General features: G+C 38.5%; 12 protein-coding genes across 12 annotated transcripts; 11 read left to right on the top strand and 1 right to left on the bottom strand.

The window, feature by feature from the left end:
* The first annotated feature begins 2,559 nt into the window (after nt 1-2,559).
* Nucleotides 2,560-3,498, top strand: LOC113574715 (olfactory receptor 4E1-like). The gene has a single exon (XM_027005822.2). The coding sequence runs from the start codon at nt 2,560-2,562 to the stop codon at nt 3,496-3,498; it is 939 nt and encodes a 312-aa protein (XP_026861623.2).
* A 3,129-nt stretch (nt 3,499-6,627) lies between these two features.
* LOC113574718 (olfactory receptor 142-like) lies at nt 6,628-7,566 on the top strand. The gene has a single exon (XM_027005824.2). It carries the CDS (start codon nt 6,628-6,630, stop codon nt 7,564-7,566), a length of 939 nt encoding a protein of 312 aa, XP_026861625.2.
* Nucleotides 7,567-11,431: 3,865 nt separating this feature from the next.
* Nucleotides 11,432-12,370, top strand: LOC113574692 (olfactory receptor 4E1-like). Its single transcript, XM_035534418.1, has one exon. The coding sequence runs from the start codon at nt 11,432-11,434 to the stop codon at nt 12,368-12,370; it is 939 nt and encodes a 312-aa protein (XP_035390311.1).
* Nucleotides 12,371-17,698: 5,328 nt separating this feature from the next.
* Nucleotides 17,699-18,637, top strand: LOC113574693 (olfactory receptor 4E1-like). The gene has a single exon (XM_027005793.2). The coding sequence runs from the start codon at nt 17,699-17,701 to the stop codon at nt 18,635-18,637; it is 939 nt and encodes a 312-aa protein (XP_026861594.2).
* Nucleotides 18,638-28,789: 10,152 nt separating this feature from the next.
* Nucleotides 28,790-29,728, top strand: LOC113574716 (olfactory receptor 142-like). The gene has a single exon (XM_027005823.2). The coding sequence runs from the start codon at nt 28,790-28,792 to the stop codon at nt 29,726-29,728; it is 939 nt and encodes a 312-aa protein (XP_026861624.2).
* A 6,566-nt stretch (nt 29,729-36,294) lies between these two features.
* LOC113574720 (olfactory receptor 13D1-like) lies at nt 36,295-37,092 on the top strand. The gene has a single exon (XM_027005826.2). It carries the CDS (start codon nt 36,295-36,297, stop codon nt 37,090-37,092), a length of 798 nt encoding a protein of 265 aa, XP_026861627.2.
* A 3,715-nt stretch (nt 37,093-40,807) lies between these two features.
* Nucleotides 40,808-41,749, top strand: LOC113574694 (olfactory receptor 4E1-like). The gene has a single exon (XM_027005794.2). It carries the CDS (start codon nt 40,808-40,810, stop codon nt 41,747-41,749), a length of 942 nt encoding a protein of 313 aa, XP_026861595.2.
* Nucleotides 41,750-46,530: 4,781 nt separating this feature from the next.
* Nucleotides 46,531-47,469, top strand: LOC113574695 (olfactory receptor 142-like). The gene has a single exon (XM_027005795.2). The coding sequence runs from the start codon at nt 46,531-46,533 to the stop codon at nt 47,467-47,469; it is 939 nt and encodes a 312-aa protein (XP_026861596.1).
* A 5,779-nt stretch (nt 47,470-53,248) lies between these two features.
* Nucleotides 53,249-54,187, top strand: LOC113574696 (olfactory receptor 4E1-like). The gene has a single exon (XM_027005796.2). It carries the CDS (start codon nt 53,249-53,251, stop codon nt 54,185-54,187), a length of 939 nt encoding a protein of 312 aa, XP_026861597.2.
* A 7,118-nt stretch (nt 54,188-61,305) lies between these two features.
* LOC113574697 (olfactory receptor 142-like) lies at nt 61,306-62,244 on the top strand. Its single transcript, XM_027005797.2, has one exon. It carries the CDS (start codon nt 61,306-61,308, stop codon nt 62,242-62,244), a length of 939 nt encoding a protein of 312 aa, XP_026861598.2.
* A 4,240-nt stretch (nt 62,245-66,484) lies between these two features.
* Nucleotides 66,485-67,423, bottom strand: LOC113574698 (olfactory receptor 4E1-like). The gene has a single exon (XM_027005798.2). It carries the CDS (start codon nt 67,421-67,423, stop codon nt 66,485-66,487), a length of 939 nt encoding a protein of 312 aa, XP_026861599.2.
* A 3,267-nt stretch (nt 67,424-70,690) lies between these two features.
* LOC113574699 (olfactory receptor 1493-like) lies at nt 70,691-71,641 on the top strand. Its single transcript, XM_027005800.2, has one exon. The coding sequence runs from the start codon at nt 70,691-70,693 to the stop codon at nt 71,639-71,641; it is 951 nt and encodes a 316-aa protein (XP_026861601.2).
* Nucleotides 71,642-72,089: the final 448 nt, after the last annotated feature.

The raw sequence follows: 72,089 nt of genomic DNA, 5'->3' as shown, positions 1-72,089 counted from the left end.
TACAGGGATCACCACTGATGCCTAGTAGTACAAAATACATAAGGTCTATCTTAAACAATGATAAGTGTAATAAGCAATAAGTGCTAGAGTTTGTTAAACAACATCAGTGTAATAAACAATACCCTACAATAAGTACCAATTTAGTCATTTAAACATAAATTTAAATTTGTTATGTAAATATTCCATGAATAGATGGGTCTTCAGTCTGCGTTTGATAACAGCAAGGGACTCTGCTGTCCGGACAGCAAGTGGGAGTTCATTTCACCATCTAAGAGCCAGGACAGAAAATGGTCTCAATGCTTGTCTTCTATGAGACCTGAAGCACGGTATTTCAAGCTGAGCTGTACGTGAGGCTCAAAGTACTCAAGGTACGGATCAGGCTTTGACCATTGACCTCATGTATAAAGCGGCTGGTCCATTTTTGGCTTTGTAGGCAAGCATCAAGGTTTTAAATCTAATGTGTGCAGCTACTGGAAGCCAATGAAGGGAATGCAGCAACGGAGTAACATGTCTGAACTTCGGAAGATTGACGACCAGTCATGCTGCTCCATTCTGCACAAGTTGTAGAGGTTTGATGGCTCTTAGAGGAAGACCAGCAAGTAGCGAGTTGCAGTAGTCTATCTTTGAGATCACAAGCGACTGCAGAAGCACCTGGGTAGCTTCCTGCAAGAGAAAGGGCCAAATCCTTCATATGTTACAAAGTAGAAATCTGCAAGACCAGGTTAGATTTGAAACATGAGTTGAGTAGGACAACTGGTTGTCCAAAGTTATGCCCAGGCTATGGGCAGCTTCGGATGGTGATACCAGGGAGTCCTCAAAGGAAACTATAAGGTCATAGTAAGGATTGGGAGTACCTGGGATATACAGAAGCTTGGTTTTACTGGGATTGAGCTCCAAGTGGTGGGCTGTCATCCATGACACAATGTCAGTCAAGCATGCTGAGATATGGCTGGGTATGGAAAAGACAGAAATAATTGAGTATCATTGGCATAGCAGTGGTAGGAGAAAACATGAAAAGATATTACATCACCAAGAGAACCAGTAAACAAAAAGAAGAGAAGGGGGCCTAATACTGAGCCCTGCAGAACACCAGTAGAGAGTCTACATGGTTTGGAAGTGGATCCTCTCCATGTCACCTGATAGGACTGAAGCCATCTCCATGCAGAGTCACATCAAGCCTGAAGAGAACAGAAAGAAGAATGTTGTGGTTCCCTGTGTCAAACTGCCAAAAGGTCTAGAAGAATCAAAACAGATGACAATTTGGCAGCTTTAGCAGCATGAAATTTCTCCGTCACTGCTATGAGGTCTGTTTCTGTAGAATGTGCCGGTTTGTAGTCAGACTGATTGGTATCATGCAGCTGGTTCTGGGTGAGCAAAATACACAATTGATTGTAAACTGCTCATTCGAGGGCTTTTGACAGGAAAGAGAGAAGTGATACCGGTCTGTAGTTGCTAATGTTGGATCTGTCAAGTGTGGCTTTCTTGAGGATTGGTACCACCCTGGCGGTTTTTATGCAGTTGGTATGTATCCAGAAGATAAGGAGTTGTTGATGATGACAGAGATGAAAGGAAACAGATCTCTTGAGATTGTCTGGAACTGGAATTGGATCCATTGGACGTCTAGTCAGATTGCTGGAAGTCAGGAGTTGAAGAATTTCGTTTGAGGAGAGAGGAGAAAAAGAAATCAGAGAGTTGGATGTTTGGGAATGCACACTTGTTGGAAGAGTGAGAACAGAGGAGAAGGACTGGCGGATTGCTGCAACCCTCTCCTCAAAGAAGGTGATGAAATCCTCAGGAGTAAGAGATGAGGAAGGAGGGGTGGGGGAGGATTAAGGAGAGAAGAAAAAATAGTGAATAGCTTGCGTGGATCAGATGCTGATGATTTGAATTTTCCTCTGTAGTAGTATGACATTGCAGATGTTACTTCCAGTGAAAACTTGGAAAGGAGAGATTGGTATGAGCTGAAGTCTGAATCTAGGTGAGACTTCCTCCACCACCTCACTGCAGTCCTTAGTTCTCTCCTGTGGCAGCGAAGTGTTTCTGTTAGCCAGGGGGCAGGTGGGGAGGACTTTGCAGGTCTAGAGGAGAGAGGGCACAGGAGATTCATTGATGATGAGAGTTTAGAAATGAAAGAATTTGTAACTGTATCCAAAGAGAGAGAAGACAAAATAGAAGTAAGGGAGTTATGGAGTGCAGCTTGCAATGGAAAGAGGAGGAACACACTGGGGAGGACTAGATGGAAAGAGAGAGTGAAGGATAGAAAGTGATGGTCTGAGAGGTGGAGGGGGCTGACTGTGAAATCCTATGTTGTGGTGGTACGGGTGAATATCAGGTCTAGAAATTGAACTCGCCTTGTGCTGGTTTTGGAACAATGAGCATTTTAACATCCACTGATTGAACGTCAGCTAGTTATGGGCATTTTAAATGAAGCAGAGATATATGCAAGCAAAGAAACCATTCAGAGGGTTCTTCTTTTTATGCGTTTTCTAGAAAGTGATGTTTATATGACTTTTTAACAAGCTTAAAGTCTGTGTTTCTGTCCAGATATACTAAGAATAAATGATGGAAAATTCCTCTACAGAGTTCATGTTTCTACTTCATGGAGTGAATGACACAAGAACAAACAAACATGTTTACTTTGCATTTGGTCTTCTTGTGTACATTATGACAGTGTTTGTAAATTTGGCACTAGTTAGCACAGTTATTCTGGACAAGACACTTCATGAACCTATGTATCTGTTCTTATGCAATTTGTTTGTGAATGGAATATGTGGTGCATCTGCTTTCTATCCAAAGATCCTTGTTGATCTTTTTTCAGACTCCCATTTTATCTCATTTTTAGCATGCCTCATACAAATATATTTGATTTTATGTTATAGTTTGTGTGAACTCACATGTCTAAATGTAATGGCATATGATCGATATGTGGCCATTTGCAGGCCTTTGGAATATCTGGACATTATGACACACCAGAAGGTTGCAAAACTGGTGTTTTTTAGTTGGCTCTTCGCCTTGCTGCAAACAGCCTTGGGGGCATGGGTGACAGTCAGAATGCCTTTATGTGGTAATGACATTGACAAGCTGTATTGCTCTAATTGGGAGGTTATTAAGCTATCTTGCACAGATTTGATTATAATTGATGTGTATGGCAATTTTCTTTTACTTTCTCTTGTTTTCCAAGTTACATTTATCATTGTATCATATATTCACATTGTTAGAGCTTCTTTACAGTCCAAGACAGGGAAGGTTAAATTCATGCAGACCTGTCTTCCACATTTAATCACCCTCACAAACTTTGCAGTTTCTCTAGTCTTTGATGCCATGTACTCTCGCTATGGCAAAAGCCAAACGCAGCAATCTCTATGTAATATCTTTGGTATAGAGTTTCTTGTTGTACCTCCTCTCCTAAACCCCATAATATATGGAATGAAACAGACTGAGATGCGGCACCAGTTGGTGAAAATGTACAAGAAAATTAAAGCATTGAGTCAAAGCTAATATTGGTGTGAGGAATGGTTCTTTCTTAATCCAGGCACTCCCTTCTGAATTTCAGTGGAGAGGATAACATAACGACTTTCTTAGGAAGAAAACACTACCAAATGTGTCCAGCTATGAAAGACACATGCATCTGAAATTTTAAACTCAGAAGCTGATCACTGTACTGTTTAAAAGCTGTTTTGCTAGGAGAACTTAGAACTGAATAGTCCTATCCAAATTATCAGGCCTAAAATAGATATGATGATAAGCTTTAATAGGCTGTTTTTTGCTCTGGGAAAACATGTTTTCAGCATTTCTGTATTCAGTGTTAGATACTACATACATCAAATACACTATTTTTAGACTAATTTTACAAAAACCTCACAAAATGTCATATTTGGTGACTGTCCTGTATGCTCTCAATCTGTTAAAATTAAACTACCTGGTTGTCAATGTGGTATGAAAGGAAATTATCAGTGTTACATTAACTATAAAATATGTAAATTATCCATTTTATTTGGTTGCCTAAAAAGTCAATAAAATGTTATAGATTTTAAAGATACAACTAGAATACTAATGTGCATTATGAAATGCTTTTCCTGATTTGTAATGCTTTTCCTGTTTCATGCTCTCATGCATTAATTAGTACCAGATTCTGTCTCACTAAGCATTCAAACAGCATTTTTCCATTTGTTCCTGTAATTTATATCAGAACAGTCAGTCTTCACCTTGTTGCTTTTATTTGTGATTTTGCTGATTTATTTATTTTTTATTGTTTGTAATTTTGAGACTCTACATTTGTAAACAACACAATCCTAACGTTCCAACTTAGGAAGAGTTTATAAATCAATTTATGGTGGAATAACCCCAATCTTCAATCACAGCTTTCATCCATCTTGGCATACTCTCCATCAGTCTTTCACGTTGCTGTTGGATTATTTTATGCCTCTCCTGGTGCAAAGATTTAAGCAGCTCAGCTTTGTTTGATGGTGTGTAACCATCCATCTTCATCTTTATCCAGAGATTTTCAATTGGGCTCAGGTCTGGAGATTTGGCCAGCCATAAAAGGTTCCTAATCTGGTGGTCCTCCATTCACTGCCTTTATGGCACTGTCTATGCAACACTGCCTATGGAGCAATGTCCTCAGAGTTGGGGAATACTGTCAGAGCAGAAAAAACAAGTCTTCTTGAAGTGTAACCTCTTACATGGCTTGATTCATGCAAAATTCAAACAATTCCAGCCTTGCTGAAGCACCCCCAGATCATCACTGATCCTCTAACAAACTTCAAAGTGCGTGAAAATCAGATCCCTCTTATATAAATACTCATCTATGCAGTAATCCTTAAAGTCTTCTTCATAGAAATTGTCGGTTTTTCCGAGGGCACATTTTGAGACCATGTGTTCACTATTTATGCCCTGAGATTGTTGAACACCTTAACATGTGCTAATCGCTATGTCTCGTTTATTTCTGCTTTTAAATCAGGTCTTTGTATTGATAAGAAGAAGACAGTAATATTATATATAGTCTTTGTAACTTGCAATTGAACTTGTCTCCATTATTTTATATTTTAATTCTGATTAATTAATATGTTTAGAGTTCTTTGGTTGATGCAAGTTATTTAAATGTGTTAGATAAATACATTTTACTTACTAATAATACAACATTCATTCTCTGTTAATTTTCTTTATCTACTGATAAAGACTTAATTTAAAGCAAAGTTAAGCTCTGCATTACTCCCGTTCCCCCAATTTTCCTGCCTGTCCAGAAATCAAATGCGTGACAATTCGGTCCAAAGTCTAATTGTATAACTCCCCAACCTGAAAAGGTTATAGAAACAGGCTTAGAACCTAAAGGATGCCAGTTTGATTTCTGGACTGGTAGGAAAATTAGGGGAAGGGGGAGTGATGCAACCGCACTTTCTCCTCCGTCAGAATTGATGGGAGACTCCTAACCTCTAACTGCTCCCTGGGTGCTGTGGGTGAAATGACTACACACTGCTCCAGGAATGTGTGTTTTTCACTGCCATGGATGGGAGACTCCAGAGACTCGATTTTGAGATTAATAAAAGAATCATGAAGAATCTTTAAAAAAAATCACACATAATTATTGAATTTTAATGAATTACTACAATTGCAGTGACCTCAATTACTGCAAGCAAACCTATTTCTATTCTACACAATTTTTTTTAAATTAATACAATTCACATGATTTACTTATATTTATACTGCATCTTCACTGGTCATACATTTATGCTCAAATGGTTTAATAAACTTAAAGGATTGAAGGCAGTCAGTTTTCTCAAACCATGTGAGTTGAGATAACTCAAGTTTCACAGTGCACTTGTGAATTGGTTTGACAATTTCTCTATGAAACCAAGAGAGCAAAATAAACTGAGCTGCACTTTTGGAGTATTAGGAACTCATCAGTGAATCATGCCTAAGGTAAACCTCAAACATGAAGAAGCAGCTTTTAGCTTCTACGCTGCTCTTTGATGAAACTAGCTGTCAAACCAACAGAAATTAGCTGTCAAAACAACAAATAATTAAGTTTAGCTTTTCTTTTTATGTAGTTTTATATTTTTATTTGTAAAGCACTTTGAATTGCCTTGCTTGTGAATAAACTTGCCTTGCCTAATTTGCATGTGCTTTGTGCTTAATATAAATAACATTTGTGTTAAAAGCACTCAGATTTCCACACAAAACTTTCAATAATAATTGAAGCTGTTGCTTGACAATGAATATACATTATCCCATTTTCTGCAAGCTTGCTGATGAGTGTATATAAGATGACACACCTTGTTTATTTACAAAGACTATTGATAGAAGTATCACTTGGAGAGCAATTCAAGTTGCATCTTCTGGGAGTTTTGATCATTTGCATAGCAGACTTTAAAAAAAATATATCTGTACATATATATGGGCACCAGGTATTGAAAGTAGGAAAAGTGATGGTTTTGGAACAATGAGCATTTTAACATCGATTGACTGAACGTCAGCTGGTTATGGGCATTTTAAATGAAGCAGAGATATATGCAAGCAAAGAAACCATTCAGAAGATTCTTCTTTTTATGCGTTTTCTAGAAAGTGATGTTTATATGACTTTTTAACAAGCTTAAAGTCTGTGTTTCTGTCCAGATATACTAAGAATAAATGATGGAAAATTCCTCTACAGAGTTCATGTTTCTACTTCATGGACTGAATGACACAATGACAAACAAACATGTTTACTTTGCATTTGGTCTTCTTGTATATATTATGACAGTGTTTGTAAATTTGGCACTAGTTATCACAGTTATACTGGACAAGACACTTCATGAACCTATGTATCTGTTCTTATGCAATTTGTTTGTGAATGGAATATGTGGTGCATCTGCTTTCTATCCAAAGATCCTTGTTGATCTTTTATCAGACTCCCATGTTATCTCATTTTTAGCATGCCTCATACAAATATATTTGATTTTATGTTATACTTTGTGTGAACTCATATGTCTAACTGTAATGGCATATGATCGATATGTGGCCATTTGCAGGCCTTTGGAATATCTGGACATTATGACACACCAGAAGGCTGCAAAACTGCTGTTTTTTAGTTGGCTCTTCGCCTTGCTGCAAACAGCCTTGGGGGCATGGGTGACAGTCAGAATGCCTTTATGTGGTAATGACATTGACAAGCTGTATTGCTCTAACTGGGAGGTTATTAAGCTATCTTGCACAGATTTGATTATAATTGATGTATATGGCAATTTTCTTTTACTTTCTCTTGTTTTCCAAGTTACATTTATCATTGTATCATATATTCACATTGTTAGAGCTTCTTTACAGTCCAAGACAGGGAAGGTTAAATTCATGCAGACTTGTCTTCCACATTTAATCACCCTTACAAACTTTGCAGTTTCTCTAGTCTTTGATGGCATGTACTCTCGCTATGGCAAAAGCCAAACGCAGCAATCTCTACGTAATATCTTTGGTATAGAGTTTCTTGTTGTACCTCCTCTCCTAAACCCCATAATATATGGAATGAAACAGACTGAGATGCGGCACCAGTTGGTGAAAATGTACAAGAAAATTAAAGCATTGTGTCAAAGCTAATATTGGTGTGAGGAATGGTTCTTTCTTAATCCAGGCACTCCCTTCTGAATTTCAGTGGAGAGAATAACATAATGACTTTCTTAGGAAGAAAACACTACCAAATGTGTCCAGTTATGAAAGACACATGCATCTGAAATTTTAAACTCAGAAGCTGATCACTGTACTGTTTAAAAGCTGTTTTGCTAGGAGAACTTAGAACTGAATAGTCCTATCCAAATTATCAGGCCTAAAATAGATATGATGATAAGCTTTAATAGGCTGTTTTTTGTTCTGGAAAAACATGTTTTCAGCATTTCTGTATTCAGTGTTAGATACTACACACATCAAATACACTATATTTTTAGACACGTTTTACAAAAACCTCACAAAATGTCATATTTGGTGATTGTCCTGTACGCTCTCAGTCTGTTAAAATTAAACTACATGGTTGTCAGTTTGGTATGAAAGGAAATTATCAGTGTTACATTAACTATAAAATATGTAAATTATCCATTTTATTTGGTTGCCTAAAAGGTCAATAAAGTGTTATAGATTTTAAAGATACAACTAGAATACTAATGTGTATTATGAAATGCTTTTCCTTATATGTAATGCTTTTCCTGTTTCATGCATTAATTAGTACCAGATTCTGTCTCACTAAGCATTCAAACAGCATTTTTCCATTTGTTCCTGTAATTTATATCACAACAGGCAGTCTTCACCTTGTTGCTTTTAGTTGTGATTTTGCTGATTTATTTATTTTTTATTGTTTGTAATTTAGAGACTGTCACAGAAGGCCCCCCCCCCCCCGGGGCACGTGGTACAGCCCGCTGTGTGCAGGGGATTCACATTTGTACTGTTTGTAACCACACCCCCTGGGATTGCACACACCTGCACAGGGTTTACCTTCGTTGGTCATTGTCACTACGTATGTGCTAATGTCTATCTCTGTAGTTGTAACATTGGTTTGTGTAGTCACCTGTTAATGTGTATGTGTTCTTCATCTTATGTTAATTGCATAGTCATGCTCATTGTAGATGCTGTTTGTGAGTGCCACAGTTATCATATATGTTTAATGTTAATAAACGTCTTGCACCGCCGAGGAAGTCTGTGCGTCCTGCCCCGCGCCCTGTGGCACTCGGGCCAGCAACGTTACAGAGACATTGTACAATTGCCTACAAGAAATTAAACCTATCTTTTCAAATAGGGCAGGGCAGTGGTTAAGGTACTTGGCTTGTGTTTGGAAGGTTGCTGGTTCAGGACCCACCACTACCAAGTTGTTACTTTTGGGCCCCTGAGCAAGGCTCTTGATGTTCAGATTGTACTCAGTCATAATTGTAAGTTACTTTGGATAAATGTGTCAGGTAAATCAATAAAAATTTCTGTAACAAAAAGAAGTGGCTGAAATAGGAATGATAACTGCTTAACTAGTCAGAAAAGTTAAGGGGCTCAACTAATAATTAGTACTGAAATCTGATACTTGGTCTTGTTATCAGTGAAATGGTGGTAAACAGAAGTCAGCAGTTTTCCATATAATGAATTCAAATTATTTTGTACACATTGAAGCTATACTTTTATATTATATATGTACAGCATATGGTATTTTACTATTTTTATTTGTACTTTGGGTTGAATATTCAAGTCAACTATATTTGGACACTGATTTAGTGTCTATGTTTACATGCAGTCTAATAATCCTTTGAACTAATAGCTCAAATGAAATTTAAAAAAAAAAATGCTTCATACAAACATAAATGGAAAGAGTATAATTTGAAACATTTTTTATCCAAAAAGCAGGAGTGCCCATTAAAATAATCTGTTAAAAGGAATATTAGCCATATAAACTATTGAATTTGTTTACTTTCACAATTATTCAGATGTTTTGAAACATATTGTCATTTAACAGCTACATACCATTGTATACTAATGGTAATATGAAATTGTACACAACTCAGGAGGTTTACTATTAAATGTTATGTATTTTACTACAAATATGTAGCAGTAGAACATTTTAAAGTACAAGGAATGCACTATTATAGACTAACAAACAAAGATTAGTAAGGATTTCCTAAGCGCACACTCCTTGCCTCTGCTATTTTTGCTCCAGCTGTACTTCCTTCGAGCCACTCTGACTTTCTATTACATTCACTTCCTGTCATGTTCAGGGGAAGAAGTAAAACAGCTTTGAGACTGGCATATAGAAGATCTTTGTTGTTCCCTGTTGGGAAACACTTATCTTTGATTTCTTCATTAGCCCATCTTTCCTGGGAAAATCTCACAATGACCAACATAATCCAGATTCTCCATGTTTTATCTTGTCAAATAATTGTCTGTCTACTTCAGGAGATGCTTGTGAAATCCTATTCCTTGCCCTGCAGCACTCAGGCTGTCACATTCAACTGATAAAGACTTAATTTCATTAAAGGGTTGTCTAGCTCTGCATCACTCCCCTTTCCACCAATTTTCATGATTGTCCAGAAATCAAAGTGGTGACATTTCGGTCCAAAGTCTAATTGTATAACCCCTCTACCCTCAAAAGGTTATAGAACCAAGCTTGGGACCAAAACGTCACCAATTTGATTTTTGGACTGGAAGGAAAATTGGGGGAAGAGGGAGTAATGCAACAGCAATTTCTCCTTCCTCAGTATTTATGTGTATAGTGCCCTTGACCAAGGCCCCTAACCTCTAACTGCTCCCTGGGTGCTGTGGGTGAAATGACTACACACTGCTCCAGGAATGTGTGTGTTTTTTCACTGCCATAGATGGATTAAAGCCAGAGTCTCGATTTTGAGATTAATAAAAGAATCTTGAAGAATCATGATTCTTCATGATCAATAAAATCATAAAAATGCATGCATAATTATTGGATTTTAATGATTTACTACAATTACTATTACCTCTATTACTATAAATAGATCTATTACTATTCTACACAATTATTTGAATTTATACAATTCACATGATTTACTTATATTTATACTGCACCTTTGCTGGTCATACTTGGTTTAGGAAATTATTTATGCTCAAAGGGTTTAATAAACTTAAAGCTTTTAAAGCACTCAGTTTTCTCAAACCATTTGAATTGGCTTAACTCAAGTTTTACAGTGCACTTGTGGTTTGGTTTGAGGACAGTCTTTCTATATAAACCAAGAGAGCAATATAAACAGAGCTGCACTTTTGTAGTATTAGGAACTCATCAGTTAATCATGCCTAAGCTTCTACACTGCTTTGATTAAACTAGCTCTCAAAATAACAGAAACTAGCTGTCAAAACAACTAATAATCAAGTTTAGCTTTTCTCTTTATGTAGTTTTTTTTATTTGTAAGCACTTTGAATTGCCTTGTTTGTGAATAAACTTGCCTTGCCTAATTTGCATGCTCTTTGTGCTTAATCTAAATAATATATGTGTTAAAAGCACTCAATTACCACACAATAATTTCAGTAATAAATGAAGTTGTTGCTTGACAACAAATAGACATTATCCTATTTTCTGCAAGCTTGCTGATGAGTGTATATAAGATGACACACCTTGTTTATTTACAAAGATTATTGATAGAAGCATCACTTGGTGAGCAACTCAAGTTGCACCTTCTGGGAGTTTTGATCATTTGCATAGCAGACTCAAAAAAAAAAAATCTGTATATATATATATATAGGCACCAGGTATTGAAAGTAGGAAAATAACTGGTTTGGGGACAATGAGCAGGTTAATGCCCATTGATGTTCATTCAGCTGGTTATGGACATTTTTAATGAAGCAGAGATATATGCACATAAAGAAACCATTCAGAGGAGTCTTCTTTTTATGTATTTTCTAGAAAGTGATGTTTATACAACTTTTTAAAAAGTTTAAAGTCTGTGTTTCTGTTCTGATATACTGAGAATAAATGATGGAAAATTCCTCTACAGAGTTCATGTTTCTACTTCATGGACTGAATGACACAACAACAAACAAACATTTTTACTTTGCATTTGGTCTTCTTGTGTACATTATGACAGTGTTTGTAAATTTGGCACTAGTTATCACAGTTATTCTGGACAAGACACTTCATGAACCTATGTATCTGTTCTTATGCAATTTGTTTGTGAATGGAATATGTGGTGCATCTGCTTTCTATCCAAAGATCCTTGTTGATCTTTTATCAGACTCCCATGTTATCTCATTTGTAGCATGCCTCATACAAATGTATTTGATTTTATGTTATAGTTTGTGTGAACTCACATGTCTAACTGTAATGGCATATGATCGATATGTGGCCATTTGTAGGCCTTTGGAATATCTGGACATTATGACTCACCAGAACATTGCAAAGCTGCTGTTTTTTAGTTGGCTCTTTGCCTTGTTGCAAACAGCCTTGGGGGCATGGGTGACAGTCAGAATGCCTTTATGTGGTAATGACATTGACAAGCTGTATTGCTCTAACTGGGAGGTTATTAAGCTATCTTGCACAGATTTGATTATGATTGATGTGTATGGCTATTTTCTTTTACTTTCTCTTGTTTTCCAAATTACATTTATTATTGTGTCATATATTCACATTGTTAGAGCTTCTTTACAGTCCAAGACAGGGAAGGTTAAATTCATGCAGACCTGTCTTCCACATTTAATCACCCTCACAAACTTTGCAGTTTCTCTAGTCTTTGATGCCATGTACTCTCGCTATGGCAAAAGCCAAACACAGCAATCTCTGCGTAATATCTTTGGTATGGAGTTTCTTGTTGTGCCTCCTCTCCTAAACCCAATAATATATGGAATGAAACAGACTGAGATGCGGCACCAGTTGGTGAAAATGTACATGAAAATTAAAGCATTGAGTCAAAGCTAATATTGGTGTGAGAAATGGTTCTGTCTTAATCCAGGCACACCCTTCTAAATTTCAGAGGAGAGAATACCATAATGGCTTTCTTAGGAAGAAAACATTACCAAATGTATCCTTTCATGAAAGACACATGCATCTGACATTTTAAACTCAGAAGCTGATCACTCCACTGTTAAAAAGCTGTTTTGCTATGAGAACTTGGAACTGAATAGTTCTATCCAAATTATCAGGCCTAAAATAGGCCTGTTTAATAGGCTGTTTTTCCCCCATTTATTTTGGGGAAGCATGTTGACTAATTTTACAAAAACCTCGCAACATAAAACATTTGGTGATTGTCCTGTATGCTCTCAGTCTGTTCAAATTTAACTATCTGGTTGTCAAGGTGGTATGAAAGAGGAAATTCACCAGTGTTACATTAACTACAAAATATGTACACTATCCATTTTATTTGGTTGCCCAAAAAGTCAATAGTGTTACAGTTTTTAAAGATACAACAACTAGAATAATAATGTACAATATGATTCACTTCCTGACTTGAATGCAATTCCTGTTTCATACTCTCATGCATTCACTAGTACCAGATTCTGTCTCACAAAGCATTCAAACAGCACAACACATTCCCCACTTTTTTCTCATCTTGTTGCTTTTGCTGATTTATTTATTTTTTTATTGTTTGTAATTTTGAGACATTGCACAATTGCCTGGATAAGCAATTGCCTAGATATGTTTTTTCTACAAGAAATTAAAAATATATTTTCAAATAAACAATAAGACATGGTTTAAACAGAAATAAGAATGATAATTGCTTAACTAGTCAGAAAAGATAAGGTCAATTAAATTTTTATTTAAATCTTATAGTTGGTCTTGCTATGTGTGAAATGTTGGTAAACAGAAGTAAAGAGTCTTTCAAATAATGACTTCAAATTAATTTTGTACATATTAAAGCTATACTTTTTATACTATATATGTATATGGTAGCTTACTATTTTTTTATGTACTATGGGATGAATATTCAAGTCAAACTAGATTTGGAGCCTAATTCAGTGTCTATGTTCACATGCTGTCTAATAATCATTTATTAGCATCTCTGGCATCTCAGACCTCTGTCCAGATAACCACTGCGTCGTTTGCCACTCAACACCACTCAAATGATCTAGATAGCTATGAATTATCTATCTCAGACAACACTAGGTAGCTAGCTAACCTGTGCAGGAACCTCTAAGAGCATTAATTAGCTCATATGTTAACTCACAGTCTGAGAGACATGTTGAGTCTAGCACTCTGTGCTGGAGTTTTCTTTGGCTCACCAGCGTCCTCTAAAGTTGGTGGATAAGATTCTCTGTCTGATAATCTAACTCCACAATTTAATATACCATACTTCTACAATCTTCATCATGTTATCGCATGCTCGAAACTTCACATATTTTCTCCTCATCACCCTTTCTCCCACTCTTCCTCCCCTCTCACATTGAATGACAAACTAAAAGACCAATCAATAACACTCATAAAACATGTGACGTTCGGAGGCTTAAGCAGGATGCAGGCACGAGGCAGGTTGAAACAGACATTTTTTCATACACTTAACACTTCCATGGCATGGACAACCACTGCACTGTGTCTACTTTTGTTGGGTCTATTTGAACTCTGGCTCCACTCACAATATATTCCAAAAAGCTACATGGCACTAAAGTGTAATGGGTTTACATATGCATTGTTTAGAAACTGTGATATAAACGATCACACCAACACAGCTTCACTTGAGGGGGCATTTAGTTTATCCACCTGCATAAAGAGCACACACGGCAAAAACACAGGCTTTAGTGGGCTTCTCTCTCTCTCTCAGCTGCATCTTCTCCTATAATGGTGCTTTTCAAAGAGGACACATACTGCTTATCAATAAGAAAAACATTTATTTGTTAAACAAAATGACAATTAAAAAAAACAGGTAACAAGAATCACATGCTCCCCATTTACTGAACAATATGACATATATGTCTTTTACAGCATAATTCAACATAACTACATAAAGAACTACATAAAAAATTCTCACACAAGAATTACATTATGATATTAATAAAAATCAAACTAAACTCTAATGACAAAAGTTCCAGACTCATCTACAAAACAATGGAATGCATTAACTTTGAAATGTTCTGGGTACTACTAACATCCATATCTCACCTCATAAATAAAGGCTAAGCACCAGCTAATATGAAAGTTTCAAACACTTAAATACAGTGAAAGCTGAGTTTCTAACTTGTGATTATTGCTAGTTTTTTTTTAAAACAAATTCAAGGAATTTGGCTTAAAAATTTGTTTTCCTTCATCTGCTGTCTTCAGAATCTGCCATAAACGTCATCCGTGTGACCTAGATGGTAGACAACAACTCAAGAGGTTGAATTGTATGTGATGCAAAATGACAAAAAGGTGTGTCTCCTTTGTCTGCAATAATTCAATGTACAGTGGGACACCCATGCACAAATGGCCCAAAGATTCCAAAATATCCAAAAAATGGATAAAGTTTGTCAACTTCAAAAGGGCACATTGGAAAAGACAATGCTAGAGTTGCTGCTAGAGTACTGTACTAAATCAGCACTGTACTCTGAACTGTTCTGGCTGCTACCGGTGACTGCTATGTTCAGTATAGCATGTCACTGACTTCTATGCATAACCCACTTTACATATTCCCAGTACTGTGTACTGGTCAAAATAAATACACTGTCAAATGCATTGTCTGTTCATTGTATCTAAATGAAAATCCAGAGCTCTTAAAACTCCTATGTCCACCTCCAGTTTTAATCTCACTTTTGAATTAATTGTGCTTGTTCAGTTTAACGCTGGTTATCTGAAATTGTACAATTAAGTGAAATTGTCCAATTAAGTGAAAATTTTTGAGCATATACATAAAATTATTTAAATATCTCCAAAGTGCCCCAAAACCTCTCCAAATGCACCTAGTCATTTTTTGCTAAAACATCACAGCAATGTTCAACAACTTACTAAAAGACAATATTAGCTTCATTATAGCTTCATTGTTAAAGGCTAAACAATATCAGCTTCATTGCTATTAGCTTCATTGCTATTCAGATAAAAGATTATACTGTGTAAAATATTCTAAATGCTGTAATACTGTAAAGAAATAGTATGTGTTCTCATTTGTACATACAATTTGTAGCAGGATTACGAATTAGTCCAGCATTGAGTGGAAACATCCAGTGCAACAGAATTTGTAATAGAAACAATTGTCCATGCTAGAAGCCACTGAACCATTTATCAGCTTCCAGTTCATAACTGCACCTAATCAACTCCACATAAACTAAAATATGCTATGATGTTCAAAAGTATTGGCAATCAAATTATTAGCTAAAAACAATATAAATTACTGCATTATTTTCACCAACCATCACACGCATGTGCAACACTTTATCTGTCTTAGAACACAAAGCAATGTGTTGCTGTGCGCATGACTGTAGCTGACTAAATGGAAAACCAGATAAGGCAATTGAGGCATTTACATTTTTATCTTATGATCCTCTATTCATTGAAGCAGCTGCCAATCATGACAGTTGCACATGGAAAATGTTTGTGAAGTAATTTGATAATCAATAGGTGTGCACTGGTGTCACTCAAAGAAAATAGCTCTTTATTGCTCAATAGCAGCAATGGAATCTAAAACAGGAGGGTGTTTGGGGATCTGTGCAGGAACACTTCTACATGAGTAATGTGCATTTTGTGGTAACTAAAGGCTTGTGTATTTTGTGTTAGGGTACAAAGGAAAGGAATGCATGTTTTTGTACAAAGACCTGAGCAAGCAAATAAAGAACTTTATTAACATTGTATATACTTTTTAAACATGTCACGCAGTTGCTTTGATGGTAATTGAATTTCCTATGACTTCTATAAAGTTATCTTATACTGGAAGAATGTTTTAAAAGGCCATTTAAAAGGACATGCATGATTGTTGTGAAAATTCACCAAAAAAACCCCTGGTGTATTCTGCGTGGGATTTCTGGCAAACAGTTGCACGTAGACAGCTGAAAATCAGTAAGCAGGTAGTTATATTAGTTCTAAGAAATTTTATTTTAATAGATGTACTTCAAAGCTATCAAGTGATTTATTGAGTATGCCAGATCGGGCCTACCCCCAGGCCCTCAGAGGGTGCAGGTCCAGTAACCACTAGGGATGACAACTGCTGAAAATCCCTTTTCAAATGCTCCTAAACATAGAGGATTTTTCTCATTGGAGGATGTTGAGTCAAACTCGATTTCAAGCTTCAAAAAGCTCTCCCAAAGATTGGATGTCATATGTTGTAAAAACATGCAGTGCTACCTATCAATAACACCCAATTAAAAAAATGCTCAAGCAGCTATGCTAGTGGCTTAGCTCCTCCAAAGCAAGCTATACATACCTCAACTTGCCAAGGACATCTCCCTGCTAGGGTCAATAAAGCATTTCATTACTTACAGCCAACCACTCCAGCCACTGTTATGGCTAAAGCCAGCATTACTCTTATGCATTCTAGACTTGTATGATGTAGATGCCATTGATGTAGTGACTGCTGTACATTTTCCAGCTTCCTGGTTTCTTTTAGCCTCTAGTCTCTTTTTACTCTCCATAGCAGCCTCACAGCCTCTGATGTAGCCTTTTTTAGATCTTATTTATTTAAGGATATTGTTGTCCTCTGTATTCAAAAGATGCTTTTTATAAGGATAACTCTTGGGTGACTTATTATAGGTTATATAGATATAGTATTTGGGTCGAATCTGTTACCAAAGTATTAATTGCACATTTTTCCATTGAAAAAAATTTTTTTAAATAAAAAATCACTTGAGAAGCATTAAGTATGCATGCAATTTTTTTGATGTGGCAAATAGATTTAACCTATCTCTGGTGAATTTAAATGTAATATATTTACTTTTACTACATTTGCTTTATGAGCTATTACAAAACAAACATAAAAAATCAAAGACCACTAATGGGGAGCATCATTATATAGTCAAGCTCCTGTGGGAAGTTTCTTCAACAAATTGCTTCTTTAGGGAATTCACACATTGGTCATCATCATCTACTACAAAATTCTGTGTATATATATATATATATATATATATATATAAGCATGGCTACCAGGCATGGAAAGTAGTGGGCTATGAGGAAGTCACGACCTAAATATCCAATAAATGAACATCGGCTTCTTATGAACATTTTAAATTTAGTCAAGATATTTATGCAAGAAAAAGCAGTACTCTTCTTCTTTTTTTAATTTGGAATGATGCTTATAACACTTTTTAAAACCTTCCAGTTTCGTTGTCTATTTAAATGTACTGACAAGTAGTGATGGAAAATTCCTCCAGAGAGTTTATGTTTGTACTTCATGGATTGAATGAGACAACAACAAACAGACATATTTACTTTGCATTTGGTCTTCTTGTCTATATTATGACACTGTTTATTAATTTGTCATTAATTTTAATTGTTATTCTGGACAAGACACTTCGTGAACCTATGTATCTGTTTATATGCAATTTGTTCATGAATGGAATATGCGGTGCTTCAGCTTTCTATCCAAAAATCCTTGCTGATCTATTAACAGACTCCCATATTGTATCATATACAGCATGCCTGATACAAATATATTTTATTTTTTGTTATGCTATGAGTGAATTCTCATGTCTAACAGTCATGGCATATGATAGGTATGTAGCTATTTGTAAGCCTTTGGAATATCTGTGTATTATGACACACCAGAAGGTTGTAAAGCTGCTGGCTTTTAGTTGGCTCTTCTCCTTACTCCAAACATCCATTGGGGTTGGGCTGACAGTTAGAATGCCTTTATGTGGTAATGACATTGAGAAGCTGTATTGCTCTAACTGGGAGGTTGTTAAACTATTTTGCAGCGATATGAGTATAATGGATATATACGGGGACTTCCTAATACTTTCTCATGTTTCACAAATAACATTTATCATTGTGTCATATATTCACATCATCAGAGCTTCTTTACAGACCAAGACAGGGAGGACTAAATTCATGCAGACATGCCTTCCCCATTTAATCTCCCTCACATACTTCACCTTTTCTTTACTCTTTGATGTCATGTATGCTCGCCATAGCAAGAGCCAAGGACCACAAGCTCTGCACAATATAATGGGGATGGAGTTTCTTGTTGTGCCTCCCCTCCTAAACCCAGTAATATATGGAATGAAACTAACCCAGATGCGTCACCAGTTTGTGAAAATGTACATCACCAAAATCAAAGCAGTGAGACAGGGCTGATGTCAGAATCAGGAATTCTTCAGCCTTATCAGGTAGCCATATCAGGCACACTTTTCTGCATTTCAGAGGAGGTTACATATATGCAATTGTGAATGATAACATACTCTTAATATTGCTCTATACTGTTAATTAGCTGCTTGGACTTGTGATATTACAATTAAAGATCTACCTGAACTATGTTGCCTAACCTAGATATCATTATTGTCTTTGTATAATTGGCTTTATCACCATTTGCTTTGTGAAAAAAAACCTTCTGTGTTCAATGTTTAAAATTATTGAACTTGTTTAATAATCTTGTTCAAACCAGATATCATAATAGGATTTGTTTGTATGGAATAGTTTTCCATCCTTTGCTTTGTAAAATCTTGTTTTAGGGTTACTTTGTTCAGTGATTAAAAGTGAAGAACAATCTGCCTAAATTCTGCTGGTCCTTTTTGAGGATGGAGTTGATGTTGGTTTCCCACTTCAGGTCTTAGGAAATGGTGGTTCTCAGAAAATGAAAGGACTCCACAGTTGACACAGGACTGTTTCATATTGGGAGGGGAAGCAGTGCCAAGTAGTGTTTCCTAAAGTCCTGTTCAACGTCCTGTTGATATGTAGACTCATCACCATCTTGGATAGTGTCATCTGCAAACTTCAGGAGTTTAATAGCTGGGTCCTTAGAGATGCAATTATTGATGTAGAGAGAGGAGAGTAGTGGGGGGAGGACACATCCTTGGGGAATGCCAATCCTGACTGTCTGTATACCAGCAGTAACATCCCCGAGACTCACTGGATGTTTACTGCCTGTCAGGAACATGATCTACTGACAGAGGGCAGGAGATACAGTGAGCTTAGAGAGTTTGGAAGAAAAGATTTCTGGGATGGTGTTAAACACTGTACTGAAGTCCACAAACATGATACTTTTATATGTACCTTGGGCAGTCAATGTGTTTCAGGATATAGTGCACTCCCATGTTGACTTGTATCAACTACAGACCTGTTTGCCCAGTAGGCAAACTGCAGGGTGTCCAACAGGTGTCATATGAAAGCCTTCATGACCACAGAAGTCAGAGCAACAGGCCTGTACCCATTCAGACTTGTGATGGATGCTTTCTTGAGGACAGGAATGATGGTGGAGTATTTGAAACAGGAGGGGACTTCACACAACTCTGGGGATCTGCTGAATATGTGTGTGAAGTTTAGAGGCAGTTGGTAAGCACAGGTTTTAGGACAGGTGGGGGAAACACCACCTGGACCTGGTGCTTTCCTGGCTTTCTGTCTATGGAAGAGGCAGGACACTTCTCTCACATAGTGAGAGTGCAGTCTTAGTGTTGGAGGAGGGTAGGGGGTACCAGGGGTGTGGTGGGGGCCTTTAATATTGAATTGGAGTGGGTGAGGTGTGTGAATTTATCCCTTTCAAACTAACAGTTGCAAACAGTCAGGTCATCCACCAGGTCTTTGTTTGAACCATGGGACCACAGTTGGGACCATGGTCACTCAGGTATAGGTAGAGTAACCCGTTAACTTGCTGGCAGCGTACGAAGAGTCTTTGACTGAGCACAATCCACAAAATCCACAATTCCACAAAATGGAATCATTAAAGTATAGGGAATAACAGGCCTGTTTATATATATATATATATATATATATATATATATATATATATATATATAAACGCTGAGCAGTTTTGTTTTATTCTATAAACTACTGGCAACATTTCTTTCAAATTCCAGATAAAAATATTGCGTTTTAGAGCATGTTTTTTTTTTAATGAAAATGACTAATGGTCAATATAACAAAACAGTTACAGACATTTCAGACCACAAATAATGCAAAGAAAACAAGCTCATATTCATTTATAAACAATACAGTACTAATATTTCAACTTAGGATGAGTCAGGAAATCAATATTTGGTGGAATTAAAATTTTTCACAACTTTCATATGTCTTGGCATGCTTTCCACCAGTCTTTCACATTGCTGTTGGGTAACTTTACGTCACTCCTGGCACAGAAATTCCAGGAGCTTGGCTTTGTTTGATTCCTTGTGACCATCCATCTTACTCTTGATCACATTCCAGAGGTTTTCAATGGGCTTCAGGTCTGGAGATTGGGCTGGCCATGATAGGGTCTTGATCTGGTGGTCCCTCATCCACACTTTGATTGACCTGGCTGTGTGACATGGAGCATTGTCTTGTTGAAAAAAACAAAACAATCATCAGTGTTGGGGAACATTGTCAGCGCTGAAGGAAGCAAATTTTTTCCAGCAGTTTTGCACATGGCTTGATTCATGTGTCCTTTACAAAAACAAATCTGCCTGATTCCAGACTTGCTGAAACAACCCCAGATCATCACCAATCTGGCACCAAATTACACAGTGGGTGTGAGACACTCTGACTTATAGGCCTCTCCAAGTCTCCATCTAACCATTTCATGACCAGGTGCTGGACAAAGCTGAAAATTACACTCATCAGAGAAGATGACTGTAGAGTCCTCTACATTCCAATCCTTATGGTCTTTCACAAACCTTCCTTTTCAACTCTTTTGGCATGGTCTGTACCTGTATTTTGACTACACTTACTTTTTGGATAGTCCTAGCACTACTTTTCCCATCCAGCTGGTTCTATAACAAGAGAATAGTGTTGACAGTAGCAATGGTTTTTATACTGTTAGAATAGGATTTTGTTAAGGTGATCACCTATTCAGCATCTCATTAAGTAGAATGAGGTGTGTCTGTGAAGGAATTCAACAAACACTTGAATGAAATGGCTGCTGTACATGTGGAGATGCTGATTTAAGAAACAAACAAAAAAAATGACGTACAATCAAAATGACAAGGATTTACAAAGAGCTATATACACAGCTAAAGTACCAAGAAGGGCAATCCAAAGCACATTCAAGTAAAGTCAAAATTTTTTCAACACACATTGTCACAAAGCAGCTTTACAAATGCATGGGTCCAGATCCCAGATCTAAATTATTTGTTTATTTTTGTAATTTGGGTTGTGCTGCAGATCTTTCATTTTACTTTAATTTCATTTTTGAATGGGCTTCCTGGCATACCTTACTTCCAACTCCAATTTCTGCAGCCTGATTTCTTTGTCAGCCTGGACTTCCAGGGCATGAACCTGTGGTTGTTGCAGTGCCAGCTCAAGCTCCTTCAGAGGAAGCATCAAGGCTGGGTTGAAAACAGATGCCAGAGGACTAGTAGGCGTGTCGCTGGTGGCCCCACCATGGCTTCCACCTCCATTCCTCTACAGGTGAAAGCCTTTCATCAGTACCACCCCCACTCCCCAAGACAGCAAAAGCATGCTCAGGCAACACCCCGTTGTCCACCAATTGTCTATACAGGTCAGGCTCGATAGCGAAACAGTTTACTCAAATACTGAAAAAATCAGCAGTCAGCAACAAATCCGCCTTGTGGCACATGTCAAACTGCTTCTATGAAGGCACAATGATAAACAAATCTAAGCTGAACATAGTGAAAACTGAAACCATAAACAGTCTCCACACCAAAATGAAAACTGCAAGCAAAAGGTAACGTTTACCATAGTTCTCACACATGGCTGGCATCTTAGGTCCTCTAATGTGCAGTCTCCTCTCTTAGTTTCTTAGTTTCCAACACTTGGGAAGCCGGTATCCAGTATCACTCCTCTGGTCCATATCCTTCCCAGTCCACGAGGTACTGGACCTGCGAGCCCCTCCATCTGGAATCAAGGAGGGCCCTTACCATGTATGCGGGACCTCCCTCTATCTCCAAGGGCGGAGGCAGAGCACTCAAGGAGCTCTCCTCTTCCATAAGGGGACCTTCCACAACCAGCTTCAGTGCCGACACATGGAAGGCCCTAGATACCCGGCAAGCTGACGCCGTAGGTAACCTCATTAATCTTCTCTGAGATGGTGTAGAGACCCTCATACCTCATGACTAGCTTACCCATGGTGCCAGGGCAGCTGTCCCTCGTGGACACCTACACCAGTTGTCCGGGTTCGTAGTGGGGGCTGTCCCCATGTCTCCTATCCGCCTTCCTTTTATAGTCGGCTATAGCTTTGTGTAGTTTCTGGTGGGCCTTTTCCCACACCTGCTCACTGTGCTGACACAGCAAGCAGGTCCCCGGACGTGGGGGGATTCCATGGATACAGTGGGGGCTGGAAACCTAAAACACATGCAAAGGGGGTTAAGCCTGTTCTTGCATGCCACAGTGAATTCTGGGCATACTCCACCCAGGGGAGGTAGGTGTTCCAAGTCTCAGGGTGCTTCTGGCAGTACAGCCTCTGAAATTTGGCTAGCTCCTGATTTACTCTTTCCACCTGCCCATTGGCCTGAGGATGGTACCCAGATGTCAGGCTGGTGGTGATGTTCACTTTACCCAATATCTCCCGTCACACTCTGGAGGTGAATTGGGGGCTCCAGTCTGAGACGATGTCCTCCAGTAGCCCGAATTGCCGGAAGACATGGCGGAAGAACTGGTCCACCATCTCCCATGCAGTAGGTAGACCCTTGAGGGGGAGGAACCTTAACATTTTGAGAACTGGTCCACTATGACCAGGATCACCATGTTGTCCTCTGATACAGGTAAGTTCATGATAAAGTCTATTGCTAGGTGAGACCACGGTCTCATCGGTGTGGGTAGTGGTAGCAGCTTACTTGCAGGTGGTGTGCGAGGAACCTTGCTGCAGGCACACTTGGCGCAAGACGCCACATAACTTTCAATATCCCTGTGCATGGCCGGCCTCTAATAGCAAGCACTCAGCAGCTGCACTGTGCTCCTGGGTGGCCTGTCCTCACAGAGGTGTGTGCCAACATAAAAAGGGCTTGGCGTTAGCGGAGAAGGACAAAGAGGTGGTTTGGCAGGCAGTGCGGATGTGGATTTGCCACCTCTATCTGAGGGTCCAGGTCCCATCTTAGCATTGCCAGGAAACAGGTGGGTGACAGTATTGGCTCCATGTTGGTAGACTGGGCTTCTGTGAGGTGTTGCCGAGAGTTGAACCCGGTGAAGAACAATGACCACTGGGCTTGCCTGGAATTGAGCGTCTTAACAGTTTGGAGGTATTCCAGGTTTTTGTGGTCCGTGATGACCAAAAAGGGGTGTCATGTTCCCTCTAACCAATGCCTCCATTCTTCGAGTGCTAGTTTCATGGTGAGGAGTTTTTGGTCTCCCATACCATAGTTCCTTTCTGCAGGGCTTAGTTTCTTCAGGAAGTAGGCAAGTGGTTTCAGCTGCCCACCTTTTCCCTGATGCTGCGAGAGTATCACGCCTACCCCTACGTCTGACGTGTCTACCTCTACCATGAAAGGCTTTCCCTGGTCCAGCTGCTGCAGCACTGGAGCAGTAGAGAAGGCTTCCTTCAGCTCAGAGAAGGACCTCTCTGCCTTGCGTCCCCATTTTAGCCTCTTAGCTGCTCCATGGAGTAGGTCTGTGAGAGGTCTAGCTACCATGCTAAAGGATTTTATAAAACAACGGTAAAAGTTAGCAAATACCATAAAACACTGTAGCGCCCTGGGAGTTTGCAGTCTAGGCCAATCCCTTACTGCCTTCACCTTTCATGGCTGCATCCGTATGTTGCAATGGCAAATGATATACTCCAGGAAAATCACCTCTTTGCAATGCAATTCACATTTCTCAAGTTTGCAGTAGAGGTGGTTCTGCAGGAGGGTGCAGCGGACAGCCCGTACATCATGCACATGTTGGTTCCAGGAGGAGGAAAGGTTCAGGATGTCACTGCTGTATGCGACGATGTATGTGATCTACCCAAGTACTCCCTTAGGACCTCATTGATGTAGGCCTGGAAGATAGACGGGGCTGTGGCTAAACCTTAAGGAAGGCCTAAATACTTGTAGTGTCCAGAGGCAGTACTAAAGGCAGTTTTTCATTCATCGCCTTTCTTAATTCAGATGAGGTTGTATGCCCTATGGATATCTAACTTTGTGAATATCCAGGCTCCACTTAATTGCTCAAGTCCTGCAGGGACAAGTGGGAGGGGGTATGGATATTCTACCAACAGGCCATTGAGTCCCCTATAGTCCACGTACGGCCTCAATTCTCCGTCCCTCTTCTTGACGAAGAAGACACTTGCAGACACCAGAGAGGTGGAGGGTGGAATGAAACCTTGCTGAAGGGCCTCTTTAATATATTGTCCCATCGCTCTTTCTTCCTCTTGGGTGAGAGGGTAAACCCTACATCGGGGAGGAACCACACCCTCCTTCAGTGTGATGGCGCAGTCCCAGTCAACTGTGAAGGCAGCTGTGTTGCTCTCGTAGGACTCAATACCTGTGCCAGGTCGTTGCATTCCTGGGGCATGGTGAGGTTGTTATCGGCCTCGGGACTCTTGATGGATGTGGGCTGCAGGGACACCGTCCGGTAAGATAGGCATTTGCCCTCCCAGGTGACCGCCCACTCAAGGACCCGATTCTCCATCCACTGTATGTGGGGATTATGTGCCTTTAACCATGGAAGCCCTAGCATAATTGGATGAGAGATGGAAGGGAAAAGGTAGAAAGCAACACGCTCTCTGCATATTCCCCTTCAGTCTCAAGGAGAACACAAGGAGTAATATGTGTTATGAGCCCCGACCCCAAGGGTCCCCTGTCGAGCAACTGCATGCTTAATGGAGTGGGGAGGGTAATGGCTCCTATTCCCAGCTGTCATGATGCCAAATCCCCTGACAGACTACAATACCCAGCAACCCCTTCGTCACCCATTTAACGATTCAGACGCATCAGATCAGTGTCACCAGAATATTGAAATCACCTGTATGTCCTGATTATTGGATTATATAAGACTTTTTCTAACTTTAAGTTTTTGCAAAGTATTGCCTATAGTTTCTAGAAGCATACCGAGCATTATTTTGGATTGTCATTTTGTGTACCGTATTATTAGCCTTTTATTAGTATTCCTTTTATTAGTATTCCTCATTGTTGTATTTTGCCTGCCCCTTTTTGATTATCTGCCTGGTTATATTGTGATTGATCTTCTGGTTTCTGACTCGATCTGTTACTCTCTCTACAATTTTGATTATCCCTTTATCTTCTCCTTTTGTCATCACACTGGATTATTGCACAACCCCTGTACAACGATTAAACCAACCTGCTGTCTTATATCTGTAGGCATTTGTTTTGCTCGACCCATCACACCAGCTTCTTAGTGAAGCCCCAGTCCATTACATTACCTGCTGCACCGGAGTCAACCAGTGCCAACGTGGAGAGTCAATGACTCAGGTGTACAATCACTACAGATAGTATGCATATAGCCAGGGTTGGGGAACGACTCACCAAATTGCAGTGCTCCCCTCGGTTCCCCGACATGCCTTTTACTCTGGCCATACCTAGCTGCATGGACTCCACCGGTGCTCCTGCTTGCGCCACCGCAGGTGCATTCTCCCGCTGTTGTCGCCCTCGTGGAACTTGCTGGCGTCACTCCGGCAGGAGGCAGTCATATGTGATAGCAAGGTGTACTGACTCATTCAGCGAGTTGGCTTCTTGCTTATATGCCAATTCCACCTGCAGGTCTGCCCTTAGTCCAATGATGAATGCGTTAACCAAGTCAGACTCATTTCATCTACAGTAGCTCCTGCATCTTGAGTCCGGAATTCCAGGGAATAATCCCCCAGAGTTCAGATTCCTTGCCTCAGGTGTAGCAAGGAGTGCCCACAAAGACTCCCCTGACATGGGTGGAAAAACACAGCTTTCAGTTCTGCAATAAAACCAATATAATTGTTCATAAGTAGGGAACCATGACTACACACACACACACATACATCACTCTTACCCTAATTCCACATCACAAAAACAGAAATATATCAAAGGCAAAAAGAAATACAGCACCCACCCTTACAAATCCAACCAAAAAAAGAAAAGAACATTACTCACAATGTTCCTGACAAGCATATGTATGACTCTCTGTACTCCTTTTGAAGCTGTCAGTAACCAATCAAAGTTCCTAATGAAGAAGCATTACATATACCCCCCTGTCTGTAACAACTCCTGTAACAAGCTCCTAGTCAGGAAGCATTACAACTAACCAAATGAGGCCCTGTGCATAAAGCCTCTAAAGATCAAATACACTCATAAGGCTCTATCTAAGACCCTAACTAGACAGCAAAGTAATTAAATCCTAAGCCCCTATTCAAAGAACCTGGGACAGAAAAAAGGGTACATTCAAACTAATAACACCCTATCTCAAAGAGAGCCTACAAGTGCCAGTGATTGTACAAACTCAGAACCCTACAAAACTGCATCTACCATGGCTGCGTGGAGACTACTGACCAAGACTACGGGGCATCAAATCATAAACAACACAGGTATTTAAAGAGAAGTTGATTGTCCCATTGGCCAATCAAGTTGTCAGCACGGTAACAATGAGTCACATCGCCGTATCTCCGTATCTGTTAAAGCTAAAACCATTTCATTCCAAATCATCTCAGAACCATGGAGATATACTTCTGCAGTTTGTATCCAAAATAGAATGCAGGGTGGCTGAGCACAAATGGTGAACACAAAATTTCTTATTCACAAAGAACATTTGAAAGATTCATGAATACAATAAAATAATAGGCAAAGTTAAACATTCCTTTTCCTCCAGCGTTATTAACAAAAATATTTAATAGCAAAAAACTGTCATATTTGACAAATTAATTGACAGTTCATGAATGTTAATGGCCACTGAATTAGTATCAACTGAACAATGTTATGGGTTTGCATATTTTAGCCCAAAAATTTCACAATATCAGACAAGCCACTGTGTGTATTTCACTGTGTGCAATGGATTACCTCAGATCATCTTGCAACCTTACCAATTTGTGGGAATCTGCACTTTTCATGAAAACATTGCAGTAATGTCCTAAAATCAGCTGCAGAGGGTGTTTTAATGGAGCGTGGTTTCATTTATTGCTGAATAAACTTGCTGGATGATGTACAGCAAATAGATGATAATAACAAAACAAACCAGTGACATTGTTCTTTTCACTTATTGGTCAGACCTGTCTGTGGTGGGAGCAAGAAATTAAATACTAGAAGAAGGTCCTGTGTTCTGGACTAGTGTATATTTCTATGCAGTTCAACTTGGAGCAATGGCACGGATGGCATTTGTTCATAGATGTAGTAATCATCCAGGAAATATACCAGGTTAAACTACACCTGCAGAATGCTGAATTCACTTTGAGAGCATGTGTTGTACTGCTCCAGACTTCACATGTAGTGTTAAAATGTGCTGCCTTCAGATGACAGATAAGAAGAAGGAAGCTAATATTGAGAATGTAGAACAACATTCTAACCATCAACATTCTACCCCCACTTTGAGTCTTGGTTCCTATCAAGGTTTCTTCCTCATGCTCAAGGGAGTTTTTCCTTGCCACTGGCACCCTTGGCTTGCTCAATGGGGGCTTGAACTTGGACATTTGTAAAGCTGCTTTGTGACATCTGTTGTAAAAAGGGCTATATAAATACATTTGATTTGATTTGATATAAATGCAGGAATTTAAAGTCAAAAGCATTTTTACTTGAGCTACAACAGTGTGCCAAAGATCTTAAAATCTCCACTAGTTGTGCATATGTTTTATATTCAAATGTGTCAATATAGCTATTGTGTGCCAGTAATAAATTCTTATCATAGATTAAATTAAAAGCATCAATCAGCTACCACCCTAAATTAAGATCTGTAATACACAAAGGTGTCATTTGTATGAGAAATTGCATCTATATGTCTGATTAGTTTAGGCATGTAACTTTAAACTTGTACATTCACAAAGACCACGAGAACTAGCATCTATCTATCTATGACTTAAACTCCTAAAAGCTCAGTGGTTAAGGTACTTGACTTCTAATTGGAATGTTGCTGGTTCAAGCTCCACCACTGCCAAGTTGCTCCTGAGCAACGCCCTTAATGCTCAAGTTATACGCAGTCCTAATTATATGTTTCTTTGGATAAAAGTGTCAGCTAAATGTCATAAATGTAAATATAATAAGCAGGGAAACTGACTGACTATGGGAAGTTCTGTACTGCAATTTCCAGTAAATGAACATTAACTACTTATGAAGATTTAATTTATGTAGAGATATTTATCTTCTTTAGATTTTTCCTACCAGGAATGGGAGGGGGAAAGGAGGGGGGAAGATGATGCTTATATTTTAAAAGCTTGCTGTCTGGTATTGCATCCAAATGTACTGAGAACGAGTGATGGAAAATTCCTCCAAAGAGCTCATGTTTGTACTGCATGGATTGAATGACACAATGACAAACAGACAAATTTACTTTGCATTTGGATTTGCTGTCTATATTATGACATTGTTTGTGAATTTAACACTAGTCATAACTGTTATTCTGGATAAGTCACTTCATGAACCTATGTATCTGTTTATATGTAGTTTATTCGTAAATGGAATATGTGGTGCTTCTGCTTTCTATCCAAAGATCCTTGCTGATCTTTTATCAGACTCCCATGTTATATCATATACAGCATGCCTGGTACAAATATATTTGATTTTCTGTTATGCTTTTTGTGAACTCACATGTCTAACAGTCATGGCATATGACAGATATGTAGCTATTTGTAAGCCTTTGGAATATCTGTGCATTATGACACACCAGAAGGTTGTGAAACTGCTGACTTTTAGTTGGCTCTTCTCCTTACTGCAAACAGCCATTGGGGTTGTGCTGACAGCTGGAATGCCTTTATGTGGTAATGACATTGACAAGCTATATTGCTCTAATTGGGAGGTTGTTAAGCTATCTTGCAAAGATGTGACTATAATGGATGTGTATGGTAACTTTCTAATACTTTCTAATGTTCTCCAAGTAACATTTATACTTGTGTCATATATTCACATAATCAGAGCTTCTTTACAGTCCAGGATGGGGAGGATAAAATTTATGCAGACATGTCTTCCCCATTTAATCGCCCTCACAAACTTCACTCTTTCCCTCATCTTTGATATTATGTATTCACGTTTTGGTAAAAGTCAAACACAGCAAGCTCTACACAATATCTTGGGTATGGAGTTTCTTGTTGTGCCTCCTCTCCTAAATCCCATAATATATGGAATAAAACTAACCAAATTGCGACATCAGATTGTGAAAATGTACAGAATGAAATTCAACACAGTGAGTCAAAGATGATGTTGGTAGCAGGACAACTTCTACGTTAATCCCAGCACACCTTTCTGAGTTTAAAGTGGAGAGAACACAGTCATGATTTTCTTAAGGTCACTCATGTGCTGTCACATATATTTAAAATTGAATCCAGAAGCTGGACTCTTTAACATTAAAGAACTCTTATGCTAGGACTTTGGACCCTAAAATTGAAAATTTAATCTTTAAACTAGTGGTCATAACAGGCCTTGTTTGTGTAATAGGCTAATTCCACCTTTGTTTTGATAAAAAAAAATGTTTTAAAAGTTTCTCTGTTCAGTGTTATAATGTCTATGATATTATACACATAACAGAAAGTTAAAATATAATGCCTATATGAAGTTCTTTTTAGAAAACCTTTGCAGTTTCCTTAATTGCATGACAGAACAGTATGATGTAGGTTGCAGTGATTACACTGATTTTAACAGGAACTTTTATGTGACATTTAATGCGTAGCATGTTTATGATTGTCCTATATGCTCTCTGTCTGTGTTAATATTTAAACTACCTTAATTCAAGGGGCTAATAAACAAGACCATATGCAGTGTTAAATGAACTGTGAAAGTGCTTACATTTTTACTGTTATGGGCTTGGCTAAAACACAATATAAAAGCTTTATAAAAATGCAACAGCCAGAATTAAATAAACATTAATCTTATAGGCATAGTGTTTTAACTTTTAGTTCTATTGGCTCAATCAGAATAAAAATACTTTATATTCCTACTTAACTAAGTGGAATAATCTAATTGATCTTAATATGAAATGAATTTTATTAAATTAAATTTTCTTTTATTAAAATAGGAGCAGTGCTGGCTGTTAATATGATTGCTGTGGTCTGAAATGATACATTTACATGCAAGCTAATAATCCTTTAGCAATCGGATTGTTAGCTTTATCAGAATATAAATTCTTCATATAAACCCTTAAATAATCAGAACAGTGTAATAAAGGGAGGAATGTTGGCCATGAATGCGACTTTACCCAGCATTGGTCCAGTGTCGGGTGGCTATATTGACCCTATCAATACAGCCATGGTTTCAATGTTTGCTTGCTGTTATAAAGCTTGGTATTTTATTACATAACCTTTTCACTGGCCCAATGTTGTTGAAGAAAGATTTTTCATAACAACTCTTTGAATACTGGGTCAATTTTAAGCCAACAATGACAAGGTTATGTGTAAAATGTCCATACATGTTAATGTTAAAATATGTCATGTACATGTTATGTGACATTTAAATAAGTGCAAATGGGAAAGGCTGAAGATTTTTTCAAATTTTTTCAAATGGTGGAATTACAATGTGAAGATGGTCTTCATGAATGTGAATAGAACAGAGGAAAACACAGACTCTTAACACACCTGTTGTTGGGTTATGTAAGTTGAAGCTCCATTCGGTGAGTCATTTATCAAACAATAAGTCTGCTGCCCAAGGATATTTTTTTATTGTTTACATTCTTATAACTGCAACTAGGGCTGAGGTGTTTACTAATAGTGGTTTAGTCTTGCACAGAATGTGCACCAACACACCCTCAATCCGAATTCAAGTCTTCACTTACTCTAGCAAATAAATTTTGTTAAGCTCTGTCTTTGGTTTTCTATTACTTAACATCATCTGCTTAGATTAATAGAAATCTTATGATAATTAAATTAGAAATATTTGAAGTTAAACTGTCTTGAAAATGACAGCTGCTTTACTGCTTTAAAAATTTCAGCTAGTTTCTGTAGATAGAATAGAATAGAATAAACATAATTTCACTAGCTCTACCACCATTGTGTTAGCATAATTGATAATTAGTACTTCACTCGACTGCAGTTTTGCAATGGACAGGCAATATTAATCCCTCTTTTAGACAGTTTCATTGCTCAACCAGCATTGTATTGACACAGGTTGTAAAATCAGTCAGACATAAAGTGGTTAGCACACACATACAGGTTTTTGCCAATATTTTGATTATGATGCCATCAAAAATAAATTTCAGCTCATCTGACTTCTGAGGTTGGGGATGATGTAATGATTTATGCTTGTTGTGACAGCCCAAGTGTGGCAAGGCAAGGAGCAGGACGCACAGACTCCCTCAATGTAGACAGACGTTTATTAGACACAAAACGATACAATAAATACAGTGGTGCTCACATGGAACAAGAAGCGTGAATACAAGCAACATCAAACACAGAGTCACAAACAGGAACATGAACAGAATCATAAAAAGAAACAAAAACTGACAATGAGGCACACACCAACAGGGGTTTAAATACATACATACATACAATCCAGACAAGAAAAACCAGGTGCAGGTGAGTGCTAACAACAGGGGTGTGGTAACAAACAAGATAGTTAACTCCCACTGCACGCAGCCATACCACATGAACAGTGGGAAGGGGAGCATTCCGTGACACTTCTCTTTGCAGCCAGCAGTAGACCATTTGTTGTGCTGAGCTCATGGCTTTGACATAATGTTAGCTGGTCTGATGCTTGCAAGGAAAAGATTGTGCATCTTCACAAAGGTAGTTTTCAAGCCATGACTGGAGATGCTCAGATTGGGATCTGTATAATTCCAATGACTGCCCTGCTGACATAAAAAAAAGTGTGGGGGGGGGGGGGGGGGGGGTAAATCTGAACAGCTTGGCTTGTCCCATGCTTTCTGAGACAGGCTGCTCACAAAATTGATTGGTCTTATTTTACAGTTTGTGGGTTAGTAGCCACCCATAATGAACAACTCTCATTTTTATTTTTGATGCATATTTTTGATCCATACACCATTTCACATTAGGTCTCTTAGGTTATGCACACACAACCTCCTCATTTCATGTGCTATGGAGCAAATCTTCTAATGGTTCCCCATTGCCTATCCCATTGCCTACAACACCTGGTCCTACCCCACTGGTCCACAACCATAGAGTCTCCCATTGCCAGTAAAACCATATCTATCGCAGCACCTTACAAGGACCTGTCTGAGGTCATCAGCCCTACTCAGCTCCCCACTTACAGGTGCATGGTGTAAGATGCATCCCCTTTTGCTAGAAGAAACTGCTATCAAGGAGCAATACCTCAGTGAGGCCCTAGCCCAGGGTTACCTACCACCCTCTACCTCCATAGATGAGACTACCTAAACACCTTTGTGGTGAAGTACCCGCACCCAATGCCTCTTGTTCCCGCAGCTCTAGAACAAAGCATAGGTCCTACACCAAGTAAGATCTACACAGCATGTACCCATACTCCTTAGATTACTCACCTCATTAGAATTAAGGAAGGTGAAGAGTGAAAGATTACATATGGTATCAAATCTGACCACCGTGAGTACTTAGTTTTGGCATATGGCCTAGCAACACTACATTCTGTTTTTCAGGTGTTCATCAATGACGTCCTATGGGAATTCTTGGGTAGCTCCATCATCGCTTACATAGACATCTTGATCTATTCTGCTTCTCTCATCCAACACATCCATGATGTACACAGGGTCCTGCACATGTTTCTCCAGAATCAAGCTGGAGAAGTATTAATTCCACCTGTGTGAGGCTAGCTTTCTGTGCTACCTCACAATGGACTCCTGGATACATATGCAAAGTAGTAAGGTGAAGACTGTTACACAGTGACCCAGAACCCAATTATGCCATAACCTCCAGTGCTTCTAGGGGTGTGTGAATTTCTTTTGGTGCTTCATAAAGTTCTTCAGCTCCAAAGTGAAGCTCTTACTAGCCTCTTTGTGGGCAAGCAGAGTAGGCTTATGTGGACCCTCATAGCCAAAGAAGCTTTCATTGAGCTAAAAAAAAGACATTTATCACCACCTCTGTCCTGTAGCACCATGATCCCACCAAGCCTTTTGTTGTAGGGGTTGATACCTCAGATGTAGGCATAGGAGTGTTTCCCAGGGCTCTGAAACTAGCCCCAACCTAAAGCTTGTTGCATTTTTTCCAGGAAATTGTCACCTGCTGAGAGAAACTGCATTGGAGACAGAGAGCTCCTGGAAATCAAACAGGCGTTTGGAGCCCAGCATCTCTTGGAAGAACTTCCAGTACTTTCAGTACTTTCAGACCACCAAGCACCTCAACTCCAGGCCTGCTGGTTGGTGTTCTTCTCCAGGTTAATTTTCACCATCACAGTATGATCTGGGTCCAAGAACATCAAGGCAGACACCCTCTCATGCCAGTATTACCCCAAGGTGGCACCCACCAGCCAGTAACCCATCCTTCTTCTCTTCCTGCTTTTTGGGAGTCATCAGATAAGACCTCAACCAGGTAATATTGCAAGCTAACCCTCACCCAGGTTGTACTTCTGACTGACTATTTGTGCTAGTACTCACATGTCACATTGACCCACAGTTCCCTGGGGACAGGACATCTGAGCTCCAGCCAGATGTGGCAGCTTCTAGCAGCAAGGTGCTTGTGGCCATCTATACAGCAAGATGTAGAGAGGTGATGCCATGTTCTACCTGCACTACAAACAAGGTGCTGCGTAGTCCTCCTGCACTGAAGCTGCTGCCTTTATCAACACCTGAGAGACCCTGGAGTTATCACTATTGGATCTCCCAGTCTCAGAGGGTAAGACCACCATTCTTTCTGTTGTCGATTATTTTTTCAAGATGATACGTTTGATCCTCCCTTCCAGCTCTCCCTACAGCCTGAGAAACCACCACACTCATATCAACACATCTTCTGCTTGTTTGGGTTGCCTGAGGACATTGTGTCAGAGAGAGGCATCCAGTTCACATCTTGAGTGTGAAGGGAGTTCCTGGAGAAGCTGAATATCACAGTGAGCTTGACATCAGGATACCACCCACAGGCTGATGCCCAAGTGGAAAGGGTAAAGCAAGAGCTGGGTAAAAGGCTGCATTGTCAGGAGTATCCCAAGAGCTGGCGCATCTACCTGCAATGGGCCGAATATGCATCCTGGGTTACCAGTGCCCCCTGCATCCATGGGACCCACCGACTTCACGTAGCACTACTGTGCTGGGCTGGGTTATGCACAGTGAGAGTCTGGGAAGAGACTCACTGCAATCTGGAATATGCCATTGCCTCCTACAAGAGGCCAATTGATGGTGGTAAACTTAGCACCAGGCACATTGGCCCATATACCTCAGGAATGGCTTAATAAGGACACATATTGGATAAACCTACTTGCGAGTAGCAGCTCTCAAAGTTAATCAGCTCAGAAAAAATGCTCAGCAGTTATTTCAATGACTTAACTATTCTGAAGTGGGCTACACGACCCCTAGATGTTGTTTACCCACTTCTAATTATACTACAAAAGCACTAGGCTTTACGTAATGTATTTGCAGAAACATATCAACTATAGGATTCCCTTCTTTAGAGAGATAGGATATTGAAACAGAGAGATTCTGTTTCTGCAATGGCTATATATTCATCTGTATCAGTATGTGCAGAAATTAGTCCTTACCACTGATTAAATTCATAATATATGACATTAAATAAAACTCAGTAATGATTTAAATGAGAATATGTACCTTTCTCCCTGTCTACTTATGAGTTTAGGCATAACTTTGTATAACCTTGTGATGACAGCTGGTGAATGGAAGCAAGAGGTGGGTCAGCAAAGAGGTTTATTTTCCATCGGTTTGTCTGCGATGGAAGCACGTAACCTCAAACACAAAATACAGAGGAGCTAGTCTTCCTCTAGGCAAATGATTATATGTTGTTCAACTTGATGTAATAGGACCACTAATGTGCAGCTCTATCTCCTGGGATCTGTGGGTTGAAATAGAGCAGGGAGTGAATGTGGAACAGGTGAAAGCAATCAGTAGTCAGGGGATTGTGAACAGGGCAGGTGTGAGGTGTCCTTAGCAGGAGTGGGTGTGTCTCCGCTGCTATCTGGCTGACCAACCGTGACGCTTGTTCATTTACAAGCCACTAACACTTATCTGTACTGGTTTTACTGGCACCTGCCACCTGTGTTCTCCCACCAAGTCTGAGTACTTTAGCTTTTTCATTTCAAAATCTTCATCCACTGCATCTGCATATGGAATTGTTAACTCTAATCAAATAAAATAAATGATCCATTTAATCTCACAGTATCACAGATTAAATTAAAAACATTAATTAGTTACCATGCTCAGTAATACACAAAGGTGTCATTTGTATGAAAATTGTACCATTCTGCATGTTTGATTCATTTATAAAATAATTATTAACTTGTTAATTCACATTCACCACTGATAGAAGATGCATCATTACACATATAAAGTTACTAAAAGTATTTAGTGCATCTTTAGGGAGTACACACGTCATCACTGGTCAACATAACATAATAGACCACATAAATCTGCATATATAAGTAAGTATACTAAGCATGAAGAGTCATTGACTATCAGAACATCAGCACCATAATGTCTAATTAATGAACCTCAGCCAATTGCAAATATTGTAAATAATGTAAAAATATCCATCCAGGGAAAAAAATTGAGTATTCTTTTTTTTTGTTTATTCTGTTGTGGTCATTATTATTTTTTGTGTTTGGTTGTTTATTTGTTTGTTTCAAATCCAATTGTCTATTTAAATGTACCAACAGGTCGTAATGGAATGTTTGTACTTCGTGGATTGAATGACACAACGACAAACAGGCTTGTTTACTTTGCATTTGGTCTTCTTGTATATAACACTGTTTGTGAATTTGACACTAGTCATAACTGTTATTCTGGATAAATCACTTCATGAATCTATGTATCTGTTTATATGCAGTTTATTTGTAAATGGAATATGTGGTGTTTCTGCTTTCTATCCAAAGATCCTTGCTGATCTTTTAAGAGACTCCCACATTATATCATATACTTTTTGTGAACTCACATGTCTAACAGTCATGGCATATGACAGATATCTAGCAATTTGTAAGCGTTTGGAATATCTCTTCATTATGACTCACCAGAAGGTTGTGAAAGTGCTAGCTTTTAGTTGGATCTTCTCCTTACTGCAAACATCTATTGGGGCTGTGCTGACATCCAGTCAGACTTTGTGTGGTAGTGACATTGACAAGCTGTACTGCTCTAACTGGGAGGTTGTTAAGCTATCTTGTGCAGATGTGACTATGAACAATGTTTATGGCTATTTCTTAATACTTTCTCAGGTTTCCCAAATTACATTTATCATTGTGTCATATATTTACATAATTAGAGCTTATTTACAGTCCAAGACAGGGAAGGTTAAATTCATGCAGACATGGCTTCCTCACCTAATCACCCTAACAAACTTCTCTGTTTCTCTAATCTTTGATGTCATGTTTGCCCGCTATGGCAAAAGCCAAGCACAGCAAGCTCTGCGCAATATCTTGGGTATGGAGTGTCTTGTTGTGCCTCCTCTCCTAAACCCTATAATATATGGAATGAAACTGACCCAGCTGCGATGACAGTTTGTGAAAATGTACATCAACAAATTCAAAGCAGTGAGCTAAAGCTAATGTCATGTAAGGAATGTTCCTATTCCAAGCACTTTTTCTGAGTTTGAGAGGAGATTAGAACAGCATCAGAACATTGAACCTAAAGATGTGTCTTTTCACTGTTAAGACAACTTTTACAAAAAATATCACAAATCCTTGAAATTCTCTTAATTGCTTAATACAATTTGCTGAACCTACAGGAATAAGCAGAATAAACAGTAAACAGATTCCATTTTATTATTATTAATTATTCAGGGACCAACAGAATCACCTGTTGTAAATATATGAATTAGTAGAAATCAGCTTTCCAGAAAGAAAAGTTCATTTCGTTTTACAGATTCATTAAAAGCAATCTGAATCAAAAGAAAGCTTGTTTTACATGTCCTAGTCCAACTTCATCAAGTCACTGGCGCACTTGTGTGATGGTTCACATCTATGTCATATGTCAATCAGAATGGAACTTCTACCGGTCTGAAAAAAGTGGTGGACTATTTAAATAGCTTAATATGGCAATTTTGGCTATGTAATTCCTCGAATTCAATTGCCTTTGAACCTCTGTGTCTTTTATAAACATGTGAATATGCTTCATACAAACAACAAAGGAAGCCAGTGGACAGCTAGAATGTTTATGCTGTAAATGCTGAAAGGTTTCAAATTGCCATATAATTTTTTCTCATATTTTAGGTTATTATTTAGCAAATGGATTATAAAAGGAGCACATTTGGCTGAGTGCTGTATTTTAGGAAATGCTAAAATACATGGAGGACTGATAGGCCTTTGGGGAACATTCTGTTGTTATGGCAACCTTAACACTAAATTCAGCTCTTGGGAAAAAAAATAGTTTACTTAAAATCTTTACTTGGAATGAACTAATTCAGAGTGATGAAAATCTCCCCATATAAATATAACCAGTTGATCACCAAATGCATAATTGAGAAGTATAACAATGGTATCAATGGATTTTAAAATAGTACATCATATGGCTACATACTGTACATTTGGACTACAATGGGAGTGGAAAAAATTGGGGATTTAGAGGGAAAATAGTGAAACCATAATGAATATCAGTATGCAACACAAAAAAATGTCAGTCATCAGAGAATTTTCAAGGTTCAATAACAAAATAAAATACTTTATTGATACCCATCAGGAGAAATTCTATGGCTGCAGCAGCATAGAAGAAAAAAAGTTTATACACAGGACATAAATATAAAGATCAATCAGATACATATAAAAATAATACAAAGTATGTATTGCTCCTCATTCTGGAAGAGCAGATGCACCCTGCACCAGGGAAGCACAGCTCCCTTCTTCAGTTTGTTAACACAGCTGTGGGGAGGGGGGCAGCCTTTGGCTGAAGACTTCCATTAGGTGCAGGAAGAGGTGTGCAGGGATAGGGATGGATTTGTTGGTGTCCGGGCTTTCCATGGTGGTGGATAGGAGGGGCACAGCTTGGTTGAGGAGGCAGCGAATGGAGCAGGAGGGAGCCCACTCAGTTATGTGGTTGCATGCCCAGTAGATGTGGGGGTCGTGTGTGTGCAGCCTGAGGAGACATAACATGAGAAGGGGAGGGAAACAATTAAAAGACAATGTTCTCTGTGTGTGTGCTGTCCATCTCAAGATGAACATTGGGCTGTGACATGTGTGATGAATCCTGAGCCCACTGGTTCTCCATCGAGTGCACGCACACAGTGAGGAGATGGCAGGGGAATGGGCTTGATCTTGAGTTTTCCGGTGAGCCCTCAATTTATGAAGTTGCCCACTGCACTGGAGTCCACTAGCGCTGAAACAAAAGTAGAGCCATCCCTGTACATGACCTTCACCGGTATGCAGCAGAAACAAGAGCACTATTCACTGGATGCTCTTCCTGCTTATGATGGACCCCGGCACTGCCCAGCTGCATGGGTTCCTTGGTGGCTGGGCTGAGCCATTGGCAATATGATAATGCACTCTTGGAGGCTGGAGGCTGGAGGCTGGAGGCTGATCTCATGCTCAAATCCACAAAAAGGCTCTGCACACAGTGAGCGAGGCTTTCCACTATGGACCAAAGTTAATAATGCACAAACATTTTGATTATGTAATGTCCATTTGCATTTTATGGCCAAGTTAAATTAATTAAGGCACACAAATTAGGATAAGCGCCCTTAACATCTCTTGGTTCAACACCTTGCTGTGACCCACTTATCAAACAGGAGCTCTTTCCTCCAGGCAAACTCTACAGGCGACTCAGCTGATGTCTTTTTAAAATGCCTAAACCTAATATGTGCTTACTTTGGCTTTGTCTAAAGTGGGAGATGAGGGCTTGATAACAGTGAGAGAAAAATATAACTAACAAGCTACTGCAGTGGAAGAACCAGCACTGGGTTGAGGGCTTAGTTGACAGGTCTGTAGATGAATCCAGCCGAGTGGCAAGTCATCAGGTGAACCTCTCCTTCAGTTCCAGCTCCTGCAGCTGAATCTGCCTTGCTCCATCCATCTCATTTCTTCCATCAGGAGCCTATTTTTAGATCATTCAGCCCTCCTCTGCTCAGCCCTCTCCACTAGTTCCATCTCCAAACAAGCAAAATATACATTTACAAATCCTCTCAGGGCCCTGGAGAGAACAGCTTAAACCACAACAAAGTTGCTCTAACCCCTGGCAGAAAAAGCCCATCTCCCACGATGAAATAAGTTTACACTATATGAAATAAACCAAGAAGCAAACTTAAACTACACAAATATTGTCATCTATGCTATTAATGTCACACATGACCAGGACAGGTTAAGATCTAAGGCATAGTTTATTTCAGTATAGTGATACAAAGACACAATTCAAAAATCAAACACCAGGGAACAGACAATAATAGAAAACAGGAGAGCAGAAAAAGAGCAGCAGTAACAAAATCTGAGAGACCAACACAAGAGAAGATGGAGCAGGGATCAGAAAACCAGACATACACAAAACAGCGAGCAGAAACATTCAACACCTAGAATAAGGATAACAATAGTCCATAAAAGATAAGGGGTGTGCATGGTTAGAATTCAGGCAAGGGTTTTCTAGGTGTGCATGGTCGGTCTGTCACTGATGATGAGGTGTGACAATTAAACACTAACTCAAAAATAAATTTTTGATGGGACTATAATAACTCCAACAATAATTTTGGTAAAAGTTCAAATATCATATGTAAAATGTAAATTAAATACCTCTATATTTCCTTCATGTGTAGCAAAGGAGCAGCATTACATGTTTAAACTCACATGGTAAGGGAGCTGTTTAGGGAGCTCCCACAAAATCTACAACACCTACCAGACCACAAAAGATGTAATATAACATGTAATAAGCCTGTCCATTAGCCTCTACATTTACTTCATGTATAGCAGGAGGGCAACATTATGTATTTAAACACACATTGTAAGTTCTTCAGTAAATTGCATCTTTAGGGAGCTCCCACGAAATCAATAACACCTACAAGACCAGAAAAAGTAATATATAAGCAAGGGTGTCAAGCACTGAAAGTAACTGGCTATGGGTAAGTCAGCACCACAATGTACCATAAATGAACATCAACTAGAAAGTCATATAGGGAAATTTATGCAAGAAAAAGACATTAAGAAGACCCTTCTTTTGATGAATTTTTAGAGAATGATGCTTATGAGACTTTAAAAGCTTGCAGTCTGGCTTTGTATAAGAATGTACTGAGAATGAATGATGGAAAATTCCTCTGAAGAGTTCATGTTTGTACTTCATGGATTGAATGACACAATAACAAACAGACATATTTACTTCGCATTTGGTCTTCTTTTGTATATTTTGACACTATCTGTAAATTTAATGTTAATCATAACAATTATTCTGGATAAGACACTTCATAAACCTATGTATCTGTTTATATGCAGTTTATTTGTAAATGGAATATGTGGTGCTTCTGCTTTCTATCCAAAGATCCTTGCTGATCTTTTATCAGACTCCCTTGTTATACCATATACAGTGTGCCTGATACAAACATGTGTAATTTTCTGTTATGCTTTGTGTGAACTTACATGTTTAACAGTCATGGCATATGACAGATACTTAGCTATCTGTAAACCTTTGGAATATCTGTACATTATGACATACCAGAAGGTTGTGAAACTGCTGGCTTTTTGTTGGCTCTTCTCCTTACTGCAAACTACAATTGGGGCTGTACTGACAGCCAGACTGCCTTTATGTGGTAATGACATTGACATGCTTTATTGTTCTAACTGGGAGGTTGTTAAGTTATCTTGCAAAGATGTGACTATGATGGATGTGTATGGGAACATCCTAACACTTTCTACTGTTGCCCAAATAACATTTATTATTATTTCATATATTTACATCATTAGAACCTCTTTAAAGTCCAAGACAGGAAGGGTTAAATTCATACAGACATGCCTTCCTCATGTCATGACCCTCACAAACTTCATTGTTTCCCTACTGTTTGATATCACATATTCTCGCTATGTGAAAAACCAAGCACAGCAAGCCTTGCACAATATCTTGGGTATGGAGTTTCTGGTTGTGCCTCCTCTCCTAAACCCTATAATATATGGAATGAAATTGACTCAGATGCGGCAACAGTTTGTGAAAATGTATTTTAACAAATATAAAACAGTGAGAATGGGGTGATATCATTGACAAGAAGTCTTTTGCCTTCATACAGGCATACCTATCTAAGTTTTAGAGGAGAGAACATTGTCATGATTTTTTTCTAAAGAAAACATGTGCATTACTCTTGTGCATTATGACTATTCAAGTGGGTGTTGGGGAGCATTTCTGACTTTTGTAACATGGGCCCAACCCCAGGTGACATAGGTGATGACACCAAGAGCTTGCTGGGTGAGCAACCATGTTCTAATGATGGTGGGCCTGTGTGCAAAATAGTTAGTTCGTAGAACCAGTAAAACAAGAAAAGTAAATAACCAAAAGGTGGGGAGTGAACCCCAGCCGCTTTGTTGCAAGGGGAACAAATACGCACTAGACTGCAGCAGCTATAAAACTGCTTGTGCATATATCGCCTTTGAAAGGAATGGAGGACGACAAAACTAGATGAAAAAACTAAACACCACGCCAAGCATGGGAAAAGGGAGAACCAAGGATGCCACGGGAAGAATGGCAGCCCCGATGACCCGGAGAAAACCAAACTAAAACTTCCCAAACAAAACCAGAAAACAGGGAGGAACTGTAATGGCTAAGGGGAGCCTTGGGAGAGAGACAGATTTGAGGGGGAAAACTGGAGAGGGGAGGGGACGTATAAAAACAGGAACACCCTCACAGCGCAGAAGTGAGGTGTAGCACAAGGGCTCACAGACCTCAATACCAAAAGTTACCGGGTAGGATCTTATCTCAGAACCTTGGCAAAGACCCAGCACTGAGTGACTGGGTCCCTGGACTTATATACATCTAGCCCAGCTGTTGGACGTTAAGCCTGATTAGTGGTGTGCTTGACTTGACTTGGCCTGGCACCGACCCTTACATTTTTAATTTTTTAATTTTTTTATTGCTATTTTTCTATTAATACATTATGGACATTTTATATTATGAGTCAAACATTTTCTTGTGATTATGTCATAGAGCATACCTCAAAAAGTCACATACCCCTTTTTCTATGGTACTGGTTTTTCCAAAAGTTACTGATGCACAAAACACTGTGTGCAGATTCTTCTGCAGCTCTGTTAATAAAAATGTTTCGACGAAAAGGCCATTTTCAATTTAATTTTATCAGTCGCATAAAGCTATGAGGTAACAAAGCTGGTAACAATACCAAACTCAAAGGTTTGCTGTCAGTTCAACAAATAGCCTCTCACTTATATCTTCACTACTCAAGCACCAATTTTAACCTCCATGAATTTGTAATTCCCTTAGTCAGTTTTATTGTTAGTAGTTAGCTTCCTCAATAAATAAATAAATGGTGCAATCATTGAATATTTCGAACAAACTTGTTCCTACTCAAGCATGCACCTCCACTAATAACTGGTGAGTATTTAAGCAGAGTGTGAAGATAATCATATACTTGTGAATTACCACATAGTACCAACCATTTCTGAGAATATCATTTATGAATGACTGGAAAATTGAGGGGGGCATTTGTAAGCCCATAATGCATGTATTCATAATATCTGATCTTGATAAATTTTGTTTTTACCTCAACTCCCTCCCAGATGTGAATGAGGTAGTATGCATTATGAATATCTAGTTTAATGAAATAGCAATCACCTCACAATTGTTCTCCGTTTGCAGGAATCAGAAGGAGTGGGTGATAATATTAAGACATTGATAACCAATACATGGGCAGAGGCAACCATCCCTCTTCTGGACAAAGAAGATGTTGGCAGAGGCCAGAGAGGTAGATGTGTATATAAAACATTGTTCTACCATCACTTGGATAAATTCCTCTATAGCAGAAAACTATGCTGTGGGGAAACTTTGCTATGGAAAGGTAGTAAACATGGCTACAGAGAGATGTGGTCGCTGCAAGGAAGTCAATGGCATAATCCTCAGGGCAATGAAGAGGGAGATAGGTGGCCCTTGTATTTCTAACTGCTTTGAGAATATCATAATTGATCTTGGGAATGTTAAGATTAAATTGTCCTGTGATTAATTCTACAGCTCCTTCAGTTATCAGATGGTTGTCCAAAGCTACACCTGCAGCTCCATTCAAATCACCATAAGGACATAGACTGGGTTTTCACCTACACTATTTCTCCATCTCCATCAAGCAAGTAAAACCCATGTACATGATGTTCGACTTAGGTGCAGGGCTGGAAATGATTGGAATGTGGATGGAGTGGCATCAGTCACACCTTCCAAACGTTCCTCTATGCCCTTAGGTGCTGAGGTTTTCTATCCCCAGGACCCCAGAACCAGGATATCCAGAAATTAGGTAAACAAAGTGTAGCGATACAACAGGGCAAACAGGTTACTCTAGGATATCCTGGTAGGAGGTTGATAATAAAAAAGTTGAGTTTAAAATGAATTAAAAGGTGCAAGATTCTAATGGGACCATATGGCTAAGGGGACAGAGTGTCAATAATAGGTTTTCTGTTCAAACTGCTAAGAAAGTAAACATGTTAAATAATTAATGAAATCCTTTTTACAACTCAAGATGTTAAATTTATTATTATAACAAGTTCAAGTTCAAGTTCAAATTCAAAGAGGTTTTATTGCCATTTCAGCTATATACAAGTACACAACAAAAACGAGACAATGTTCCTCCAGGACCATGGTGCAACACAAAAACAACGGTGCAACAGACAACATGCTACACAAGTGCAAACAGTCCAATATAGTGCAAAATGTCATTAAATAAACATTAAATAAACAATAATAAATACAGGACAGGACAAATACAAAAACATGTTATATATGAATGTTATATATGTTATATATTATATATTAAAATATGTTATATATTATAAATAACAGTAAATATGTTCAGTCTAATTAATTTTGGTTCACTGACAGATTTAAACACATATCATGAATATGCATATGTTAGCTTTATGAATATAAGCTTTTTGATGCATTATTAAATGAAGCTAAATGAATCACATTTGCAGTTTTTGTTTGTTTTGTTTATGCTGGCTAGCTGACCTTTTAATCAATAATACCAATTATATGTGGTTGCTAAACTCACTGCAGGTGGGTTTAATTATATTTCATATAGTTCATATAATTTTATATAATACATATATATTTCAAATCAAAGCAAGCCATATCAACATCGCAAGCAGAACAACCACAAATAAATACTAAAAAACATGAGAAAGGAGAAAAAAATACACTCTGGAGCTGGATAAACTTATCCCAGACGAGTCCCCTCAATGTTATGGCCCAGCAGTGTCTAGGAAGACAGAGCCCAACAAAAATATGTCAGGTCCCAAAAGGGACGAGAGCAACACAGGAAACAGGAATAAGACACATATGCACCTAATAGGCTCACCTATAAAACAACGAATAACCTGGCTATCAACTTATCAAAGAAAAAAGTACAGGGGTGGCCCACCTCTTACCTTGTGTCTGTACATTATGAAGTGTAAGCTAGTGTTGCCAATATCAGGATATGGCTGCCTGTATCTGAGTAACTGTAAATCAAGGTAAATTTGCCAGAGGGTGCTATTCACTACTGTGATAGTGAACTTTCCACACTAGGACCTGTCCAGTTCCCTATCATGCTTGACAGGTTATGTAAGGAGCTTTAAAATAATACATATATAGCAAAACTGGTATAAAACACCAATATGCTTACAATATTGTAAATTAAGCACAAACTGTTTAGTAACAGAAAAATGTGACTAAAATACGTATTTGATATATTTTGTTGATTAAGACTATAAGTACCAAAGTTTAGGTGACATTTGTTTAAATGCAAAGAAGCGTACTCATGACTGAAGCTGTTACTGTCTCAGTGTATTTCCAGTTTAACAATAACCTTGTTAGAGCAAGAAATCACACGACTCAACTGTGATTCGATTATTGTATTATTTTTGTAAATGCACATATACAAGAGGAAAACTAAAATCTTCAGTGAACCATCAAAAAAGGGATTAGGTATTAAATGTGAAATACATAATAGAGTTAATAGAGAGAATAAAGAAAAGAAATAGAAAAGAAATAAAAAGATAATAAAAGAAGTAAAAGATTTTTCCCAGAACTTTGCACACCAAGCATCAAGACTATTCCTTGTCCTGTCTCTCTGTAGCCCTGTATTGATCCCTGTATTTCAACAGTATTCTAGTTCACTGGCATCTTGAACACTAACCGACTGTAGTGGCTATGATGCATTCTATGAGTAAATGACAAAGCACTTTTGCAAGTTGCTCTGGATAACAGCATCTGCTAAATGCAGAAAATGTAAATGTATTAAGACGTGTCCGGTTCCTTATCATGATACAGCACTCAACCTTTCTTTTGCTACAATAACAGCTAATGAGTAGTTAGGACTAACATAAAATTAACAAATATGAGGCCTTCCTTTTAATTACTCTGATTCTATTCTTTTATTAAGCTTTCTGGTTCTTTACAGTAGCCTGTCCAGTAGCCTCTACATTTTCTTCACGATCAGCAGGGGAGCAACATTACGTATTTAAACTCACGTGGCAAGTCCTTCACTAAACTGCATCGTTAGGGAGCTCCCACGAAATCTACAACATCTGCCAGACCACAAAAAAAGTAATATATAAGCAAGGGTGTCAAACATTGGAAGTAACTGACTATGGGTAAGTCAATACCACAATGTACCATAAACTAACATCAATTAGAATATTTTAAGCCAAACAGAGACAGTCACATAAGAAAAAAAGACATTCAGAAGACTAAACTTTTATTTTTATTTTTTAAAGAATGATGATTGTGATATTTTTAAAAGGTTTGCAGTGTAGTTTTCTATATAAATGTACTGAGAACAAGTGATGGAAAATTCCTCTGAAGTGTTCATATTTGTACTTCATGGACTGAATGAAACAACAACAAACAGGCATATTTACTTTGCATTTGGTCTTCTTTTCTATATTTTGACACTATTTGTAAATTTTATGGTAATCATAACAGTTATTCTAGATAAGACACTTCATGAACCTATGTATCTGTTCATATGCAGTTTATTTGTAAATGGAATATGTGGTGCTTCTGCTTTCTATCCAAAGATCCTTGCTGATCTTTTATCAGACTCCCATGTTATCTCATATACAGCATGCCTGATACAAACATGTGTAATTTTCTGTTATGCTTTGTGTGAACTTACATGTTTAACAGTCATGGCATATGATAGATATGTAGCTATCTGTAAGCCTTTGGAATATCTGTACATTATGACACACCAGAAGGTTGTGAAATTGCTGGCTTTTAGTTGGCTCTTCTCCTTATTGCAAACAGGCATTGGCGCACTGCTGACAGCCAGACTGGCTTTATGTGGTAATGACATTGACATGCTTTATTGCTCTAACTGGGAGGTTGTTAAGTTATCTTGCAAAGATTTCACTATGATGGATGTGTATGGGAACATCCTAATAATTTATCATTTTTCTCAATTAACATTTGTCATTGTGTCATATATTCACATCATCAGAACTTCTTTACAGTCTAAGGCAGGAAGGGTTAAATTTATGCAGACATGTCTTCCCCATTTAATCACTCTCACAAACTTCACTGTTTCCCTAAACTTTGATATCATATATTCTCGCTATGCAAAAAGCCAAACACAGCAAGCCTTGCGCAATATCTTCGGTATGGAGTTTCTTGTTGTGCCTCCACTCCTAAACCCCATAATATATGGAATGAAACTCACCCAGATGCGACGTATGTTTGTGAAAATGTACATCACCAAAATTAAAGCAGTGAGAACGGGCTGACATCAGTACAAAGAAGACGGCCTTCTGCGTCGTGCCCATTCAAGTGGCTATACAAGCTCGGGGGAGATGAAATTTAAAAAGCTGCACAATGAAATCAGTTCTCAACAGCAGATACAGATGCACACTAGTACTACTACCATATCCCCTCCACCCGCTCCCTCAACTGGCTTCCATGACGCTATCATGAATGACATAACACGCATTTTAAATCTGAAGTCTACTCAGATGTTGGCGTGTCTACTGCTAAGTAGCTGTATTGTTAGGACTTGAGACCTTAGAATTGAACATCTCTGTATGAAATATCTGGCCTAAACTAGATGCCAATAATAAGCTTACTTTGTTACCCTTTCTATGTTCACTGTTTAAAATGTCCAAGATAATATCTACATAAAATAAATGTAAAGCTTTTAAAGCTTATAATTCCCTTACCCACATAACTGAACAGTTTGTTGTTGGTTACACTGATTTTTATCAGAGATGAGTTTATGAGATCAGTTTATGTAACAGATAACATTTTTGATTATTTTCCTGTAGCTTCTCTGACCCTGTTAATGGTTTATCTGCTTTGATGTTCAAGGTGCTATTAAACAGGAACATCACCAGTATTAAATTGGCAAAGATCATAAAACAAAGGCTTTTATGGGGTTGCTTAAAAGTACAGTAAATGCCAGTGCTGATTTGCTACCTGAGGATCTCCCACCATGTTGTTTATTGGCACAAAGTAAATGAACATTTGAACAAAAAAGTTACAGTTTTGAGATCAGTTGTGTTCAAGCGTTTACAGAGCCAGCATTGCTCCTTTCAACAAATTATTAAGAGTACACCCACTTTTTTAAATGGATTAAAATTAGATTCATATTAAATTACTGTATTCTGATTTCAGTGCTTAGATAAAGCATTTTATTCTGAGTGAGCTTCCAATTTGCCTTTAAAGAATGAAACATTTTAATGAATGTATTAAAATGTATTTAAATATTCAATAACAAAACTAGCTATAACCCTCCCTCAAAGGCAGTCGCCAAATACTTTTATAGTAAAATGTCCAAATGATTATTATTAAATCACAGTAACACTCACACATTGTGTGTTGTTGTCCGTGGCAGTGAGGGAAAGACGAGGGTAACAGTAGGGTCTCTGCCTGAGAAGGCTACCCTTCACCAGTAGGCTGTTAAAATATACTGGAGAAATTATATTGCTCCAAAATAATTATTAACATAAGAATCAGTCATACATTAGTAACCATCTATTAGTTTATCAAGCGAAGAAAAAAATCTCACAAAACCCTAAACAAACTTGAAAATGGCAAGGACAGTAAATGTGGCTGAAAGATGGTGAAAAATTTACTGAGATGCATCTAATACAGACACAAGACATTCTGATCATCTCGAGAGCTATATTTGAAGTGTTTCATTCCAAAATGCTGTTTAAGTCCCATCTGTATAGGACTGGACTGGGACACAGGGCCATGATAAGGACAGGAACAGATGATGAGGACAGGAAGAGATACACTGACAGAAGCAGGAACAAAGACAAATATGGATATTTAGACAGGTAGGGTAACTATGACAGGCAAAGTGCACCCACTGGTGAGCAGGGCATGGACTGAGTGTCCATAGATGCACAGGCACCTCCTGGCAAGGGATGAGTGCTCTCTGGTATGCTGGGAATTGAATGAGCACCTTCTGGTGTGGGCTGAGCATTCTTAGGCACACAGAATATGAGATGAGCACCTTCTGACATGGACTGAGCATCTTCTTGTATACAGGACGTACATCAGAGAGTGTTATCTGGTGTGCACGGCACAGTGGGAGCTATGCCTTCTGGAAAAGTACATGGAATGAGCTCCCACTGACATGCAGTGCATAGGGGAAGTGTCCTCAGGAGCATAAGGCATGCCAGCCCTTGGCACTCACAACTACAAAGGGAGAGAGAGCTAGATAAACAAACTCCCAGGCACCCCCCTGGGCCAACCAGCCCACCCAGGAAGACCCAGCACAAGAGCCCTAGACCTGAAATTCCAGGGGTGCTTCCCTCCTTAGAGCACAAGGAGATCCTGTCTACCAGGGCAGGGATTGTGGGAAGCTTTGGTTCTGGCTTGGGGGTAGGCTTGGGCTGGCTATTCTTCCCATGATGTATGTACATCGACCTTCCCCTCAAGGTCCTTTGTAGTAATATTAACTGGAGGTGACAGTTGTTTGGGCTGGTTGAAGTCAGCACTCCAGGTTTTTTCCTCCTTTCCCAGAAGAGAGGATCCTGCTTAGTCAGTAGTGTCTCTGCCGACTAGCTTCTATTACAGTGTCAGCCAGGCAGTGACCACCGCACCTTTTAGCTTTGCTAGCCTGCTCAGTCCTATTAGGCATATCCATACAGAACTTGGACCCTCTGACCAGCTCTTTCAGTGAGACTCACTGTATCTTTAGTTTGGTCGGTTGTTTTGGGACGAAGTGAGACTGGATGCAAATGCAAGTTATGTTCAATGCAAACAAAGGGGTTTAATAAAAAAGGTTTTAATTAAAGTGAAGACAATAACACGTAACACTAAGTAACTAAGGCTGTATCCCCACTGGCACTGTTCCCCAATGCAGTAGTTACATACTGGCCTCCCTGGTGACTAAGGCCATACTCAGTCTCACTGTCACCATTATTGCATGCTCAGTGCCATTGGTACCATCTGGATCATATTAGACATGAAAATGATATGACCCAACAATCCATTACCTGCCCAGTTCTCCATGTACCTGAAACACAGAACACTTCATCCATTCCATCTTTATAATGCATTTCCACAACTAGCCTGTGCTCTCCTCATCCACAACCACTGACTAGGCCTTTCAGCTACTTCCAATAATGCCATCATTAGTTTTCAGCCTCTAAAATCAAACTCTACAAAAAAATATATGGCAGACATAGCTAAAAATCCTGTAGGACCTATCTCTACTGGCCTTATATTCACTTGCCATCCATATTCACTCACCTAAGCCACCAAGTCTGCATACTTCAGCTTTTTCCTTTCAAAAGTTTAATCAATTGCATCCTCAAATGGAACTGTTAATTCCATAAAATAAAATATCAATTTAGTTTCAGAGTAAACCACCATATCCAGCCTCATTGTAGTTAAAGCAACACACTGTGCAACCTGTAGTTTTTTACCTATATCCACTACCAATTCCCAATCTTGCGCTTCAACCCATCATACTTATAGCCTACTCTTGCTCTCCAATACACTTCCCCTCTAATCACTCAATTCTTATCCCTATTAGACAAAGAGTTAACTACTATGCACTTAATATCAAATAAACATGCTAATGATCTAAGTACCTGATTATGTTTCCAGGTATATTGTCCCATGTGTATGCTTCAGAGTCCCAACCCTTTCACACAATTTACATCTAGGATATTCACCTACACACCAAGGTTTTGCAGCGGTGGAACGACATCATAAGTCACTCCAAACAAAAACTTAATGTGATTTACATCCATCGCCTACAACTTTTGCCAGGTGATTTTGTGTTTCTCTAAATTTTCTCAACAAAATCATTGGTCTTGTTTTCTCTGCAAAGCTGCTGTTGCACAACCATGCTTCCTCTTACTGTTCACAAATATAACCATTCATTATTTTGCCTTCTCTTTAGCAATGTGGCCTTATTAAATGGTTTCCACAAATCACCTGACCCAAGCCCTGTTCTTCAGCTTTGCACCTGCCCTACCACATCCCTATACTCTAATATGCACTTGGCTAACTGCACCACCACTCAAGGTTCCACTCAAGGATTCCACTCATGGGTTCCACTTTCTACCTGCTTTTGTGATGGGTGCAGCAACTTGTATCACTGCAAAAAAATTAAATTCTAATACATTTTTCCCCATTCCGTGCTCCAATCATTTTAAAGTCCCCCAATAATTTTGGAGTGCGTAATTATTAGAAAATATAATACCACTAAACCAATAATATCATGCATTTTATATAATCACTAAATAATCATGTTATATTTAATGAATGAATTAAGTTATATTTATATAACACCATTCAAGGAACCCAAGGACACTTTACAATTAACACATACAGCTTTTTCATCCAGTCACACACTGCTGAGAAGCAGCAGCAAATTGTGTGAAGTGTACTCTCAACAAGAACCCTAAGCCCCCTGAGGGACTGAATCAGATGCAGGGAAGGGAAAGAGGAAGCCTGGACATGCAGACAGACAATCTTGCACATTCTCACACAAGGACAACTTTATTAGATATGCAGACACAATTATTGACAATATACACACACCAGGACAGTTTATTTAGGATAGACAATTGACCTAACCTCCATGTTTCTGGACAGTGCGAGGAAACAGGAGACACATGGACACAAGGAGAACATGAAAAATCCACAAGAAAGGGACACAAAGCCAAGATCTTAGTGCTGAGAAGCAAACATGCAAACCACCAAGCCACAGTGCTGTTCAATCCATGGTAACACTTCTAGCATATCTGTAACTTTATACATGATGACTATTTTTATGCAGAGAACATGGCATTGCTGACCATAACTATGTGAAAGAACTATGAATTTTTGTCTTAGATTAAATTAATTTTAATCTAAAGAAGCACATGGCCATGCTAGTTAGATCTGACAAAAGTCTGACAAAAAAAAACTGGCATAATCCAAACTAAAATAGGTGACATTCAAAATGCACAGTGACTGGTTCAACAGACCTATAGACTCCTAAATTTCCTTTTTTTTTTAAATCCCTGGAGTTAATGATATGCCTTGCCTATCATTTTCTGACATGATGGATTTTTGCTAATTTGTGTAATATGTAAAATCTTTTTTGAACTAGTCTGAAGGTGTTCAACCTGATCTGCACACAATTTGTCAGGATAATTGCAAAATGCTGATCCTAAATATTTTAAAAGAAAGACAGTATTCTAAAAAGAAACCAAATTTTATGGATGTCATGCCAAATTATAATTCAGTAGTCAAGGGATAGAGCTTCTGAAGAGCTTCATCAAATTTTTATTAAATTTGAATGATATACTGTATATTGCTTTTGAATTTGAGATAGGGACTTTTGTCAATAGGTTGTGTGTATTAATGTTGTTGTTTTTTTTTAATTTACTTGTTTGTTTTACTTTTTATTTAATTCAACATGTACTTTGGGCCCCACTCTCAAATTTCCTCAGAGGTGCCATCATTTCATACATTTTGCTAGTTTGCTAATCTGATGAAATTCTAATGAGAAATAGAACCTAAAAGTAAATGCTTGATATTTTAGTACTCTTGCTATCTTGTAAATTGTCTGGAATATCCCTGAAGTAAATTTAAAAAAAAAGTGATAATTTTTTTTTAAATTCATTTTCTTAATCCCTTTGTTTCTTTGTATCCCTCTAACATGCATGAAAATTATTCTAAAAATAAAGTGATTAAACCTTCAGTCTTCATCTGCATTTATGGATTTTCAGTTAACATCATTAAATATTTAAACTCAAGCTCATCAGTAAATTGCATCTTTAGGGAGCTGCAACATCATTGTCAACATCACCTACCAAACCACAAAAAACTGTATATATAAGCAAAGGTATTAAGCATAGAAAGCAACTGACTATGGGAAAGTCAGCACCGCAATGTCCCAAAAATGAGCATCAGCTAGTTGTGAACATTTTCAGGTAAATATTTGCCCAAGAAAAAAAAAGACCTTCAGAGGATTTTTGAAAATTTGTTTGTGAAGAATGTTGTGATACTTTCTAAAAGCTTGTATACTGGTTTTGTATCCAAATGGACATATGAGTGATGGAAAATTTATCCACAGAGTTCATATTTGTACTTCATGGATTGAATGACACAATGGCAAACAAAAATATTTACTTTGCATTTGGTCTTCTTGTCTATATTATAACACTGTTTATAAATTTGACACTAGTCATAACAGTTATTCTGGATAAGTCACTTCATGAACCTATGTATCTCTTCTTATGCAGTTTATTTGTAAATGGAATATGTGGTGCTTCTGCTTTCTATCCAAAGATCCTTGCTGATCTTTTATCAGACTCCCAGATTATATCATATATAGCTTGCCAGACACAAACATATGTAATTTTCTATTATACCTTGTGTGAAATCACATGTCTAACAGTCATGGCATATGACAGATATGTAGCTATTTGTAAGCCTTTGGAATATCTATGCATTATGACTCACCAGAAGGTTGTGAATCTGCTGGCTTTTAGTTGGCTCTTCTCCTTACTGCAAACAGCTATTGGGGCCATGCTGACAGCCAGTGTGCCTTTATGTGGTAAAGACATTGACAAACTTTACTGCTCTAGCTTGGAAATTGTTAAGCTATCCTGTACAGATGTGAGTATGATGGATTTGTATGGGAAATTCCTAATTGCTTATCATGTTTCCGAAGTTACATTTGTCATTGTGTCATATACACACATTATCAGAGTTTCTTTACGGTCCACATCAGGGAGGGTTAAATTTATGCAGACATGTCTTCCCCATTTAATCACGCTCACAAACTTCACTTTTTCCTTACTCTTTGATATCATATATTCTCGATATCTTAAAAGCCAAGAACATAAAGCTCTGCACAATATCATGTCTATGGAGTTACTTGTTGTGCCTCCACTCCTAAATCCCATAATATATGGAATGAAACTGACCCAGATGCGTCGTCAATTTGTGAAAATATACAGCAAACGTCTTAAAGCAGTGAGACAGGGCTGATGTTGGTGCCAGGAATTCTATAGCCACACTTTTTTCAGAGATTTCTTCTAAAGAAAAACATGGTAGGAAAAGAATCCGCTCAAACCAATCAGAAAAGAAAACATAGTCACTCACATGAATGACTTAACACATGCATTTGACATTTGAGACCAGTAGCTCTGCTTTTTACTGTTAAGCATCTGTTATGTTAGAACTTGAGACCTTAGAATTGAAAACGTCTATCTGAAATATTTGGCCTAAATTAGATATCATAATATAGTTTGCTTATATAATAGCAATTTATAATTGCATAAAACATATTTTAAGGTTTTTGTGTTCATTTTTAAAAAAATCTGAAATACTATCCATAATAAAGGTTAAAACAGAATGCTTATCTTAATCTAATTTTACAAATAACTTTTTCCTTAATAGCATCACTAAACTGCATGCTGTAGATTACATTAGTAGTAATTTCAACACGATGAGTGATTGTCCTGTATACTCTCTGTGACGGCAGCGGGTAGATGGAAGCGAGAGGCGGATCAACGGAAAGGTAATCTTTATTCTCCATCGGAAATCCACGAAGGGAACATGGAATCTCAAATACAAAGAGTAGAGGGGCTAGTCCTCCTCTAGATAAACACTTTTGCATGGTTTGTCAATGTAACAGGACCGCTAATGTGCAGCTCCGTCTCCTCAGATCTGAGGGCAGAAAGAGAGCAGGGAGTGAATGGGAAATAGGTGAAAGCAATTAGTAATCAGGGGACTGTGAACGGGACAGGTGCGATGAGTAGTCCCTAGCAGGGGTGGGTGTGTCTCCCCTGCTAGCTGGCTGACCAACCGTGACACTCTCTGTCTCTGATTAAACTACCTTGTTGTATAAGGTGCTAATAAAAGGAAAGTCACCAGTGTTAAAGTGACTGAAAAAAAGGTTTAAATGATCATTTTAATGTTGTTTTCTAAAAACAGAACATTAAAGCTTTCAAAAAGCCACAAAATTCTTTAATACTCTCATACATCCAAGAGGTCCAGTGAATCATATGCATCAAATAGATGTGGCACACACATAAATAAGATGTATTACTATATACTATGGACCTAGGATTTTTTTCTACATTGTATGTCTTGGTCTTGCAGCATGTTATATGGTTATAAATTTTTTTACATAAGTCCATAGGCCTTTCAACAAACTGAATTAAGAATATATAAATGTTTTAGTGTAGTCACAGTTTTGATATTGTAAAGACAACGTTTATGAAGACCACAGTAATTCTTATTTTTGCAAATCAAACTGTACTTGGGTACATTTATGTGCAGCTTCATAATCTTTTTGGAATCAGACTGATAGCTGTATAAGAATAAAAATGCTTTATATACACACCTATTTCAGTGATGCTTTAAAATTACCTGTGTAATGCAATACCTATCAAAAATTAGAATCTTTTCACCATTTTGGCAAATGTACATTTTACTTTTTGTAACAGACTGGGCCTCCCTGTATTGCATTCTTTTAATACATTTTTTAAAAGAAGCAATATTCGTCATGAATGCAACTGTTTTCAAAATGTATCTAATGCTGAGCGGTAAGAAGGCGGACGCATGTGCTGAGAGGAGTGAGATTTAATAGGGGCAAATCCAAAATCAGGGTCATTAAGGCAGTCCAGGGTCACAGAGCCAACACGGAAAGTACTGGGAAACATTACAAAACAAAAACACACGAAGGCTAACTAGGGAAGCAGGCTAGGAACTAAGGCTAGGGAACACTCAGTACTAGGAAACACGAAGGCTAAGATAAACACAAAGACACGGCGCACAAAGAAACAACCCTAGAACATTCAAACATTAATTCAAACCATGAAACAGCGAAAACAACAAAAACAAACAAACAAACAAAGAACAGCCATGACCAAGGCACACAGCAGGGTTTAAATGCATGAACTAGAAACGAGGGACAGGTGTACACAATCAATGTGAGGACAAAACGAAACTATGGAACGGAACAAAACACAAGACATGGAAAACACGGAACATGGAAGGATCGTGACAGTAACCCCCCCCCCCCACATACACACACACACTTGGGCGTGTGAAACAAGAAACACCAAAACAAGACTAGGACTAGACACCAACAGGAGTAGACAGGCCAAGACGCAGAGCAGGGACAGGACACAGATGAGACACAGAAGCAGATAGGCCAGAAACAGGAACTGAACACAGGACATGACGAGGAGCAAGCACCGGAACAACAGCAGACACAGAAACCAGGGCAACAGGAGTAGACTGAACTGGACAAGAACCAGGAACAGACGCAGAAACTGGGGCAACAGGAGTGATGGGCAAAGAAGCAGGACCAACAGAACCAGACTGAGGACGAAAGAAGTGCCAGGAGGGAGGACGAGGATTACAAGCACGCAAAACAGACCAGGCTAGGGACAAAGGGACAGGAACAAAAACGGACACAGGCACAGGAATGGACTCACGGACGGGCACAGGAACAGAAACAAAGGGAGACACAGGAACTGGAATGGTCACAGAAACAGGCATAGGGACAGACAACACAACAGGAACCAAAACAAAACCAGGCAACAAAGAAGGTAAAAACAATGTGGCAGTAGGAGCTACAGGAGAGTAACGGGGACTGGCGTGGCACGAGGCACAGGGACCTGTGAAGCGGTTTCTCCCACTCCAGGAACAGTAATTGATGGGTCCAGGGGCGCGGCTGCGGTCATCAGCGGAGGCAGGTCTGGAGGTTCTAAAGGCAGGGCTGCGGCTATCAGTGGTGGCAGGTCTGGGGGTCCGGAGGCAGGGCTGCGGCCATCAGCGGCGGCAGCAGGTCCGGAGGCATGGCAGCGTCCATCAGCAGCGGCAGCGGGTCCGGAGGTGCAGCAGAGGCAGTCAATGACAGTGAGTCTGGGGGGTCCAGAGGTGAGGCTGCGGGAACAGACCTGGTAACAGGTCGGACGGCATCAACTAGGCTGGGAACAGGAACCGGATCAGGACGGGTGGCGTCTCTCACGCCGGGAACAGGCTCAGGACGGGCGGCATCTCCCACGCTGGGAACAGGCTCAGGACGGGTGGTGTCTCTCACGCCGGGAACAGGACCAGGATCAGGACAGGCGGCGTCTCCCACGCCGGGAACAGGACCAGGGTCAGGACGGGCGGCGTCTCTCACGCCCTGAACAGGACCAAGTTGGGTGGCTTGCAGGATAACCACAGATACTGGTGGGGTGACCCTGGAGGAACACACAGACACAGAACCCTCTCGGTGGCTCCCAGAGTGCACATGGGCTATGGGGAGCTCACATTTGCCCTTAAGCACCAACCGAGTGCCTAGAAACGAGTTATCTGCGCATTCACTCCACCTACTCACGTCTTGCGCTGCAGGCCGCTCCCTCCTGCAGCGCTGGTCAAGACGGGTAGACTCTTTGCGCTTACCTGGGATCTCTTTGTTAACAAAATACATGCCATCCTGCTTCTTCCAGAAACGACAAGATGCCCATGTACCCGCAGCCCAGTTTGGTGATGCTGAGACGTAACGAACTCTCTCACTGCATCCTTGTAAGCCTCTACGCATGTGTGGAGAAGAGCGAGATTTATTCAGGGCAAATCCAAAATCAGAGTTGTTGTCATAGTCCAGAGTCAAAGAGACAACACGGAGAGCACGGGGATACATGAGTAAACAAAATAAACACACACGAAGGCAAACAGGGAAGAAGGCTATAATTAATTATAATTACTAGGGAGAACTCAGGGCTAGAAAACACAGAGTACAAACCAACACAACCATACAAAATAAACATACAGCCATTCAATGAACTAAACACTTTCAAACACATTCAAATGAGCAGCCACGACCAAGGCACACAACTGGGTTTAAATACATGAACTTAATATTAGAAACGAGGGACTGGTGTGGAAAATCAAACGAGGGGAGGTGAAAATGAAACTATGGAATGGAACTAAAAAAAACAAGACAGGGAAAACACAGAACCTGGGAGGGACTGATTGTGACACTGGCGGCATGACAGTTAAATGCATGCAGACATGTTTTCCCCATTTAATCACACATATAAACTTCACTGTTACTCTATTCTTTGATATTATACATTCATGCTATGCCAAAAGCCAAGAACATCAAGCTTCTTGTGCCTTCTCTAATAATTCCCATAATATATGGGAATATCCAGATGTGGCACCAGTTTGTAAATGTATACAGCAAGAGCAGTGAGACAGCTGATGTCAGTCAAGAATTCTTCAGCAAGACACATCTGTGAGTTTAAGAGATTTCTTCTAAAAGAAATCAAAACATGGTCAGAAAAGAATCAGATCAAACCCAGACTTGGGACATTAGAATTGAAAATATCATGGATAGTCCCTCCCAGATTCCATGTTCCATGGTTTCCCTGTCTTGTGTGTTTTGGTTCCATTTCTTTGTTTTGTTTTCTTCACCCCTCATTACTTTCACCTGTTCTTTGTTCATGTATTTAAACCCTGCCTGGTTCCCTTTGTGTTTGCTGCTCATTGGTTGTTTGAATGTTTTTGATTAAACTGTTAATTCTAGCCTTCGTTTTTGTTAGCCTCTGAGTTCTTCCTAGCATCTGTTATAGCCTGCTTCTCCTGTTTGCCTTTGTGTGTTTGTTTGTTTGTCATGTATCCCCATACTCTACATATTGGCTCAATGACCCTGGACTACACTAACGACCGTGACTTTGTATTTGCCCCTAATAAATCTTGCTCTTCTCTGCACTTGCATCCACCTCCTTACTGCTCACCATTACAGAAAAGCTCTATCTGAAATATCTGAACTAAATTAGATATAATATTTGTTTGTATAATAGGCTTGCATCCCCTTTTTCAAAAACCTGTTTTAAGTTTTTTGTGTTCACTATCCATTATTATTAGTAGTACTAGGAGTAATATTTATAGTATGACCACCATCCTTACTATTACTTCTTAATGATGATTTGTTATTAATAACAATTATTAATTTGTGGTCATTATTATTAATTATTGCTTGATTGATCATTACTCCTATTATTATTATTGTTTTATCAGTACCTTTTTTTGGTTTTGTTTTTTCGATAGATGCTCCATTGGATTCTGATGGTCTTGTCATCACTTGGACCTTGGCCTGTATTGTGAGTATGTACTGCCCTTGTTCAAGTGAAGCTTCCTGCAGTTATATAAGTGGCAACTCGCAGCCCACATGCAAATATTGTATGTACTAAATTGGAGACAAATTTTTAATTGTTGTGTGGTACTGGAATTAATGTGTCTCAGTCATAGCTATGGGTTACTGCATGTTAGCAGGGTTCCTAGTGAGGTGACCCCCCTTGTATTGAAATACAAAGTTAGAAGCAATGGATTTTCTGCTGCATGTTTCCAGAGTTAATTTCTCTTCTATTGCAAACAAGGATTTGCACCCTCTAGCGGGCCCACAGGTGGCCCGGGTCTGGCATACTCAAATAAATCACTTGATAGCATCAAATATTCTTAAAATACAGTACATCTATCAACATAAAATTTATTAGGACTAATATAAATACCTCCTTACCAGTTTTCAGCCATCTATGGGCAACTGTTCGGCAGAAATCCCACACAGAATATATCATGTTTTTTGGTAAATTTCTACAACAGTCATGCCTGTCCTTTTAAATGTCCTTTAAAAACATGCTTCCAGTATAAGAATTTCAGATTTTGTCATAGAAAATTTAAGTACCATCAAAGCAACTGTGTAACATGTTTAAAAAGTATACAGAATGCTAGTAAAGCTCTTTATTTGCTTGCTCACATCTTTGCACAAAAACATGTATTATTTTTCTTCGTAACCTAACACAAAATATGCAAACCTTTAGTTACCACAAAATGCATGTTACTCATGTAGAAATGTTTCTAGATAGACCCTTAAAGCCCTCCTCTTTTAGAATATGTTATTGCTGTTGAGCCATAAAGAGCTATTTTCTTTGAGTGACAGCAAATCTCATCCACCATAGACCAAGGTGTGAAGGGGGAAGGGTAGTCTGGGCTATCAAATTACTAGTGGAAAATACTGTGGAAAATACTGTGTACTAATAAACAGGGGCAATCCAAAGACATAGTCAAAGAACAGGCAAAAGTAACAAATCCAAGAGGAAACAGGCAATAGAGTAAATCGGCAATGCAGGGAGTAATGATGGTAACCAGGGTAAACATACACAAATAACAATGGCAAAGACAAACTGGACAAACGGAATTTAAATACAGAGAAACATTAGGGAAAACAAGGCCAGGTGAAACTAATAATCTGGGGAGTTGGATCAAACAGGAGGTTTGTGGGTAATATAGTTTCCAAACAAAATATTTAAAAAAAAAAAAACCTTCTGACCCTTTTGCAAACCTGCATGCAGAAAAGTGATGTATGGAATTGCACAATCAATCTACAGTTTGGATAGAGTTCTTGTGTGAAAGCGAACCAACAATAATGAGTCCGTCCCTCAAGCAAGCCCAGAATCAGTCCTGTGCATGGACTCAAGTATTTGGGACAAGTGTGAAGTGTGCAAAATTTAGTGTGCAAAATTTGGGGTTCTTCCAGAACCATGGTTAGTTATCACTGTACTGAAGAGTGACCTCTAGCAATTCTACTGCAATAAAGAACTCAGCCTTTTGGAATAATAAATGCATATGAGTAGTCAGGGCTAAAATAAAGTTATCTACGAAAAAGATCTGAAGATTTTTATTCTTCTAATTGTATTCTGTTATTAAGATTTCTGGTCCTCAAGACTAGCCTGTCCATTAGGCCTCTAAATTTACTTCATGTATAGCAGGAGGACAACATAAACACACATGGTAAGTTCTTCAGTAAATTACATCTTTAGGGAGCTCCCACAAAATCAACAACACCTACCAGCCCAAAAAAAAGTTATATATAAGCAAGGGTGTGAAGCATTGAAAGTAACTGACAATGGGAAAGTCAGCACCACAGTGAACCATAAATGAACATCAACTAGAACATTTTAAATCAAGTAGAGACATTCACATTAGAAAAAAAAAAACACTGTTCAGAAGATTCTTCATTTGATATATTTTTGGAGAATGGTGGTTTTGATACTTTTAAAAAGCTTGTGGTGTAGTTTTGTATACAAATGTACTGAGAAAGAGAGATGGAAAATTACTCTGAAGAATTCATGTTTGTACTTCATGGACTGAATGACACATCAACAAACAGACATATTTACTTTGCATTTGGTCTTCTTTTCTATATTTTGACGCTGTTTGTAAATTTGATGTTAATAATAACAGTTATTCTGGATAAGACACTTCATGAACCTATGTATCTGTTTATATGCAGTTTATTTGTAAATGGAATATGTGGTGCTTCTGCTTTCTATCCAAAAATTCTTGCTGATCTTTTATCAGACTATCATGTAATATCATATACAGTGTGCCTGGCACAAACATGTGTAATTTTCTGTTATGCTTTGTGTGAACTTGCATGTTTAACAGTCATGGCATATGACAGATACGTAGCAATTTGTAAACCTTTGGAATATCTGTGTATTATGACACACCAGAAGATTGTCAAACTGCTGGCTTTTAGTTGGCTCTTCTCCTTACTGCAAACAACAATTGGTGCGGTACTGACAGTCAGACTGCCCTTATGTGGTAATCATATTGACATGCTTTATTGCTCTAACTGGGAGGTTGTTAAGCTATCTTGCAAAGATGTGACTATGATGGATATGTATGGGAACATACTAATAATTTATCATGTTTCCCAAGTAATATTTGTCATTGTGTCATATATTCACATCATAAGAACTTCTTTACAATCCAAGGCAGGGAGGGTTAAATTTATGCAGACATGTCTTCCACATTTAATCACACTCACAAACTTCACCGTTTCCCTACTCTTCGATATCATATATTCTCGCTATGTCAAAAGTCAAACACAGCAAGCTCTACACAATATCTTGGGTATGGAGTTTCTTGTTGTGCCTCCTCTCCTAAATCCCATAATATATGGAATGAAACTCACCCAGATGCGGCGCCAGTTTGTAAAAATATACTGGAAGAGCCTTAAAGCAGTGAGACAGGGCTGATATCTCCCATGAATTCTTCAGCCACACTTTGAGTTTCAGAGATGTCTTCTAAAGAAAATCAAAACACGGACAGAAAAGAATCAGATCAAACCAATCAGAAAAGAAAACATGGTCACCCATGGTTTCCCCCAGTCGTGAACAGAGGTTATTGAATATGCATGACCTAGGCAGGCCTCGTTTCTTCCAAAAGATAACTGACCAATTCTACCCCCTCAGTTGTGTTGAGAAGTGGGGAGTAGAAGTTGAGAAGTGACAAGTGGAGTCTATCGAGTCAAACAGTCTATTCAGGTCTGAGGTGTGAACTGCGACTAAAACTAAAGGGGGGGAACCCCCCACTGAACTTCAGCGGAGACAAGTTTTTTATTTTTTTTTGTTTCTTAAACAAGTCAATAACCTCTCAATAACCAGCTAGAAATACTAGGTTGTCTTAGTTAACCATATTTTAATTTTGTTGTCTTTGTTTCTTTTGTTATTATCTTACTAATTTCCTTTCATAAGTGTATATTTGTTGCAATTGACTCATTATGACCCTTATTGAAAACACCTGTCTGGTTGAGACTGGAATTCCAATACAGTGCTGCTAAAGAACCCACTCTAATTTTGGAAACGGTCCCGCGAAGGCTGGTTCACTCTCACTAGGGCCAGATCCAAACCCCTGCCTAAGAACCCTGGTCATTGAATGCCAAGAACTACAAAGAACAGTGGACTGCTGGAGTCACCAGACAGTTTCACAGAAAGGACACTACTCTCACCACCATTCAGGCAACTGGATGAAAGACTGAACTTAACATCTGGCACACTGATGTGACGCTCAAAGTCAAATAGACGCTCTCTTGCACTCTCTGCACTGTCCATATGATCCAATGGAACACAATCATGTATCTCCTGACTGTTCGCCAGTTAGTTGTAAAAGCCAACATATCCCTCATACATTACCAATATTAGCTTTAGTGTTTATTAATCAAGTTAGAAAAGTTAGCCCTTTTCCCTCACCTGTGACACAGCCTCATAACTTAATTAGTTCCCCACTTCACTTTTTGCAGTGGCTTTCTGTCCTAATTAATAAGTTTTCTTTCTTGGTCTTGATCGATAAGAAGATTACCTGTTTGATTATTCCCAATTTATTTACTTTGTTACACTAATTATTTCCTTTATTAGCTTATCTAGTTTCCTGTTTCCAGCACAAATTATTTGTTTTAACTTTACTGTGCTTACATTGTTAGGCTTATGATTATAATGATTTTAGTGAACTATCCACTCCTACTCATTAACTGAATCTTGAGTAAATGATTGTTGTGCATGTTTTTCTTCTCTCTGCTTATTCAATAAACATACCTTGGTTATTACATCTGTGAGTCCTGAGTTATATTATAATGTTTGGCAGATGAGAAATAATCATGTATCGAATTGGCGACTTATGAGTTGAGACTGAATTAATAATTATTAATACATTAATTAATAAATTGTCACTGTTAATCAGGGTGGTCTCCCAATTAAATTTACCAACTGTAATAGACAATTCATTACAAGTACTAAAATTGCTACGATACACAACCAGTCCAACATAATGGAGAACATTCTGGATTCAAAGTTGTGCCCTTGGTTGTTAAGAATGGCTTGAGGAACCCCAAGCCTACTGAACATCTCATCAAACAATGCATCAATGATATTCATTGCCAGACCAGGAAGCTGAGACTAGGCTTCTTGTATCTCACCTCAGCAAGAGTCAAAACTCTGCTGCAGTGTTTTTGGATGTGCAGTATGTGTGAAAATCCACACTCAAGCAAGCATCAGCCTAATTCTACAATCCTAGAAAAACATTTTGGCCCATAACATCTGAACGATAAGTCATAAGGATTGTTCGAGATAAGCTGCTCCTTGTCTTGGTGCTTAGCAGGAGTAGCCTGCTGCAGTCAATGGACAAGCTGAGCAGAGAGCAATCAAGCCAGACTTAAGTGTGTCTCACTCTACACAATCTCTCACCTCTGTGAGATACAAATGGGCCCTGCCTACTCTCTTACTTATAGCAACCACAACATTGCAAGCTGTTTTCAGGGGTCAACAAGTAGGTACCACCCTTCATCAGAGTTTCGCTCAATTAAGCCAACAACTGCAGAATGCTCAACACTGAGGTCTAGCATCCCAGCCTCACCACCTTCCAAGCTCACTTTTAAACCAAACTGCACCATTTTAAATGTAAACCTAAACTGGCCTCCCTAGTGACCATACCCATTCCCACAGACACTAGAATGACTAAAGCTATGAAAATTTGGCAACCCAGCTACCCACTGCTCCACCACCCAGCTGCAAAGTGTTTAAAAACCAGACAAAACATTTGTGGATGAGGCATTTTCTGGAAGTTTTAATGTTTTGTTGTGTTTTTAGGAAACCCAATAAAAGTGATAATTTAAATCGTTCTTCAGTCAATTTAACATTTTTGACTTTCCTGTTTAATAGAACATTGTACAACAAGGTAGTTTATACATTATCCGAGACAGAGCATACAGGACAATTACTCAACATGTTGAAATCACATCTACGAATAAGTTAAAAACAGTGTAATCAGTATAACCTACAGCATGCTGTTTAGCAATATTGTCTGTCCTGGCTCCTAGATGGTGGAAAGAACTTCCGCAGGCTGTCTGGACAGCAGAGTCCCTTGAAGTCTTCAAATGCAGACTGAAGTCTTGTGGAATATTTTAATGACCTAAATTGACTAACTGAAACTAGTACTTATTGCAGAGTATTGTTTATTACACCGATGTTGTCTAACAAACTGTAGTACTGTTTATTGCACTCATCATTGTCTAAGAAAGACCTTATGTTGTAAGGTGGGCTCGACCCCAGGTCAGCTAAGTGATGACACCAATAGCCTACTGGGTGAGCAACCACACTGTAACAATAGTGGGCCTGTGTGCAGGACAGTTAGAGCTTGGATCAGGTAAAACAAAAGGAAAAAACTAAAACACCACACTGAGTGTGGAAAAAGGGAGAACAAAGGACACCACGGGAAGAAACGGCAACCCCGATGCACTGGGGAAAACCAAACTAAAACTTCCCAAACAAAACCAGAAAACATGGAGGAACTTGAATGGCTAAGGGAAGCCTTGGGAGAGAGACAGACTCAAGAGGGAAAACACAGACACCTCCGCAGCACAGAAGGTGTAGCACAAGGGGGAAAACTGGAGAGGGGAGGGGACGTGTAAAAACAGAAACACCCTCGCAGACAAGAAGTGAGGTGTAACACAAGGGCTCACAGACCTCAATACCTGAAGATACCAGCTAGGAGCTTGGCTCAGGAGCTTGGTTCAGAACTTTGGCAAAGATCCAGCCCTGAATGACTGGGTCACTGGATTTATATAAGGTCTAGCCCAGCTGTTGGCTGTTAAGCCTGATTAGTGGTGTGCCTGACTCGAGGCCTCCCTCTGGTGGCTGGAGGGGGCCTCAGCCTGGCACCAACCCTTACATATGTATTTTGTACCTCTAGGCATCAGCATTGATCCCTGATACAAACTATTAACTTTAATAGTTGGTTCATATAGGATTTCTGGTAAACACAACTAGGAGTGAGTAAAAATTTGTTTACAATATGCATGAGGTTAAGCAATGTACAGATGAAATGAGTGAATGATACAAATTAATGAAGGACAAGTAATGAACAGAATAATGTGACAACAGGTATTTCTACAGTATTCTAGATCCATGGTAAATAGGACTCTAAGCTACTCTACTGGCTAGGATGTATTCTATGAGTAAATGACAAAGCACTTGACAAAGTCACTCTGAATAAGAGCATCTGCTAAATGCCATAAATGTACATTTAAATGTAAATGATGCTTTTAAAAGACAAATATTTGTAAAATTACATTAATAATTCTGTTTTAACTTACTTTTATATAGATAATATCTTGATATTTAAATAAATTAACACAAAAAACCTTAAAAACAAGTTTTTGAAAAAAGGAAGGCAAACCTATTATACAAACAAAGTATCTTATGATGTCTAATTTAGGCTATATATTTCAGATAAAGCTTTTCAAATCTAAGGTCTCAAGTCCTAATATAACAAATGTTTAACAGTAAAAAGCCCAGCTTCTGAATTCAAATTTCAAATATATGTTAAGCCATTCATATCAGCACATGGGTAATCATGTTTTCTTCTCTGATTGGTTTGATCTGATTTTTTTCTGACCGTGTTTTGATTTTCGTGTGTCTGGCTGAAGAGTTCCTAGCACTGACATCAGCCCTGTCTCAATGCTTTAAGACTCCTGTTGTATATTTTTACAATCTGGTGCCGCATCTGGGTGAGTTTCATTCCATATATTATGGGATTTAGAAGAGGAGGTACAAGAAGAAACTCCATAGACATAATATTGTGTAGTGCTTGACGTTCTTGGGTTTTAACATAGCGAGAATATATGATATCAAAGAGTAAAGAAACAGTAAAGTTTGTGAGTGTGATTAAATGGGGAACACATGTCTGCATGAATTTAACCCTCCCTGTTTTGGACTGTAAAGAAGCTCTAATAATGTATGTATATGACACAATCACAAATGTAACTTCAGAAACATGACAAATTATTAAAAGTTTCCCATAAATATCCATCATACTCACATCTGTACAAGATAGCTTAACAACCTCCCAGTTTGAGCAGTAAAGTTTTTCAATGTCATTACCACATAAAGGCACACTAGCTGTGAGCACAGCTGCAATGGCAGTTTGTAGGAAGGAGAAGAGCCAACTAAAAGCCAGCAGTTTCATAACCTTCTGGTGTGTCATAATACACAGATATTCCAATGGTTTACAAATAGCTAAATATCTGTCATATGCCATCACTGTTAGACATGTAAGTTCACACAAAGCATAACAGAAAATTACATACATTTGTGTCTGGCAAGCTATATATGATATAATCTGTGAATCTGATAAAAGATCATCAAGGATCTTTGGATAGAAAGCAGAAGCACCACATATTCCATTTACAAACAAATTGCATAAGAAGAAATACATAGGTTCATGAAGTGTCTTATCCAGAATAACTGTTATAACTAGTGTCAAATTTATAAACAGTGTTATAATATAGACAACAACACCCAATGCAAAGTAAATATGTTTGTTTGTCATTGTGTCATTCAATCCATGAAGTACAAATATGAACTCTGTGGATGAATTTTCCATCACTTGTTCTCCATCCTTTTGGACACAAATCCAGTCTGCAAGCTTTTCAAAAATATTCTAAGCATTATTCTTCAAAAATATGTAAGCGAATAAATAAATAAATAATCCTCTGAATGTCCTTTTTTTCTCGTGTAAATATCTCCCTGGAATGTTCACAACTAGCTGATGGTCATTTATTGGACATTGTGGTGCTAACTTTCCAATAGCTTTCTATGCTTGATAAGCTTGCTTATATATACAGTTTTTTGTCGTTTGGTTGGTGATGTTGACAATGACGTGTCAGCTCCCTAAATTCAATTTCATGATGAGCTTACCATGTTTAAATATATGTCACAGTAGGGACATGCCCACTCACTCACACACCAGGGTCCCAATCACCTATATTTTACATTTATGGAATTTAGCTGACGCGTTTATCCAAAGCAACTTACAATTATGACTGTGTACAGTTTGAGAATTGAGGGTAAAGGGTCTTGCTCGGGGGCAATATATATATATATATATATATATATATATATATATATATATATATATATATATTAGAATGCGTAAATCTGTATCTCATTTCTCCCCCTATTTTTTTCACTTACATAAGCCCACAGGTTCCTTTTGTCAATGCTGCACATTGTCTGCCAGTCTGCACCAAACCACCTTGGTACTGGATCCTACGCAAGCCTTTTACTACTCTGTTCGTCTCTTTGCTTTTCTTACCGCTGCTTATTTGTGCGCCTAACGCTATTGCTATGGAGAATAAAGACTTTAAACTTTCCCTCGTTTCTCTTTCCCTCTGTGCTGCCATCGTCACAATACATAATTATGTTGACTGAAAATCCATAAATGCAAATGGAGACTGAAGGTTCAATTACTTTTTTTCTAGGAGAATTGTCCTGCAAGATAGAAAGATACAGAGATGGATCTTTATAAAATTTATGCTCAACCATATCACTCTGGTGAGTTTTTTATTTATTCATGTAATACAAAGGAAAGAAATGGGGAACAATGTAGAATGGAAGTCTTTTAAGTCTAGTGTTTAACATTCCAAACCCATGTGAACTCCCATTTATATGGCATGGATGGATTAACTGAATAGGCTATTATTAAATGATGGCACCACTGAGGAAATTTAAGAGTGGGGCCCAACAAAAAATAATACACACCCCCTATTGACAAAACACTACATGCTGGGAACCCTATTGTTTTTCTTGAATTCTCCTTCTTATTATAATAATTATAAGGGTTCAAGCACATGGCACCTGTTATGGTTCTAGCATGTAGTGCTTGAAAACATATTGTAATGACTCAGATTTTTCTTTTCTTCTCATTATTTTTTCTCAGCTAAAACGAAACATGCAGCAGAAACCATAAGGCCCAGAAAGACAAAACTTGGCAACATTTGTGCAGGAACTGTGAAATGACTCAGTCAGTTAAAGGGACCTTCACTAGTCTACAGCACAGCCTTTTACATTTTTGTAATTTTCTCCCACACCATAACATGTAGAGACAAAATTCCACTTCCAGTGTATTCCTTGGCTCAAACCAAACAGAAAACGTGCAGAGCTCTGCCAACTTTGCACTCTGCAATTTTCAGCCATTATGGATTCAAGAAAATCTACTATTAACTTTTACTTTAAAATTACAATAAAATGCTAAATTTGCTCATGTGGGCATTTAAAAATAAAACTTGCCACAATATTTTACATTGATTTATTTTGGTGAATGTGAAAAACAATAAATGGACATGTATTGTTTTCCTTGTGTTACGACCCCATCTAGGCTGTGAGGCCATAACAAGGAAAAAGAAAAATGTGAACGGCTAACGGAATGGAAGATGTGAAAAGTGAAAAGCAACAAAAACTGAATCACAAGTGGAAGGCTTTTCAGTGTATTGTACAGAGGTTATCATTTACAAATAATCTTACTGGTGCAATTCCTTCAGGAATGACCCAGGCCAAAATAATAACCAAAACCCACACTAATGAAATAAAACTACACACTAACTAATCCTAACAACACAAACATACAACAGACTTTCCTAACTCCCTGACACATAAACAGAGACAAAACCCACACCCAACAAAAATGGCAGTCACTCCCTACCACCAGTGTCCAACACCAAAGTACCAAACAAACAATATTTACACTCTTTACACAATCTATATATATATGTATATATACACAGCTACTGAAGCAGGAGGGGAGAAGCCAAAGACAAAGTCCAAAAATAGGGAAAAACAAGGTCATACACAAAACATTCATACAAATTTTCAATCACAGCCAAACAAACTCCAAACTAACAAGCAATCTCCTTTCTTTCTCCCTCTTCTGGGAGGGGCCATTAAATAGCTGACACAGCTGGCTTGAAAAGCCGGCGAGGAACAGGGTGGAGTCTCAAACAGGGTGGAAGTCCTGGCAGTGGACTTAGAACACATGCACCAAATAAACACAGCACATAACAGTTGTAAGCAATCAATTGTATAAATTTTGCACTTTTCAAACTATTCCTGGGATATTTACAGCACTCTCCTGCACACCTAGAGAATCTTTTTTTTACTTGTGATGTTCAGTGAAAATGTGATCTATAAGTGCATACCCTTTCTGTTTTGAGTTAATATTTGCATGATTCTGGTTTTGCTGTTGTTTTCTGGTTTGCTGTCATGTTTTGGGGTTGTTGGTGTGTTTTCTGATTTATAGTGTTTTTTTCATTTCTATGTCACTGTACTGGGCAGAGGTACTCACATTGCTGTGCGCTAGGGCAAGTCCAGGATTGGTGCTATCTCATGAATGTGGGGACACTGGCACAGATCCCTGCAGAGTCACATCCATCTCACTTTTAATGCAGAGACCTGAGTTGAGTTGTAAAGAAAAAATCTGGCAAGAAGTCCTGTTGCAGGACTGTTTGCTTTTTGTTTATTTCTTTTCCCCACAACAAACTAAGCTCTGTGTTCCACCCCTCCCTCTTATGCTCATAACATTTACATATTCAGTCTTGTCTTAAGGGAGATTCCAACTTGTTAGTTAACATCAAATAGTTGACTCCAAAATTCTCTATAAAAGCAAGCATACCCAGAGCTTGGGAATCAGCTAAGGCATAGTGCAGTAGATTGTAAATAGCACTTACAATGTTCAGTCATTGAGCACTGGATGGTTATGGACAAGAAACATTTTAAGAATATTCTTTTTCTATTTAGTTTTTATGGAATGATACTTTTAAGACTTGTTAAAAACTTGCCATATGTTATATTATCCAAAATGTACTGAGAAGGACTGATGGAGAATTCCTCTGTAGAGCTTATATTTGTGCTCCATGGTCTGAATGACACAAGGAAAAACAAACAAATTTACTTTGCATTTGGTCTTGTTGTTTATTTAGTGACTCTTTTTATAAATTTGTCACTCATTGTTATAGTTATTTTGGACAAGACACTTCATGAACCTATGTATCTGTTTATATGCAATTTGTTTGTAAATGGAATATGTGGAGCTTCTGCTTTCTATCCAAAGATCCTTGCTGATCTTTTTTCAGACACTCATGTTATTTCATATACTGGGTGCCTAACACAAATGTTTGTAATTTACTGGTATGTTTTCTGTGAATTTACAACTCTAACATTCATGGCATATGACAGATATTCCGCTATTTGTAAACCGTTGGAATATCACTACATTATGACACACCAAATGGTGGTGAAACTGTTGATTTGTACCTGGCTTTTTTCCTTACTGGAAACATCTGTTGGGGCTTCACTAACAAGCCAACTTACCTTATGTGGTCATGACATTGACAAAATTTACTGTTTTAACTGGGATGTTGTAAAGCTATCCTGCTCAGATGTCACAGCGACAAGCATTTATGGATACATAATATTGTTTTCCCATACTTCTCAAGCTGTGTTCATCATTATTTCATACATTCACATCATCAAAGCATCTTTGAAGTCCAAGACTGAGCAAGTCAAATTCATGCAGACATGCCTGCCTCATTTAATAACCCTTTTTAACTTTAATATTTCCCTGTTGCTTGACATTTTGTGTGCTCGCTATGGCACTGGTCAGGGACTTCAAGTTCTGCGCAATATTTTAGGTGTAGAGTTTCTTGTGATGCCTCCTCTCATAAACCCCATCATATATGGGATCAGAATGACACAAATTCGCAGTCGACTCATGCAAATGTACAGTCATACATTTAATGCCCTTCGATCAGTAGTATGGCAGGGGTAAAATCTATATGTGTTGTGTGTGGTCTTGTGTGTGTCTTTTCTTTTAATTCTACCCTATAATGACTCCCTAATAGATGGATGTGTATAAAGAGATTGTACAACTTATACAAGTCATTTTTATTGTAGGTGCATCATGAACTCTAGTAGGACTCAACTACTTTTGGACAAATTAGCTAATATAAGAATAATAAAGAATTTTAAAGGTGATTGCCAAAATGTTGATTTAAAATTGTTAAATTCAAATATTCAGTAATTCTGTATGTAACAACTAAAAAACTGAAAACTATCAAATAACCATAAGAATAAGTACAATTGAATATATAAATAATTGAATATGTTGTAAAATAATAATCTATATATTATACAATCTAGATATTATGGGAAAAACAGATGGAAATAAACAGCCCTGGCAGGAAAACTTGGAGCATTATAATGCAACATAGCAGCAG

This window comes from Electrophorus electricus, chromosome 15 (assembly GCF_013358815.1).
Source record: "Electrophorus electricus isolate fEleEle1 chromosome 15, fEleEle1.pri, whole genome shotgun sequence".
Taxonomy (NCBI): domain Eukaryota; kingdom Metazoa; phylum Chordata; class Actinopteri; order Gymnotiformes; family Gymnotidae; genus Electrophorus; species Electrophorus electricus.
This window is presented reverse-complemented; position numbering and strand designations above follow the sequence as displayed.

Bases quoted from the DNA above. Each gene is read 5' to 3' on its own strand.
- LOC113574715 (XM_027005822.2), top strand. From the start codon at position 2,560: ATGATGGAAAATTCCTCTACAGAGTTCATGTTTCTACTTCATGGAGTG.
- LOC113574718 (XM_027005824.2), top strand. From the start codon at position 6,628: ATGATGGAAAATTCCTCTACAGAGTTCATGTTTCTACTTCATGGACTG.
- LOC113574692 (XM_035534418.1), top strand. From the start codon at position 11,432: ATGATGGAAAATTCCTCTACAGAGTTCATGTTTCTACTTCATGGACTG.
- LOC113574693 (XM_027005793.2), top strand. From the start codon at position 17,699: ATGGAAAATTCCTCCAGAGAGTTTATGTTTGTACTTCATGGATTGAAT.
- LOC113574716 (XM_027005823.2), top strand. From the start codon at position 28,790: ATGGAAAATTCCTCCAAAGAGCTCATGTTTGTACTGCATGGATTGAAT.
- LOC113574720 (XM_027005826.2), top strand. From the start codon at position 36,295: ATGACACAACGACAAACAGGCTTGTTTACTTTGCATTTGGTCTTCTTG.
- LOC113574694 (XM_027005794.2), top strand. From the start codon at position 40,808: ATGATGGAAAATTCCTCTGAAGAGTTCATGTTTGTACTTCATGGATTG.
- LOC113574695 (XM_027005795.2), top strand. From the start codon at position 46,531: ATGGAAAATTCCTCTGAAGTGTTCATATTTGTACTTCATGGACTGAAT.
- LOC113574696 (XM_027005796.2), top strand. From the start codon at position 53,249: ATGGAAAATTTATCCACAGAGTTCATATTTGTACTTCATGGATTGAAT.
- LOC113574697 (XM_027005797.2), top strand. From the start codon at position 61,306: ATGGAAAATTACTCTGAAGAATTCATGTTTGTACTTCATGGACTGAAT.
- LOC113574698 (XM_027005798.2), bottom strand. From the start codon at position 67,423: ATGGAAAATTCATCCACAGAGTTCATATTTGTACTTCATGGATTGAAT.
- LOC113574699 (XM_027005800.2), top strand. From the start codon at position 70,691: ATGGAGAATTCCTCTGTAGAGCTTATATTTGTGCTCCATGGTCTGAAT.